The 69,792-nt window shown below is 50.3% G+C and overlaps 2 protein-coding genes, 1 long non-coding RNA gene and 1 other non-coding gene across 9 annotated transcripts; 1 reads left to right on the plus strand and 3 right to left on the minus strand.

The window, feature by feature from the left end:
• Positions 1 to 8,441: 8,441 nt before the first annotated feature.
• LOC141423181 (uncharacterized) lies at positions 8,442 to 25,392 on the minus strand. 2 transcript variants are annotated; one of them, XR_012447833.1, is made up of 4 exons: positions 25,282 to 25,392; positions 25,000 to 25,204; positions 18,930 to 19,007; positions 8,442 to 9,068 (listed from the first exon to the last, which is right to left on the minus strand). It is a non-coding gene; the product is annotated as an uncharacterized lncRNA (long non-coding RNA). The 2 variants fall into 2 exon arrangements; XR_012447832.1 differs by having other exon boundaries at positions 25,000 to 25,391.
• A 4,117-nt stretch (positions 25,393 to 29,509) lies between these two features.
• Cryaa (crystallin alpha A) lies at positions 29,510 to 37,305 on the minus strand. The gene is made up of 5 exons (XM_020152523.2): positions 37,070 to 37,305; positions 33,145 to 33,437; positions 32,793 to 32,879; positions 31,595 to 31,717; positions 29,510 to 30,225 (listed from the first exon to the last, which is right to left on the minus strand). Exons 2-5 carry the CDS (start codon positions 33,331 to 33,333, stop codon positions 30,016 to 30,018), a joined length of 609 nt encoding a protein of 202 aa, XP_020008112.1. The 5' UTR covers positions 33,334 to 33,437; positions 37,070 to 37,305; the 3' UTR covers positions 29,510 to 30,015.
• On the minus strand, positions 34,695 to 34,798 carry LOC141423570 (U6 spliceosomal RNA). Its single transcript, XR_012448415.1, has one exon. It is a non-coding gene; the product is annotated as a U6 spliceosomal RNA (small nuclear RNA).
• An 18,002-nt stretch (positions 37,306 to 55,307) lies between the features above and the next one.
• Positions 55,308 to 68,730, plus strand: U2af1 (U2 small nuclear RNA auxiliary factor 1). Of its 5 annotated transcripts, none has more exons than XM_020152595.2 (8): positions 55,308 to 55,444; positions 58,977 to 59,064; positions 61,686 to 61,752; positions 66,215 to 66,264; positions 66,408 to 66,506; positions 67,022 to 67,155; positions 67,248 to 67,340; positions 68,449 to 68,730. In XM_020152595.2, exons 1-8 carry the CDS (start codon positions 55,401 to 55,403, stop codon positions 68,591 to 68,593), a joined length of 720 nt encoding a protein of 239 aa, XP_020008184.1. In that variant the 5' UTR covers positions 55,308 to 55,400; the 3' UTR covers positions 68,594 to 68,730. The 5 variants fall into 5 exon arrangements, with proteins under 5 accessions (XP_020008184.1, XP_020008181.1, XP_073928669.1 ...); XM_020152592.2 differs by lacking the exon at positions 61,686 to 61,752 and adding an exon at positions 62,581 to 62,647; XM_074072568.1 differs by lacking the exon at positions 55,308 to 55,444 and adding an exon at positions 55,629 to 55,737.
• The last annotated feature ends 1,062 nt before the right edge of the window (positions 68,731 to 69,792 follow it).

Raw genomic sequence — 69,792 nt, forward strand, 5'->3', positions numbered from 1 at the left:
TGAGGGTCCCCATATATGCAGAGGTACAGCCAGACCCAGAGGAGGCTGGTGCCACCAGAGGGTGACCTCCTGAGAGCAGGCTCCACACAGGGAAGGGCAAGAGCAGACCCAGGGAGCTCCGGGGCCAGGTAGAAGTATCTAGATGTGTTTATGAATGTGTGCATCAGTGTGTGCCTGTGGTGTGTGTGTGGTGTGTGTGTGGTGTGTATGGTGTGTGTGTGATGTGTGTGTGTGGTGTGTATGGTGTGTGTGTGATGTGTGTGTGTGGTGTGTATGGTGTGTGTGTGATGTGTGTGTGGTGTGTGATGTGTGGTGTGTGTGGTGTGTGTGTGTGTGTGGTGTGTGTGTGGTGTGTGTGTGATGTGTGTGTGGTGTGTGTGTGTGTGGTGTGTGTGTGGTGTGTGGTGTGTGGTGTGTGTGTGGTGTGTGTGGTGTGTGTGGTGTGTGTGGTGTGTGGTGTGTGGTGTGTGTGTGGTGTGTGTGTGGTGTGTGTGTGATGTGTGTGTGGTGTGTGTGTGTGTGGTGTGTGTGTGATGTGTGTGTGTGGTGTGTGTGTGGTGTGTGTGTGATGTGTGTGTGTGTGTGTGTGGTGTGTGGTGTGTGTGTGATGTGTGTATGTGGTGTGTGTGGTGTGTGGTGTGTGTGGTGTGTGTGTGTGGTGTGTGTGTGGTGTGTGTGTGTGGTGTGTGTGTGTGGTGTGTGTGTGGTGTGTGTGTGTGGTGTGTGTGTGTGGTGTGTGTGGTGTGTGTGTGTGTGTGGTGTGTGTGTGATGTGTGTGTGTGGTGTGGGGGGCAGGGTGGGGAGGATGTGACCCGAGGCCCTGGCCGGTCTGTCCCCTGCTTGCTCTGGGAAAGCAAAACACAGCCCAATCACAATGTGTCCGGGTCGCACACAGCCTGAGCAGCCCGGTGCAGCCACACACACCACACCCTGCCACACCCCCTCCCACCGATACCCTCCCGAGTCCCAGCTCCAGCACCCCTTCCCAGACCTGCCTGAGCTGTGACACTGCGGGTCCTTTCGGGAAGCAGGGCGGCAGAGCAGCAGCTCTGGCTGACATGTTGTAATGGCCCCCTGCTCACCGCAGCTCCTCCATGCAGGGCCCTGCAGAATGACTGATGGACAGGGGACCTCTGAATGACAGCTGAGGGGATCACTCCTGAAACAAGATGAATGCTGCTGGGAGCTTCCTGGCTGGACTCATTTGCATAAAATCTCATGGAGTGACAGTGCCACTGGAAGATCATAGCACTAATTGCTGTTGGGGGGTGGAATTTGTGGCCAATGACTCAATGGTGTAAAGGAAAACACTAAAGGACTGCTAACATTTTACAAATGCACAACTCACTTCGTGCCCATGCCAGCTCCCCTTCACTGCTGCGATTATGGGATGGAGTCCAAGGGCAGGAACCCGGCAATGGAAAAGGGGAACAGGAGGCCCTCCCGCTCCTTCCCTCCTCCCAGCACACAGTGTCTTCCCTATGCCACCCTGACACCTGCCTCCCACCTCTCCACTCACCCCTCCTCCCCCCTCCCCCCTCACATGCCCTCCCCCCTCCTCCCCCCTCCCCCCTCACTCACCCCCCCACCTCCCCACTCACCCCCCTTCCCACCTCTCCACTCACCCCTCCTCCCCCCTCCCCCCTCACACGCCCTCCCCCTTCCCCCCTCCTCCACCCTCCCCCCTCACTCACCCCCCACCTCCCCACTCACCCCCTCCCACCTCCCACACACCCCCCTCCCACCTCCCCACTCACCCCCTCCCACCTGCCAGTCCCTGCTCACTTCTGGCATTTTTCCCCTCTACTGCCCTTAGGTTGGAAATCACCATATGTGCCATATTCCCTCTCCCTCATCCTTCATTGATCCCAAACAAGCGAAATGACATCAGAAAGTCTGTGTTTCAAAGCCCAGGCCTTCCATCTACTGCAGGGCTGATGAGCCCTCTCGGCTCATCTCCATCTTGGTTTGACTGACAGGAGGGGGACAGGGCTGCAGCCCCCAGGAGGCAGCTCTGATCCAGGCCTGTGTATTCCACCACGTGTCCAGGAAACAGCAGAGCGTTGCTGACCTGCTTTATAGGTATTCAATGTTTGCAGTCTGCAGGAGCTGGCAAAGCAGTCCTCAGGGTGGTGCCAGCGTTCCAAGAGGCCCGGCATGACTTTTCAGCCCAAGAAGCTGTGGCCTCCTCCCGTGAGCGAGCAAGTCATGTCTCAGGCAGAGGCAGAGCACTAACATCTGGCAGCATCATTTGGGAGGATTCCCACTGCCCAAGGCGGGGAGGGGCGGGGCTGCCACTCCCAGACCAGTGCAGGTTGACCTGGGGGAGGGGGAAGTCCCACGGGTAGCAATGGCCCCACAAGAAAGCAACAAACCCCACCTCTGCAACTGGGGTAAGAGCCCAGCCTGAGGCTCTACCGGGAGAGTCAGGGAGGAGGTGCAGAGCAGGGAGGACCCCAGGTTAACACCACGGCTCAGACATCCATGGTCAACTCGCAGGGCGGTGTTAGCACAGGGTGTCCACAAAATCTGCAGTCTGGGTCCTGGCTGAGAACTGTCCTAAACCGAGGTCAAGAAAAAGACCAAAGATAAAAGTCATGCTCAAAAGACTTCAGATGAGAAGGAAGAAAAAAAAAAGGGATGCTAAACCTGAGGAAAGGTGCAGGTTTAATCAGGAAAATGCAAATGAACGGAGCAGTGGTGTCACTTAGACAGGGCTGCGAGTCAGAGCTGCCACTTGGGAAAGCCATTTGCCAGGATCCGATGCAGCTGAGTACAGGAATGCTCGCTGACATGCAATGCCATCCCTAGGGCCCTGGGAGACGCAACACGCATGCTCACAGCAGCATTTCCTATAACAGCCAAAAATCAGAAACAACTCAGATGTTTGCCGACAACAGAATGGATGAATGGACTAAGGCATCCAGTCATAGAATGGAACACTATGCAGGTGTGAAAACGGATGTCCCACAGGCACACACAAGAGCAGGGATGAGTCTGATGAACAAGACAGTGTGGTGGGGATGATACCACGAGGACGCTCACAAGAACGCCGGGCTTCCCTTACTTTACTTTCCAAAACCACAAAATCAAACAATACATTGTTTAAGAATGCATGCAGACATGGGCACACTAAATAAAACAAAATAATTTGTCACAGGTATATTTTACTTGCAGCCCAATGCCAGGCACATGGGCAAGGGTTTTATCTGGGTTGTTCCCAAACTGCTATGTCCCAAACACTAAGAATGATGCCTGGCCTGCAGCAAGAGTCACAAAGAGTTCACTGAATGAGTCAGTGACTGAGTGAGACATGACCATGGAGGCACATGAGCACTTGCTAAGCTTCTGGTTGAGGCTCTATTTCAAAATCTTGAAGAGAATTATACGTTCCTTAAAATGAACACATATGTGTGTATGGTCTGCGTATTTCCTAATAAGACGAAATTGTTTTAAATCACAAAAATGTCAAGAACAAGTAATAGTGATGGGAGAACTGTATGCATCCACTACAGGTGGAAAGTCACTGAAGCACTGATTTTCAGAAGAAAATGGTGAGTAGAACATTCAGAACAAGACATAGAACCTTCACTGTTACTCTTCTGAGTCCCCAAAGAGCCCAAGAAACTGTTCTGGACAGGGCTCCCTTTCTTGGCAATGTGGAGAGGCCTCGGGCTTGCCAGGGGAGATTGGCGCCAGTGCCCTCTGTACACTGCCAGGTCCTCCCAGGCCCGACTGAGGCCAGGCCTCTCAGAGCCAAGCCTCCCACAGGGACACAGAGCCATTGCTGATTAGCATGACTACCAGAGAGGTGGGGGCACCGCCAGCTGACACAGCTGCACAGAGAGGAGAGGGAAGGGGTGGGAGGGCGACAGGAAGAGTGGAGAGATGGCAAGAATGGTTTTGTGGCTTGCACGCCCATGCTGCATGCACACAGGCACACACACGGGCATGTGGCATGTGCTGGATCGTGGTGTAAAATGGATTTCGCACTTTGGGTCAGGATTGTAGTGCTGGTGAAACAGAGCCAGCGGGTCCATCGGGTTCCTCCAGGAGCCCTCACAGGGCGCTGGCTGCGGACAGACATTGGCATCGCCCTCAGAGGGCTGCAGGGCAGGGAAGCAAAGAGTGAGAAAGTACTTCATCCCTGCTGTTTAGGACAAAGTCTTTCCTTACTCTTATTTTTCTGATCAGTCTATTCTTGAAGCTTGCTACTTTCACGTCACTCTATTCTATTCCTTTCCTTTAAAAATTCTTTAACAATCACTCAATTTCACAAGCCACTAAGAGGATGTGCCCATAGTTTGAAAAGTTGTTCTTAATCTAAATGTTTTGATCACTTTGACTCCAATCCACAGATGAGCGTCTCTGAGTCCACGAGTGACTGTGTGTGTGTGTGCTCGCTTGTGTTTTGTTTGTGCATGCTTGCATGCATTGTGTACATGCACACATGTGTTCATGTGTGCATACATGTGTATTGCATAACTGCAGGTATGTGTTCATGGGTGTATACATGTGTACTTGTGGCTGTGCCTCTTTCCTGGAAATGAGTTTATGTCTTCTGATCACATTTTCAGAGGTATCCTCGACCCTCTGACCCCCCCCCCCACTTCAGTCCATTATGACATAGGAAGGAACAAGGAAACTGAGGTCCCAGCAGAGGCAGAAGTCCCACCCATGGCTCCTGAGCCATGGCCCTGTGGCTCAGGAAGCCAGCCCGGCCCCATGAAGGTGTTCAAGAACTCCAGCGGCAGCTCCTGACCCAGAACAGGAAGCCGTGGAGGGTCTCACACACGGCATGAAGATGCTGGGATGCAGGCCCTGAGCCCAATCCCATCTGCGCTGCATTAATTCTCACCCAGCAATTGCTCGTTGCACATGACATGAGATGACAGGACACACAGCCCCCCATCGGAGTGGTGGTCTGGGGAGGGGGAATGAAGCTAAGAAATCACCCAGTGGACAAAGCTTGAAGGGCTTGGCTGGCTCAGAGCCAGGACAGCAGCACTGGAGACCTAGGATGCATCCCTGGTGTGGGGCAGACTCAGATGCATGTGAATATTTTAACAGGAAAACAGCCAGGTCACCTGAGCCCTGAGTATCGGATGGTTGGGGAGGCTGATTAATGCCTAGCAGGGTGCAGAGCACAGAGGTGACCCAGTCCCCAAAGCACTCCTGGCTCTTGAAACAGAAGCCCATTTTCTGTGTGTGGAATAGAGCCAACGCCCCCAGCCTTGAACGGTACTGCACCTGGCCCCTACCGCGCACAGGGTTATAGGGTTAGTACTGGGTATCCCGTTTCCTCCACCCCGCTTCCTGCACACAGGATGCCTGTGAGTGGTGCCATGAGACTCCAAGATGATAGCGAAGGGTTGCAAAGTCAGGGGAGCCCCGACCTGCCACGTGGTTGACCCAGCTTCATCATTTCTTTAAACATGACCGGGCTGCACAGTGGGCAGCTCCCCATACAACCTGAGCTCTAGCAGGGTAAGCACTGAGTCACACCTACTGCAGGGTAATGCAGGTGGCTTACTTCCCTTCTACACCTCAGTGCCAATCTTATGAGCTGCCTCTGTTCCCACATAGCCTCCTCCTGCTCCCCAAGGTCACCTTGCCAACACCAGGAGCTCACCCTTGACTGTGTCCCACTCACTCCAAGTCTAGGCTCCAACTGTTCAAGGTACAGACCTGCGGGAAGAATGCTTCTAAAATCCTCATTCCTTACCCCAAATTCACCTCTCCTAAGGATGAGTGGCTGAACACACATTGGTAGACATTTGAGGAACCTCATTCCCATCCAGTGTCCAGTGACATCTCCTTCACAACTTCTATAAAGATGCAGAATTAGCCTGCCTAGCAAGCATGAGGCCCTGAGTTCAAACTCCAGTACCAGCAAAAAAAAAAAAAAAAAAAAAACTACAAAAAAAATGGTAGAATGCCCACTTTGTAAACACAAAGCCGAGTTCAAATCTCAGTCCAAAAAAAAAAAAGAAAGAAAGAAAAGAAAAAGAAGAATACAGAATTAGAAAGTTCCCATTCCAGCATCTCCCAAAGTCAGGTTTATTTATTTGTTCTCTCTTCTTTTTTATCTTTTTTTGTTTGTTTGTTTTGGCAATACTGGGGCTTGAACTCAGGGACTATACCTTGAGCCAATCCTCCAACCCTTTTTTTTCTGATTTTTTTTTTTTTTTGAGCACAGGATAAAAGCGAGAGCACACAGGGAGGGGTGAGGATAGGTAAGACACCTAAAAAAAAACTAGCTAGCATTTGTTGCCCTTAATGCAGAGAAACTAAAGCAGATACCTTAAAGCAACTGAGGCCAATAGGAAAAGGGGACCAGGAACTAGAGAAAAGGTTAGATCAAAAAGAATTAACCTAGAAGGTAACACCCACACACAGGAAATCAATGTGAGTCAATGCCCTGTATAGCTATCCTTATCTCAACCAGCAAAACCCCTTGTTCCTTCCTATTATTGCTTATACTCTCTCTACAACAAAATTAGAGATAAGGGCAAAATAGTTTCTGTGGGGTATTGAGGGGGGAAGCAGGAGGGGGTGGAGTGGGTGGTAAGGGAGGGGGTGGGGGCAGGGGGGAGAAATGAACCAAGCCTTGTATGCACATATGAATAATAAAAGAAAAATGAAAAAAAAAAAAAAAAGAGAGATAGGGTCTCACAAACTATTTGCCTGGGCTGGCTTTAAACCATGATCCTCCTGATCTCTGCCTCCTGAGTAGCTAGGATTATAGGCGTGAGCCACCGCATCCAGCTCTCTTTTTTAATTTTAGCACACTCCACCTAACTTAAAGTCTAAATCTCTGTCTTGCTCCTAAATAATGAAAAAAAAAACCTGGTCTACTTCAAACCTATCTGACCAATATTTTAGACCCATATTTTTCTTTAAATCATCAAATAGAAATCTGTATTTGTAGAGTCTGTATTGGTATACTCTTGGTTTCTGTGTGTCTGAAATGTATTTATTTTGCTAGCATTCTTGATTGATAGTTTAAGTGGGTATGCAGATCAATGGATTTTTTTCTCTCCATGTTACAGATGTGGTATGTTTCTGTCTTATGCCTATATAATTAACAGTGATTTTGTCTTCTTGCATCACAGGGGTTTTGATAGAAGGCCCCAGTGCCTCACCAGTGCCTCTGACTTGTAGCGCAAGCTGCAAACTTGATCTTCCCAACACTGACCACATGTCGGAATTTCTGCTTGCTCAGGTCTTCTGCCTTCCAGTGGTGGCTTTTCCCTGGGCTTTCTGGAGCCTGGCCCTGCACACACACACTTTGAGGATCAGCCAGGGACTTGTAGACTCAGGGACTCCCTAACAATGAGTCCCGCTTTTCTGGGATTTCTCCCTTAATTTCCAGATATCCCGACAATCTGTTTTCTGGCCTCTGGCCTCTGCACTTGGCCTAGCAAGCCGGCTCCCTTCTGCTCGTGCCTCCAACCCCATGCCATGGGGCAGTCTTGTAAGGGCCCTGTGGCTCCCTGTTTTCAAGGGTCACATCTCTCTAATTTGGGGGAGGTTTTCATGCTTTATGTCACTTTCTAACACCTTCAAATACCCAGTTTTTAATCAGCAGAAAGATTAGTGAAAAATTTTCAGGAAATTGGAAGTTTGTTTAAACCCAAATGGAACCGTGTGGTCCTTCATCAGAGCAGAGGCGTCCCATCCAGGCTGCAGTGATGGCTTTCCTCCACACACTTTCTGCTAGCTTTCCCTTGCTTCCTTCTCATTAGCCAATCCTGGGAAAGAACCAGCACACTGCCCAGGAAATGAGGAAAAAGCTAAAAAAAAAATTATTTAGGTAAAGAAAACATGACCCACAGGAACACGGATCTGCTCAGGCTCATCCCCAATTGCTACCTGAATGCTCCCAGGCCTCCCAGCATCAGAGAACAACAGCTGGCCGCATGGTTGCAGAACCCACCACATGAATCCCAGGTGCAAGTGCAAGACTGTTCTCTGAAGCAGCATTGACATGGTGGCTTCTCATCTCTCCTCAGCCAGGGCTTGGGTCCAGTGTCCCACGTTCCCACATTTCCCAGGTTAGGTGGACAGTGGATATGGCCTCTCCAGTCACCACAGCAGCCTTGGAGAAGAACTAAAAAGGTCAGGCTCTTAAAGACAGTGCACTTGGAAGCAGGGAGGCGATCGTCACTGTCAAGGTCATTTCAAGTCCTCCTCACGTACTGCAGGACAACAGACACAGGAAAATGGACACCTTGACCTGTACACACACTATACTTAGTTACACTGATTTTATGTGATTTTTCCCACCTTCAAACCCAACCCAGGAAAAATAAGATTCTTGAATTCAGTCCAACCCTCCACTAGACTGATGGTTAACATAACCAACCCCCAGGGTGTACACAGGTACACAGAGGCACAAGGAGGTCACTTTTTTTTTTTTATGAATCAGTACTTAGATTTTATTTAAAGGTAAGCTATCCAGCCTCACCAAGGCCTGTAGTACAACAGCAGTCAAACAAAGAATGTCCATTAGTGAGCATGGGATCAAGAAGGAGCAGAAAATGAAATAGTGCCAACTTGAGTTGTGTCTGGCTTGTCCATTTTCTGGGTAGAAATATGAGACTCCCACTTGGTTTTTTTTTTCTGCCTTGAGAAATGCTATACTGCCTCTGAACAATGGAAGGGTTTTTTTTTTTATTGTTATCATTTACACTTATCATTTATTTTTCTCATTATATGCCAGGCATTGTGCTAAGGGGAGGTCACTTTTGATAGTTATGTTTTCCCAAGGCCACCTGCTTTGGTGGTTCATTCAGCCACAGGCATGCACACCAATGGGGCTGAGGGAAAAGCAACACATTGGCCTCTCTGGAAACAAGTGTGAGCCATGGAACCGTTTAGTTCTGAGATTATAGGGCACACAGACAATGACGGCCTGATGTGGAGGTTGACCATGGTCCAGCCAGGTCTGCAGGCACCAGGATACCTCCCTGCCATTCAGGCATTCCGAGAGTGTGGCCACTGCGTCCTGTAGAAGCCATCCTGCACCGCACAGGGCAGCTCCTCCCTCCAGGTATTGCAGCATCCTAGGAGCAAGAGGGAGAAGAGAAAGCCAAAACCCAGGACTAGGGGGACCAAAGCCTTCCATCTGAGCATGGAGTTAAGAAAGAAGCACTAAAAAACCTTGGGAAATGGGCCCCCAACAACAGCTGCTCCCTGCCTCTCATGACAACCCACTTCCATTATTCCCACCAGGCACTCAGGTGTGCCTTTGGCCTTGACCGCCACTGCAGGTCATGGTTTGCAGGCAAGGAATTGGATGCCAGGTACCTGTGGCCCAGAATGTGAGTCCCTAGCTTCACGTTTCCACTGGATCTTTACTGACCATCTCCATCTGAAGGGCTCTCCCGATGCTAACCCCAAAACCCCATCCATGAGCAATCTGGAGATTTAAGATGTCACAGAGCCAGCGCCACACTTACACAGAACCTGACAATCGCTTCTTCACCACTAGTGGTCACACATTGGCATGATCACTGCTCCATCCCCAGCAAGTTCAGCCAAATCAACCTGCTGCTTTCTGCTCAGGACTTTTGGGGTTCTATGTTCTGTTCTAGATCAGTGCAAAGCCATGCAGGGGTATTCTCAGCCTCTCAGAATAAGCGACCATGCAAAATTGTGCCCATTTAGTGGCCAAAGATCCAGGAGGACGGTGTCAATCTTTCTTGGCTTTTTTAGGCAGCCTCAGAAAACTAGAGAATATAGCTGAAATAATTCCTGCTCAGAAACCGCACCATGGAGAGGCCTCTGTCTTCACCCGACCTCCTCAGTAATCAGTCAGGAGAGGAGCCCCTTCCCGAGGAGCCTCACCCCCACCCGCTCGCGTGCTAATTTGCCAGAAAGCTCCAACAGTATTTGCATGTTTAACGTCTAATTTAGTCCAATCACTATTTAGAGTAGGTGCAACTCCAGCAGGCAACTTGAGCAATCAGCCCAGGCCCGGCGGGTGACACAGGCATCCACTTACAGGGCCTCCGCTTGCCCAACCCATAAATGTGGAGCACATCGCCATGGCTGTCCCACTGCCACTCCACTTACTGTACATGGGAGACAGAGGAGCCACAACTCGCCATGGGGTGCCCTCTTCCCCCACCACCTGAGCTCAGACCTGGGCACCTGCTGCTGGCCACTAAACCACAAGCCCATGTGTTGAGCCATCTGGGGGCCCTGGAACCACTACCTAACCTTGCTCTGGCCCCATAGCTGCCACTAGGAAGGCCTTAGAAGCAGCCACCAGCCCACCCGACACCCCAGACAGCCTGTGCACCAAGGTCAGCATTGCAGGAGACTTGGGACAAGCTAGAAATCCAGTGAATAAATGGCCCGAAGCCGGACAGGACCACATCAAATGTAGCGCTGGCACATGTGAGCCACCCCGCAACAGCCTCAGCCCGAGCTCACGCCTGCCCTGAGTCTAACTTTCATGGCATTGTGCAGACTTCAGGAGCCACCACCACCAGAACCCGCTGTGAAGAGAAATGCTCCACCCACCCTGGGGCCACTACATCATCCCTGCTTCACCCGTGCTCTGGAGAAGACAGCCCATACCATCCCCTTCTCCAGGACATTCTGGACAGCGTTCTCAAACCCCACAAATCTATACATTGAAGTGGTTCGTGGGGGTGGAGGGGAGCCAGACCCCCGCTGACACAGCTAAGGATGGCCATCAGGTATCACAGACCAGTGACCAGCTGCTGCCCTGGACTCCAGTCCAAACCCCTGGATGTGTCTTATGAGGGACAGGACCTACCCAGGGTGGGCCCAAAACAAAATCTCCCAATGGCTCCAGCCACAGTTTGTCTTGGTTAATGTTAGAGAGTTGCCAGTTGAAGGCCCATGAAAGTTCTCTGCAGGACCAAGTGCAAAACCAGGACCTGTCTACATTTTGTTCTGCAGGAACACCTGCTCAAAGTGACATATCCACTCACACTGATGGACATATACATACATTCATATTAGTGCGTGCTCTCTCTCTCTCTCTCTCTCTCTCTCTCTCTCTCTCTCTCTCTGTCTCTCTTTCTCTCTCTCGCTCTCTCTCTCTCTCGCTCTCTCTCTCTCTCTCTCTCTCACTCTCTCTCTCTCTCTCTCTCTCTCTCTCTCTCTCTCTGTCTCTCTTTCTCTCTCTCCTTAGGGTGCAGGCGGTGTGCACCTAAGAGTTAGGGACCCACGGGGGAGGCAGAGCACAGGCGCACAGCCTCCTGGGAGGCAGCTGGCAGAGCCATGGAGAGAACAGCTGAGCTGGGCGAGGTCTGCTCCTGAAGGGAGAGCCCAACAGGTCCTCCTGCACCCACCTCTCACGGCCCCCCATGCAGACTCTCCTCATCTTCCTCTCCCTCCTGCTGCTTGTCTGACTGCCCAGGCCAGTCCTCAGCCTTCGGGTCAGATTTCCTCAGAGAACGGCCCCACAGCCAGCCTGCTCCTCCTGTGACAATCCTCGCTGCTATGAGTAGGCCTGGGACAACCAGACTTCGGTGCTTCCAGTGCCTCTTACATCTCCACCCATCTGTTCTTGCTCTTCGGACTCAACCTGGCCCCCCACCCCGAAACACACCACAGAGAAACGTGCATACATACATACACACACACCAAACTCAATACACACGCACACAGCACACGCAGAGATAAATACCACACGAGATACGCACACCATAGACACACAGAGAGAAAAATGAATGGCACATAGAGATACACCTACACCACAAACACACAGCACATGCAGTGACACACACATGTGCACACAGACACACAGACACACGCATACACATTCTCACACCACGCACACAGATACAGGCCCATGCAGGCACATATATGCAGAAACTTGCACACAGCACTCACTCATACAGAGTCCAGTTTGCTGTGCTCTGAGTTCTGACTGTTCTGAACCGAGGACGTCATCACAAAGGCCTCGGGCTCTTACCAACCCTCTTCCCATCTCCAGTGCCCTGGGCATCGTCTTTGCCACTGCTCTCCCTCGCTGTGCTCCACCTTAGGGAGTCATAGTGCTGATGGCCTGCCTGGCATCTGCATTTCTGACCCTGCCTAGGTGACACCATTTGGAATCTCTTCACATGCTGCCTTCTTCCAAATCTCTACACTCAACCCCCCACCCAAGTCAATCCCTGGCCAGATTTTTAAAGATACTTGGTCTTTTGCAGCCTAAGAATTTGGGTAGTCTCAAGAAGCAATGGTGGTATCTCTAGCAATAAAGGAAATGCAAATTAAAACCACGCTAAGATTCCACCTCACCCCTGTTAGAACAGCCATCATCAGCAACACCACCACCACCAGGTGTTGGCGAGGATGCGGGGAAAAAGGAACCCTCTTACACTGTTGGTGGGAATGTAGACTAGTACAACCACTCTGGAAAAAAATTTGGAGGCTATTTAAAAAGCTGGACATAGATCTACCATTTGATCCAGCAATACCACTCTTGGGGATATACCCAAAAGACTGGGACACAGGTTACACCAGAGGCACCTGCACACCCAGGTTTATTGCAGCACTATTCACAATAGCCAAGTCATGGAAACAGCCAAGATGCCCCAGCACAGACGAATGGATTAAGAAAATGTGGTATCTATACATAATGGAATTCTATGCAGCCATGAAGAAGAACGAAATGTTATCATTCGCTGGTAAATGGATGGAATTGGAGAACATCATTCTGAGTGAGGTTAGCCTGGCTCAAAAAACCAAAAATCGTATGTTCTCCCTCATATGTGGACATTAGATCAAGGGCAAACACAACAAGGGGATTGGACTATGAGCACATGATAAAAGCGAGAGCACACAAGGGAGGGGTGAGGATAGGTAAGACACCTAAAAAACTAGCTAGCATTTGTTGCCCTTAACGCAGAGAAACTAAAGCAGATACCTTAAAGCAACTGAGGCCAATAGGAAAAGGGGAACAGGAACTAGAGAAAAGGTGAGATCAAAAAGAATTAACCTAGAAGGTAACACCCACGCACAGGAAATCAATGTGAGTCAATGCCCTGTATAGCTATCCTTATCTCAACCAGCAAAAACCCTTGTTCCTTCCTATTATTGCTTATACTCTCTCTACAACAAAATTAGAAATAAGGGCAAAATAGTTTCTGCTGGGTATTGGGGGGGGGAGAGGGAGGGGGCGGAGTGGGTGGTAAGGGAGGGGGTGGGGGCAGGGGGGAGAAATGAACCAAGCCTTGTATGCACATATGAATAATAAAAGAAAAATGAAAAAAAAAAAAGAAGCAATGGTGGTGATGGTGATGATGATGGTGATGGTGGTGAAGGTGATAATGAGGAAGATGGTGGTGATAATGGTGTTGATAGTAATGATGGTGGTGATGAGGATGGGGAAAGTGGAGGTGGTTGTACTGATGATGGTGATGGTGGTAGTGATGGAGAAGGAGATGGTGGTGATGGTACTGATGATGGTGATGGTGGTGATGGTGATGGTGGTGGTGATAGTGGTGATGGAGGTGATGGTGGTGATGGAGAAGGAGATGGTGATGGTGGTGGTGGTGATGGTGGTGATTGTGGTGGTGGTGGTGATGGTGGTGGTGGTGATGGTGGTGATGGTGGTGGTGGTGATGATGATGGTTGTTATGGGGAAGGTGGTGATGGTGGTGGTGATGGAGAAGGAGATGGTGATGGTGGTGGTGGTGGTGGTGAAGATGGTGGTGGTGATGATGGTGGTGGTGGTGGTGATGGTGGTGGTGATGATGGTGGTGAGGAGGTGATGGTGGTGATGGAGAAGGAGATGGTGATGGTGGTTGTGGTGGTGGTGGTGATGGTGATGGTAATGGTAGTGATGGTGGTGATGGTGGTGGTTATGGTGGTGGTGATGGTGGTGATGGGGATGGGGAAGGTGGAGGTGGTGGTACTGATGATGGTGATGGTGGTGGTGGTGATGGTGGTGATGGTGGTGATGGTGGTGGTGGTGATGATGATGGTTGTTATGGGGAAGGTGGTGATGGTGGTGGTGATGGAGAAGGAGATCGTGATGGTGGTGGTGGTGGTGGTGATGATGATGGTGGTGGTGATGGTGGTGGTCATGATGGTGGTGAGGAGGTGATGGTGGTGGTGATGGAGAAGGAGATGGTGATGGTGGTTGTGGTGGTGGTGGTGATGGTGATGGTGATGGTAATGGTAGTGATGGTGGTGATGGTGGTGGTTATGGTGGTGGTGATGGTGGTGATGGGGATGGGGAAGGTGGAGGTGGTGGTACTGATGATGGTGATGGTGGTGGTGGTGATGGTGGTGGTGGTGGTGGTGGTGATGGTGATGTGGTGGTGGTGGTGGTGGTGGTGGTGATGGTGGTGGTGGTGATGGTGGTGATGGAGAAGGAGATGGTGGTGGTACTGATGATGGTGATGGTGGTGGTGGTGATGGTGGTGAGGAGGTGATGGTGGTGGTGATGGAGAAGGAGATGGTGATGGTGGTTGTGGTGGTGGTGATGGTGGTGATGGTAATGGTAGTGATGGTGGTGATGGTGGTGGTTATGGTGGTGCTGATGGTGGTGATGGGGATGGGGAAGGTGGAGGTGGTGGTACTGATGATGGTGATGGTGATGATGGTGATGGTGGTGGTGATGGTGGTTATGGGGAAGGTGGTGATGGTGGTGGTGATGGAGAAGGAGATGGTGATGATGGTGTGGGGATGGGGAAGGTGGAGGTAGAGGTGGTGGTACTGATGATGGTGATGGTGGTGAAGGTGATAATGAGGAAGATGGTGGTGATAATGGGATTGATAGTAATGATGGTGGTGGTGAGGAAAACATGATGGTGATGATGGTGACGATGTTACAATTTATTAAGAACTGCCTCAGGGTTGAGGCATATGCGTGCTCGGTGTTTTATGTCATCATTGCTCTTTAGAGCAATGTTCCCAGCTAGGTGTCATTAGTCCCCACTTACAGGAAGAGAAGGAGACAGAGCACTACTGGCCAGGCTCCCTTAGCCTCCAGGTGCCCACTGCCCAGGGCAGCATTCGCAGGAGCTCACCAGTGAGCCTGCTGGTGGAAAAGTTTTATGAACGGTGATGAAGAAAATGAAGGGCATGGGAAGGGAAGGAAAGGAGGGCACAGGAGGGTAATGGAGAGAGACCTACAGCAGAGGCTGCTTGGGGAACCCATCCTGTGTTCACCTCAGGCACACAGGCCATGTCCTGCCCTCAACGGGTGTTAAGGACATTCATGCCAGACCCAATCATCCTATGGACTGAGGGTGACCAGGGCAGCCACAGGCCCCTCTGTGTGCACCCAATGACCCTTACCCGGGACTGGCAGGACCACTGACTAATCATGGACTCTTGACTGGTGAATTCTATTCATTCTTTAACAATCCCATACTACATGGCAGGCACCAGCTGGACCCTGGCTTTGGAGCGCCTTGATCTCAAGGGGCACACAGGGCACAGCTATGTGGAAGCATAGAGGCAACCACTGCAGGGAGGTGAGGGAGGGGCCTCCAGAAACCTGATGGGACAGCAGGAATCAGTCAAGAATGGAGTCAGGAGGGTCCCAGGCAAGGGAGCAGAGAACTCAAGAAGGCAAAGCTTGGCACGCAGGGACTCCCAGAAGCCTTGTCAGTGCGCGGGGGCTGTGGTAGGGGCTTGGGCAGGTGAGGTGAGGCTGGAGAGTCCTAAGAGACCTGAGATTGTCTGAAAGACATAGAAAGCTGGGACTGCATGTCAAATGCCCCTGTGGGGTCCTCTTTGGTCTGCTAGTCACCCCATCTGGGAGGCATTGCTGGGTTGGGAGAGCCCCTACCCTCAGGGAAGTTCCAGGCTTCTTACCCAGCCCTGGCCACAACACAGGCTATAGCTTCTGACAAGGCTAGGAGTCGTGAGCAGCACCCCAGCCTCCACACCCATCCTGGACATCCACGGTTTTAGTGACACCAAAGTCAGGAGCATGGAAATCACTGGCTAAGAGAAACCAGTTTCCTCCCAGTATGTGCTCTGCTGTGAGGAAGGCAGGTCACACATGGGCCGGGACGTGAGTGTGTGTCAGGGACAGCCCGTGCCTGCTTGTGTGGGATGTGTGAGCACATTTCAGGGTATGTGTACTTAAGCATGTGAACATCTGTGTGTATATGTTTGCACATCTGGGCACGTATGAACATGTTTCTGTATGGGTGCACGTATGTACATGTGTGTGCACAGGTGACTGTATGCAAATGCATGTGCATATGTGAGTGTGTATTCGTGTGAGCACACAGGCAGGGTAGGGCCTTGGCCATCAAAGGCTCCTCTTCCCACTGCCTTACCTAAGTGGAGCAAGAGGAGGGGAGGAAGCAGGAAGGACTCTAGAGTGAATCCAGGAAGAAAGGCTTGTTGCGAATCTATAGTGAGCATTTTGCCAGAAGCAAGGTGTCTTCTCTCCAGGACTCCTGGACCAGCACCGGCGCCCAGGCAGGATGGCCACCTGAAATGTTGTGCCCTGGGCACATCCCCTACCACAGGGTGCCCCTTGGCCACTTCTCCTTGGTCCACAGAGGTTCAGTTACAGCTTTGGCAGGACTAGTCAGAACTTGAGCTCAGGGGACTGCAGGGCTGAGCTTCAGGTTCTGAAATCTCCCAGGCAGGGTACCCCACCCCAGCTGGTGGAGCACGCTGGGCGCTGTGCTCCAGCACCCAGCCCTCCTGGGGACAGTGGACACTTCTGTTCTATTCCAGCTGGAGGGGAGTGGGGATGGGGCAGGGGAACCTCTGCAGTCCCATAGCTCTCTGTGCACTGGCCCAGGACCTTGGAACCTGCCCAGTATCTGTTCTTCCAGGCTTTTCAGTTCAGGGTCTTGGGGAAGGAAGCTCTCCCTGGAGACAAGATGCCTGCCCCAGGCCTGCCACAGAGCAGGGGACCTCCTGACAGAAGCAGGCCCTGAGGCCAAAGACAGAGCTGCTGCCCCTGCCCAGGGCGCTGCCCTCAGGGGAAGCTGAGACCTCCAGGACACCTTGGGCCAGCTATGCAGCTCATACAGAGAATTCTTCAGTGTCCCTCTGCCTCATGTCCCTCTCCCTAGAAATCACAGTGACACTCACCTCCTGGGCTGTGGTGAACATTAAATGAAATGACACTTCCTAGTCCCCACTCCACCCCCCACCTCCACCCACCCCCACCCCCATCATGCAGGAGAGAGCATGAGCTTGACAGATGAAATTTTCCTTCTTTCTTCACTCAGAACCACTGAGTGTGGCTTCAAGGTGTCCTGGGAGCTGTGGACAGGCCATGTGAAAACCAAACTGCAGCCACTCTGCAGAGTGCTGAAGGGGTCTGTGTCACTGTCACAGAATAAGCGCATTTCTGTCCACAGGTGTGTGCACACACATCAGCACAAAGTGTGTGCACAGTACCACGATGCATACAGTGCATGCACACTTATCCAAAACCCCTGTGCATTCATGCCAATTAATTGCATGCACACTTACACACACGTCTGCAGAGGCGCACTCACATATACTGCACACACCTACATGAATTCCTTCAGCCAGTGCACACACATATATGCACACTGTGCATACAAACACACACACACACACACACACACACACACACTCAGGATCCCAGTGACCACGGGCTGCACTCAGTAGACATAAAGGGCTGGCAATCCCTTCCTACTAAGTACACATGCGCTCATGTTCTCTGGATCCCAAAGCAGGCTTGTGACAACTCTGCTGGGCACAAATCCCGACAAGCTGGGGCTCAGGTGGCCATATCAGGTGACTTCCCTTTCTCTGCAGAGAGCCCTCCTCCTCACTTGCACCCCGCAGTGTGTGTGGGTGTGTGTGCGCACGTGCCTGCCTGCGTCTGCAGCACTGACACGCTCCTGTCTGGCTTGTGCTGGCAGGAGGAGGCGGGCAGTTCTCAGGTCCTAAGTTTTCAGGACCTGTGGGCATGGGGCCCCACCCACGGCGCTGTCTCATGGCCGTGGAGTATTTGCACCTGCACTAGCAAGGATAACAGGTCCTAGGACAGAAAAGAGTGCAGAAAAGACCATGGACATTAGATCAGATTCGTCCCTGTGGCAGGTGGGAGCAAGGGAGGGGGGCCGAGAGGAACAGGAGACCCAAGCCTGGTCTCCAGAACTTCCTGTTGTCTGTGTACTCTCTCCTTCCTTGGCCCTAGAACCTCCTCCTCCAAAAAAACACTTGGTTTTTTTTTTTTTTTTGCAGTACTGGGGTTTGAACTCAGGGCCTACACCTTGACACCTTGAGGCACTCTACCAGCCTTTCTTTGTGATGCTTTTTTTTTTTTTTTGGAGATAGGGTCTCATGAACTATTTGCCCAGACTGGCTTCAAATCCTGATCCTCCTGATCTCTGCCTCCTGAGTAGCTGGGATTACAAGCGTGAGCCACTGACACCCTGCCATCCCCACCCCCATCTCAATTCATCACTATTGACCTGCTGAGTTCTGTCTGGTCCCCCAGCAACCTTGTGACTGGCTTTGGGAGCTCCCCCAAGACAGATGAAGAAACTGAGGCAGAGCAGCTGAGCAACTTGGCCTTCACTAGCAGAACGGAGGGACGGAATGAGGTCACCTATCCTCAAACCAGTTATTCACTTCAGTGTCACAGTGACATTCAACGCACGATTGAGTCACAGCGTGGGCACCAAAGAGCTGCAGGAGAGGCGGGAAGGGCCCCTTCCTCCAGGCTGGGTGATGACCTTACCCAGGAGGGGTGACCAAGCAGAACAGGAAGAGGCCATTCCCCCTCCCCCAGCCCGCACCACCTGCCCTGTGCCACCGCCCTGAGCACCACCTTTGTGCGTCAAGCTGAGGGCACCATTGACGCGGGTGAGGAAAGCTGGGGAGCCTGCGCCTGCTGCAGGAGGGGGACTGGGCAGGAGGGTCGAGGGCGCCCCCTATGGGCCGCGCGAAGTCGGGCAGCGGTGGGAGCAGGTTACCTGCACTTGCGTTGGAGGATCCCGGAGGCTGGAGGCTGTGCCTTCTCCCAACCTCCAGGGTGGGGCTCCGGCATAAACCTTTCAGAGGCAGATAAGAAAATGCAGTGTGTCCCCAGCCCCCCACCCGCCTCCTTCCCAGCCCCCACCCTCCTTGCCTTTCCCAACCCTGCACTGCCAGGTTGCTGCCCAAGCCTGGTTTACTGGGCTGTAAAAATGGTAAAGTCCATTTTACAGTCCTGCTTGTCAGACGTTAGTAAGATCCGGCCTCAAAGCTCCAGCCCCACAAGGACCCAAGGACCACTAGTGTCATTCCTTCCCCACCTCACCCCCAAGTCCCCACCCCACAACACTGCTCCTGCTTCCCCCTGTGGGCTCAGGACCTTCTGTCCCTTTACCCCGCCTGCCCAGGCAGGGCCCTTTGTGAAGGGGCCCAGCTCAGCATTCAGGTGCCCTCCCCTGGGACTCCACACACCGCCATCACAGTAACCAGATCTTCACCATCCCAGACCTCAGGTCCTCCTGGACCCCAGCCCTGCCTGCAGCTGTGCTGGCCTGGAATTCAGGACCCCAGAGTGTCTGGCCGACAGGTGGAGACCCTGCTGGGCAGGTAGAGCAGGCCAGAATTCATGTCATAGCCAGGGAAAAACCTGTGGCCCACTCCCTCCATCTGTGGCAGCTGCCCGGGAGACCAGAGACAGGACAGAGGGCCCTGCACCCTGCAAGCTGTGTGCTCCCTGCAAGGGTCTGTGACCTGGAAGATAAAATTAACTGAATTTTAAAATGCTGAATTTCAGAAACTCACTGGGTTTGGTTTGTCGCTTTCAGACTCAGTCTGACTGCTGGCCCTTTGTCATTTGAAGAACAGCTGATGCCTCTGCCGTCCCCCTGCCATCCTCACCCCCCAGCAGGCTCTTTCCAAACTTCTGGTGGTCCTCACCTAGGCCTTCCTACTGACCTTGTGTCTTGCCCCAGGTCACCACCTTTAAGGTGACCCACCCTCCCTCTCTGTTGAGGGGTGTCCTATCTGCTCAGTTGTCCTGGCAGCAGGGGATGCTGCTCTTCCAATGGTAATTGCTGGACCTGGCCTTGTGTGCTGACCTTCCCTTCATCACTCATTCCTTCCACAATATTTATGGAGCCCCTGGTCAGGGTAGGCTCTGTTCGAAGCCCTGGAGGAGAGAGCAGGGGCTAAAGTTCTCCATGAGGAGTGGGGAGAGAGGCTGGCCGGCAGAAATGACTCTGCATAGAATCTAGAGATCCCCAGAGCACCCAAGTGTTGAAAAGATGGGGTGTCACTGGGAGGAGTACCACCTCACATAAGGTTCCTCCAACAAGGGGGGCCAGCAGTAGGAGGTGAGTTGTGCAGAAAATCACCACAAGCAGAAGGAGCTGCAAGTGCAAAGGCCCTGGGGCACAGGCCAGCTAAAGACAGGTAGGGTGTGGGCCAGATCTCACTGGCCCTGAAAGGCTTAAACACAGGCTTCTTCCCCCTCAGAGTCATATGGGGCCATGAAGGTACCAGGTGTGGAGCAAGCAAATGGCCCCACTCTGGCTTGGCAGCACTTAAAGACACCTTCAACAGCACTTGCCCAGCCTTTGCAGTTCCAGGACTGTTCTGGCTCTTCTAGGTGCATTTCCTGGACCTGTCCGTACCTGAGTTCTGGGGGAGAGGGCCTGGAGGACAAGTTTGCAGAGCAGCATACCTCCAGCATGACACCAGAGCCAGCGACAGATTTCCAGAGTGGGGCTCCTGGCCAGCTCCTGAGGGTCTCTGACACTGTCAGGGTAAAGGAGTTCCCCTCAGGCCAGCGTCATCCCTGTCTGCAGATATGGAAACTGAGGTCACGTGTCCAGGGCACCAACCTAGGACCGTGCTCCCTGTAGGAACTCTGCTCTCCCACAGGCCCCATGTCCCTCTCTGCCTCCAGCCCTCACCTGTCCTTCCAAAGGGTCAGCACCAAGGAGGGGCCCAGTCACGAAGAGCCCATAGCTGCTGGGGGAGACAGAAGTCACAGACAAGGAGCCTAGCCTGTTCCCACCAGGAGCTGCTACACAAGGGGCCCCATCGCCACCCACCAGAGAAAAAGTTCTGCCACAGGCCAGCTGCAGGGCACTAGGTTGCCAGGGAGGTGAAGTGGGCAGCAGCCCAGGCAGGAAGTGACTGGCTATGGTGTGACCACCTGCCCAGGTCATGAAGGTCACAAGAAACCACTCCTTCTGGTCAGTGGCTCCAGCCATGTTCACTTCAGGGACAGGCTCTTGAAGAGCAGATACCAGAAGAGGAGCAGAGCCAAGCTCCCAGCCTGCAGCCTTCACCCCAGGGCTCCACTGAACCCAGAGGACCTCCCTTAACTGGAAGCTTGGGGCACTCAGGCTGGCCCCTCACTGCAGGCACTCCACCCCACCCACATTCAGGACACCCACCTGCTGCCCCCACTGGGGAGACTTCAGAGATTTCTCTCCAAGGCCAGGCTGAGGTCACCCAGCCACCCCCAACTTCAAGGAAAAGAAGGGACTTGGCCACCACAGGAAGCCCTGTTGGCAGCGAGGTGGCAGGAGCTCCACAGAGCAAGCCATCACACTTGTCATCTCATGTCTTGTGGAGGAAACTGCACAGGGAGGCTGGGGGCTGGAGACCACGCACGTGAGCCTGCCACCCCACAAGGCCTGAGAGCAGACACCAGCAGCCGGGCTGACTAAACACGGAGACTGTCCTGGATGCTTTCATGACACCACACCAGCGTTACGTCCCAGAGTCGCTGGCCCCATCCTATACCTGCTGGGGAGAGCCTGCAGTTAGGGAAGACCCCAGTGACTCACAGAAGGGCAAGTGCAATGAGGACAGCGTGGATGAGGGAGTTGGGGTAGAGCAAGGCCGATGGCTACAGCCCCGCCCTAAGAGGCTGTACCTGTAGCCCCTTCTGGACACACAGAAAGGCCTGTTCCTCCCCAGGGTGTGGCCTCATCCAGTCTGGCTCAGGTGGTATGACAGCCACAGGAGACACATGGATGTGTCACTGCTGTCCTGCAGGGAAGACCAGGCCCTGATCAGCCAGGTGCTGTCAGGACCTGGACCAGCGTGTCTCCCAGCTGCCTCAGTGCCGGCTGTGTTCATCCCTCCACCAGGGACGAGCTGGGGCTTGGGCCATTTTTCCCCCTGTCACTTGCCCGAGGACACCTGTCCCATCTCAGAGCTGGGAGGCTGTGGCCCTGCTCCACCTCTGACTGTCATCTCTGGTGTTCTTGACTCATTTGAACATACAGGGACCTGACCACTATGGAGAACTGTGCTTGACTCAGTTTCCCCACTAGTCACCTGACCGCCACCGGGAGTTCCATGTGGAGAAGGTGCCACTTTGCTAAGGACCTTGGACAGGAGAGGAGTCCAGAGAAGAAGGGGAGGGTGGTAGCCTGGTCCTCTACCAGGAGGCTGTGGGCATCTCACTCCAGCCTTCCCCAGCCTTGTTATGACAGCAACAAAGTCCCCAAAGTACCCTTCAGGGTGGGAAACTCCAGGCCCCCACAGCTGCTATGGCCCAATCCAAAAGCAGGAGCGCACCATTCTTTCTGCTAAGGTCCACTCCAGGGCCCTGTTCCTGAGGTGTCTATCACCCCCTCAGGGAATGCCCCCCAGGAACACCTCAGCCTCCATACCCAGGGCCCCCCAGTGGGGTGAGGGGAGCAGATGAGAGGGGCAGGTGGGAGATGCCATGTGCTGTGGTGTGTGCTTATGTAAATCCTTCCCATGTTCCCTTACTACAGACTCCACATACCTCCCTGTACACGGGGACGCAGCCAGAAACCACGCACGCCATGCGGGTTCCCAAATGCTCCCTCCTCCATTCCCACTCTTCTACCCAGGCCTTTTCCACAGCCTTATCCCCGCCCCCCCACACACACACCCTATACCCAGGGCCCAGCCCGGCCCCCTCTGTACATGGCCTTGGGAGCAGGGCCCTAAGCAAGGTTTGAGGCCCTGACCTCCTAGAGGTGGGGCTCTGGCCCATGATGACAGAACTTCCGGCTCCTGAGAGTTTCCTGGTTCCAGACACAAGTGTTTGCGCCTGAGGGTGGCGGCACCCTGGCCCAGGTCAGTGGCTGCCCTGAGAGTCTGTTAATGGGTGACTCATTGATGGACATTGAGCATAGGGTCACTCGTGGGCGGGCACTGCGGATTGCTATAGAAACGTCTGGACAGAAAATACAAGCTTGTGAACAGAAGAATGCAACTGGGCCCTCGGGAGTCAGAGTGGGCGGCCTCTCGCTGACCATGGACACGTCTCAAATAGATGTCACCACACCCAGCTCTTGAAAGGAGAGTGGTGGGGGAGGGGGAGCAGGTTGGGCACTTTCTGTGGGGGGTTTTCATCTGACACATCACAAGCCATTTCGATTTATTGAAAAGATCAGTGAATCACAGAATTTTCTCACAAAGGAGCCCTTCAGAACCTTGCCCTTCACATTCTGGATCCTGGTGTTTGAGCCCAGTTTGGCCAGCTGGTGGCTGCACTGTGGCTCCCACCCCAGGTCTCCTGTTCTCTGACCCTACACGTTTCTAGGTTTTAGTTTCTTCATCTTTAAAATGGGATGAAATCTGTCCTCCTGATCTGGGGGGGGTTTCCTGAAAGGAAATGCACAGTGATGGAAATGAAATGGCCCCAAAGACAAGGACAGGGTAACTCTGGTATGTCATCGATACTTGCTGAGGTGGCCTAGTGTCCCCAAAAAGACATATCTAGGTGAGATCATCCTAGATCATGGTAAGCCCAAATTCCAGTGACTGTGTCCTGGTAATAAGAGAGGGGACACGGGCAGCCAGAAGGAAGGACTTGTGAAGACACACACACAAGGAAGAAGTTGGAGACAGAGGCAGAGCCTAGGGCCATGCTTCCCTAAATGCAGAAAGCCTGCTGCCCCTGGAAACAGGAGTTTTGCTGGGTGCCCCAGAGGAACACAGCCCAGACATCTTGATGGTGGATCTGTGGCCTGCAAAAGCACTTCTGTGACTGTGAGCCAGCTGATGGCCATTTGTCACAGTCACACAGGGCATTCATCTGACACTGATGGACGTGGGTGGGCCCATCACAGACTGCTGGCTCACAGCAGCCTCAGGCAGGTCCTGAGGGTGAGCAGGTAGCTCAGAGGAGACCGTGAGGACTCACACCCCAGCATCCCATCCAATTGGTTTTGCAATCACAGAACGGGCAGAACAGCAGCCTCAGGTAGGGTCCACTGTGTGAGCCTGTGCTTAGAGTGTCAGACAGTCCTGTGTGCTAAAGTACACACACACACACACACACACACACACACACACACACACACGATGTGGACATTATCAGCCTCCAGCTCCTCCAAGAACAGCCTCTTCTCTCACCACCTTCAGAAAGCAACACTGGGTCGGCATGGAGCCCCAGTGTTCCTGAAAACTATAGATGGAATTTGGGGTATCCCGTCTTCCCACCTAGCCCTCCAGGTCTGATGTGCCCTCCTGCCACAGTGTCCCCATCCCCCTCAGCCATCTGCATGCCAGCCTGAAGTGCCATGGGAGCCCCGTGCAGGAATGTCCGCACTGGCTTTGCAAAGCTGGGTTTGAGCAAGGTTCCTTTGACCTGGATTGCTCACTCCTGGTCAAGGCAAGAGCAGGGAACGCACAGGCTCAGGCATGGAACAGGGAACCACCTCCTGCTCTTCACCATCCCTCCCTCCCGGTGACCTTGGGGTGCCCTTGAGCATGAGACAGAGATTTTTTTCCTTAATGTGGAAAAACAGGAATGGAATCTCTTTATGTGGTTGTGTCTTTCAAGTTTAAGTACAAATCAGACACAGAGGGAAGCCAGTGCAATTGAGAGGCGGGGGCTAGAGCTCAGAGCTTGCTGTGGCCATTGTGTGTGTGTGTGTAAGTGTATGTGTTTGCCCACATGTGTGCTTGGGCTTTTGTGTGCTGTGTATGCTTGTATATATGTGCCTGGGCATGCATGTGCACACGTGTTGTGTACATGTGCGTGTGTGTGCATATCTCTTGTTCTATTGTAATGACGGGAGCCTGCACACACTTTTGGGGCCTGCCTACCTCTCTGGCATACTCAGTCCTTGACCCGTGACCTTCAAGTTCCAGACCGCTCAGCCAGCAAGCCTGAGAGGTGATGCTGAGGGAAGCTCCATGTGGCAGGAAGAAGTCTTTGAGGAAGAGGCTGGAGCCCTGGGGCCCATCTGTGCTGACGTCCTCCAGCACAGCGCTGACCTGCCTGCAGTGACGACTCCTTTTTCAAGTGGTTCTGCAAACAAGCAAATGAAACCAAAATGCTTACTGTAAGGAAACACCACTGGCCTTTGTTGTATGTCTGTGGCTCACATTCCACTGCAGGACACTCCTGGGGACCCATAGGGAGGGGCCCCGCGGCTCCACATCACATCACACAAAATGACTGCTGCGGCTGCCCCCTGTCTCCTGGACCAATGAAGGTGACCTTTAAGACTGGTGTTTGGAGTCTCCTTTCCGCCAAGATCTTGGCACCCAAGCAAGGCCTCTGCTGCCACCTGGTGGCGATTCTGAGACAAGCCATGGCCAGTGAAAGAAAATCTGGTGAAGACTGAGAACACTCCTAGGGCATTCAGTCCACACCTTCAGTTAGTGGATAGTGATGGGAATCTGACATTCAGAGGGGCTGATAAACCTGTCTGCAGTCACACAGCAAGTCACCAGCAGAACAGGACAGCACCTGCCTTCCTCAGAGCCAGCTTTCAGGTTCCATGGGACGGTCATAATCTTCCATCTAGGGATTGTCTTGCCCTTGAGGTCAAGCAGACAAGGGTGGACTCTGGTGCAAGCCCTCACCAGCAGGAAGACTACAGGCAAATGACTCAATTTCTAAGCCTGGATTTTTCACCTAACCACAGAGCCCAGGGTCACAGGCTGCTATGTGGGTTGCATAAGGACAACCAACCAGTTCGCAGTGTGGGTGGTACCTTGCCTACCTGGCATATTCATGCTTTTCCTGGTGCTGCTGCCTCTGACCACCGTCACCATGGTGATAGTGATGACAACCGTCATGACGACAATGATGATGGTGACAATGACCATACTGCTGCTCCAGGTGAAACAGGATTCCAGGAGGGAGCAGATCATTCTTGCTCTAGAGCCACACAGCCATATCCACATGTCCTATGTGTGAACTGCTAGAAGCCAAGACCCTGAGACTGGAAAGGTGGTTTCCAGTAAGACTTCTCCCCCCAGATCCCCCACTCAGGAGGCACCTCCCCGACTTGCCTGATCTTGGGGATCACCTGGAAGGGCTGTAGAACCCACAGGTCCCTGTGAGAGACTCCACCTCTCCAGCCTCTGATTCGCAGAGTCTGGGGTAGACCCAGGAATGCATTTGCAAAGTACTATAGGTGGTTCTCATGGGCTGGCAGATTTGGGGACATTGGCTATTTCCATCATTCCTTGATGGCTATGGGTCCCAGAGTAGACAGTGTGGGATCTGGCTGCCTGGGACTGTCTAACATTAATCCATTCTGGGATGTGAGGGGTAGGTCAGGAAAGCAGATGCAGTCAGGCTGCAGAGGCCCTGAAAGCTGGGCCACCCAACAGGCTACAGAGGGAGAGGCTCTGAGAACAGGCCTCATTCCTCCGAGGGTGAACGGGGTGGCCGGTAGGAAGCCTGGCAGTGGCCTAGGGGCGAAGCTGGCAACTCTCCAGGTGATGAGCTCAGGGCTGTTCCCAGGTGAGCTGGGGAAGGAGGAGAGGGGAGCAGGCAGCCCCTTGGCTCATGAGTTCTTCCAGCAGCCTGTGGACTAATGTGGGCAGAAGTCCTGTGGTCAGGAAATCTATGAGGACCAGTTAGTCCCCAGGAGGCTAAATGGGCAGCTATGGCTGGAGCTGTGCCCTCTGCATTACAGCTTGGTCAACACAGCTTCTTGCCAGGACAGCATCCAACAGACCCCTGTGGCTCTGAAGGGATCAGGGTTCCCTGCCCCACTACAGAAGCTCTGGATCCTGGTCCCATTGAAATGACCTGAGGGTGGGGCCCAGAGGTTTCTGAGCCTTGCTATCTGCTCTCCTTGGGGACCTTCATGCACCCCTGCTGAGCCTCTCAGTCTCATATGGACAAAAGGGTGGCAATGCTGACCCCCCCCCCTTCAAGGCTGCCATAGGATGACTGTCAGCTCAGTGTCTGCAGGGAGAACGGTGACCTTTGCCCTACAGTGGCTGTGGTGACAGGAAAGTCACCTGGGGACCCATGCAGGGAGGACTGTTCAGACCAGAGTCCTGAGTGAGGAGACCAGTGAGAGTAGCCAGGGCCACAGAGGCTGGATATTTGAGCCTAGAAGGGGATCTCTAGGCCCCTGTAAAGGTCTTGGGTGGATCTGCTCTGTCCCAGAATCTCTGGGTGTCTCAGCAGGTGCAAAGCAGCACTGGGCCATGGCCTTTAGCTCCTGAGTTTAAGAAACACGCAGGCACAGGATGCAAGCATGACATCAGAGGCAGGGGAGGAAGAAAGGAGGCAACCACACCACCATGTCTGGGACTCCCTGGTCCTGCCTGAGACAACCAATGGATAAGCAGCAAGAGTCAGGAAGCCAGCCATCCGACAAGAAGGTCTTTGAGTTCTCAGTCTTAGACCAGCCCCAGGCCTTACCCTCTTTGCCTGGCCTGAAGGCCCAACCAATGTGTAGAGTCCAAGGTCAAAGTGTCACAGGGCTAGTCCCTCCAGGGCCTCTGTCCTTGGCTTGCGGGTAGTGTCTTCTCCCTATGTCCTCACGTGCCTATTTCTGTGTGTGTCTGTGTCTTGACTTCTCCTTACAAGGTTGGATTAAGGCCCTCATTTTGCCTTAATCACCTTGTTGGCTCTGGAGACCTAAAGGGCAGATGAGTGAGTAGCCCATCCCCAGGGAGAGCACTGCATTCCTGTGTCCTGAGAAGGAGCTGTAAATCTGCACCCTGAAGAGGAGATACAGGGTCTGATAGATCTGCTGCAGGGCTGATGAGCAAAACGCTCTCAAGATTGTTTCCCCTCCCCCAATAAAGGTGCAAACAGACCAGTTCATCTAAGAAAGCCCGCGAATCCATGGCCAATGAAAAGAGCCCACCTCACCCTTACCCAAACCCAGAGTTAAAACGTCCACGAAAGCCCCAGCCTTCACCTGAGTAATGAGCGACTGGTTTCTGGGCTCCACCGCACTGCTCTAGCTTCGCCTTTCCTTTCTCTCTAATAAACCCTACTTCCTATGCCAGCTTTGGCTCACAAGTCAATCAGCTGCCTCACGAGCCAGTTCTCTGGCCTGGGAAGGCAAGGACCCTCGACACCCCTCGACACCCACCCACCACACTTCAAATCTGCCTGTAAGAGGCCCTGTAAGGGCCTCCACATAGATCCTATTCTGAGGGACTTGGAGTTGGGGCAGCCCGTGACAAAGTTCAAGCAAGGACTACAGGGATGCTCAAGGGAGGGCTCAGTCGTCTGGCCACAGCAAGCCCAGCAGGCCCCCACCCTCAGACATGGGAGGAGCCAGTCTCCTGCAGGGTCACACCAGTGTACACTGAAGGCTGACCCAGCAGAGTAAGGACCCCAAACAAAGATTTTCCAGCCCCAGCCCCAAAGCTTGTGGCCATTTCTGCCACAGGGTCCCCATTTTTACAGAGGTGAATTAGACTGCAGAGTACCTTGAGGCAGGGATCGTGTGGAGAGGGATGGGTAGGTGGGAGTCTAGGATTTTTTCCCAGGGAGGAAATTGTTCTGTACAAGACGCCAGAACGTGAAAAACACATGCAAGTTTCACATGGGGGGTGGTATGCATTTGTGTGGTGTGCGGTGTGCCTGTGTGGGGTGTAGGGCGTGTGGTATGAGTGTGTGTGTGTGCGTGTGTGTGTGTGTTGCTTTGGAATGCATGTGTGGCGTGTGTGGTGTCTGTCACTGAGTTATGATAGCGCCACACTCTCTCACTGCCTCTTGGGCAGTGGTTGCACTCCAATTCCCCACGTGTCCATTTTCTCACAGGAAGAGGATGTTGGTGCCACCCTTTGGCCTTCCTTCTGGACCCCCACCACAGTCCTCAGAGCCCTGCTGGGCCTTCTGGGCACAGTCCCATGCACGGCCTGGCAAGGCCAGGTGATCATGGTGCTGCTCCTTTGGGTGCTGACCCTGTCGCCTCCCCCCTCAGTGGGTCTGTGGTAGCCACCCTGGCTCTGTGATGGAAGGCTGCGGCTCTACAGGTGAATCCCACCCCATCAAAGGGGTCTGAACAGGGAGGCCAGCACGCCAGGTGGAGGTGCTACTCAGACACTCAGCCTTGATTACCAAAGCCCTGAGGCCCAGTGTCCACTCCAGGAAGGGGGAGGCAAAGTGAGTCTGGTACCGCCAGCACAGGACCAGGACACAGGCTGCAGAACCAACTGTGGGCCATCTAGGCTTGGGGACAAATGGGACACCAGAGACCCTTAACTGAGCCAACAGGAGCAGGAGAGGACTGGGTGCTCCCGCACCCACCTAGGCCCCCTGGAGACCTCCTGGAAGGAGACAACATGACACCAGACTGCAAGTTGCTTCTGTCACCTGCTCTTTATTGGCTGCCAGGGGCTGCATTCTCATGGGTGACCAGAGTCCCCAGGAGTGGCACTACATGGAGGGAGGATGTGGGAGGGAAGACGGTCTGAGAGAAGCAGGCTGCAGGAGCCCAGCCACGTGCCACACCATCAGAAGCATGGGCAGGGCCCATGGAGGAAGGGTGCAGGTGTCTGGAGCCACCCAGAGGGCTTGGCAGGGAGGCTCTCAGGGTTGGGCACCCCTCCTCTTGCCCTCCAAGCAGAACCAAGATGCCCATATGTTGGGAGGACAAGGTCATAACTAGAGAAGAGTGCCATGTGGTCACTCCCACCAGATAGCCGGTGTTGAGCCTGAGACACTGAGCTTGCAGCTCCTCAGGCTGAGGTTCCCAGCTCTCCAAGCTGCTCTCTCAAACCCTCGTTCCCTCTAAGAAGATGAAAAGGCAATGAAGAAAAGGAAAAGAAAGGAAAGCAGACACCTTTCTGTGGACCCCCGGGCTAGATGATCAGGGACCGCAGGTGGCAGCCAAGGCTGAGGCCTGCTTAGGATGAGGGTGCAGAGCTGGGCTTCTCCTCCCGTGACACGGGAATGGCTCTCTCACTGTGCCCAGCATCCAGGCCAGACGGGACCTTGGGGCCAGAGAAGGTCAGCATGCCATCCACAGACAGAGAGCAGGAGAGGGCCGACTGGTCCACATTGGAAGGCAGGCGGTAGCGGCGGTGGAACTCACGGGAAATGTAGCCGTGGTCATCCTGGGTATGGTGGGGGAAGGACATGGTCAGAAGTGAGAAGAACACTCCCAGGTCACACAGGGTGGCCAAGCTGCAGGTTTTCTCACAGGGGCCAGGTCAGAAATCCAGAGCACAAGCACCAGGCACTCTGGCATTTATGGAGTTGTGTCCTGGCTCTCCCATACCCTGGAGCTTCAGCCTCCAAGAAAACTGTGACAAAGGCCAAGCCCAGCAAGCCAGGCCTGCCCCTGGGCCTTCTGTGTTGTAGAGTTGGCTCTTTACACGCAACTCACTCCAAAGTCAGATGTATGGTTCTATACCTGGCCCAGTGCTCTTCTGTCTCACCTGTGGCCCACAGGTACTGCACAGGCCCAGACTCCCTGCAGTCTAATCTAATGGGTGAGATACCTCCTCACCCCCACAGAAAGCTCACTTCTGGATGCCCTGATTTCTCAGATTCGACTCCCTGAGCCCAACTTCCTCCTCCTCTCTAGAAATGAAAGTGGGAGGAAGAGCGTCCCCAGCCACACCACTGAACAGTTAGTGGCCCAAAGTGGGAAGGGCAGAACCTAAGGAGTTTGGGTTCCACCCCCCACACCATCTCCACCTTCTCCATCCACTGAGAGAAAAATCCCCAGCAAAACCTTGCACACAGCTCCCTCTCCCTATCTGGCCCACCAGGACCACCAGATTGTGCCTCCCGGATTGAGATTCCTGGCTGTGCCAGGAGAGACTTCCTCAAGCCAGCTCTAGTGTTCAGGGCACCATCACACAGCAGGACCTGAGGGGTCTCTAGGGAAGTGGGAACCATGCAGCAGGGTAGGTGAGTGCTGGGGAAGAAGCTGCTCCATCTGGTATTAGGGCTGACCAGTTAACTCAAGATACCAAAGTCTCTGCTCAGAAAGGCTGCTAGAAGGTAACTGCATCAGCACACATGAAGCCTGGGAGTATCTGTACCAGACAGCCCACCGTCCTCATAGGCTTGCCCTTGCTGGAGCTTCTGTAACGCCAACCCCACCGTCCTCACAGGCTCACCCTCCGAAGTGAGGTTTTTATGTGAAAACGCATACCAGCTCAGAGGTGGCACTCCCCATTTCCTGGGATTCTTTCTCCCATCTGCATACGAACCAGGCCTGACCCTGCTATGTTCTGAGATCAGATGAGGTTGGGTGTTTTCTGGGGTCCTTTCTAATCACACCCTGTCGTCCAAAAGATTCAGATGGAGGCCATGATAGCTGGACGCAGGGAGCTCAACCTGAATCCCTTGAGTAACATTCATCCTGCTGTCAGCCCTGACAGTAACCTCCACACATGCAGGTAGAGTTGGCTCCTGCCAGAGCCAACCCAAGCATTCCTTTACCCAGGTTCCAGGGCCCCAAAAAGAGCTCACCTGCCTCTCGTTGTGCTTGCCGTGGATCTCCACGAAGTCCTCCAGCACCTTCACAGTAAGGTCCTCAGGAGAGAAGTGCTTCACATCCAGGAAGATAACGAACTTGTCCCGGTCAGATCGGACCTGAAACCCAAACCTTTATGTGGCGCTCCCCAGAGGGCCACCAGCTCAGGGTGGGAGCTGGTGTGTTTCCTGCTGGGTGGTGAGACCAGAAGGAGCAGTGCTTAGTGGCTGTGGTGTCCAGCCAGCAGAGCAGACTCTTGACCACTCTTCTGTGCCGGCCTCCTCCTGCACAGGCCCAGTGGAACCGATCAGGCCAGGGATAGGACTGCGCTCCTGTGCCCATAGGCACAACCGCCACTCCCAACCTCATGGGATGGTGGTGTTGGTTCACTGTCCAGGTGAACTGGCTGGCTGGTTATGGGTTGGCTGGTTGGGTGAGTTAACTGGCTAATTGGTTCTGGATTAAGAAGAGCTGGTTATAGGTTGAATGGCTGGTTGGTGAGTTGTTAGGCTGTTACCGGTCAGCTGATTGGTTATGAGTTGGTTGGCTGATTGTTATCTTATCATGGGCTGACCAGTGATTTGGCTATGGTCAGTTGGCTGGTTATAGGTTTATTGACTTTTTATGGGTTGGGTGGCTCTTTAGGTGTTAGCTATCTGGCTAGTTATGGGTAGGCTGGTCGGTTATGGTTGTGGGCTGGTTATGGATTGGATAGCTCTTTAGGGGTTAGTTGGCTGACTGGTTATGAGTTGGCTGGCTGGTGGAACTAAGGGCTTGGGGGAAGTTCACTGGTCCAGCTTCACCAGGAACCAGTCTCTCCATGGACACAAGGCTGCCAACAGCCCACACAGCACTGCAGGCTGCCAACGCAAAGCCTCTCGCACCCACCCTCCTCTCCCTGGCCTGGCTCAGAGCCTTTATTTAGGTATTTTGCTCTCTGGAGCTGACTGCCTCTAGAACTGTGAGCCCTGACGTCCATGAGCACAGCTCATTCAGCGGGGAGGAGGGCGGGTGTGCGACTTTTCTTTGGCCTTGTGTGGGGCAGAGGGAAGCTGGGTAGGAGTCTGTGGTCTCAGCAGCCTTGCCTGCCGCAGAAGGCCATGCTCTCCAGTCCCTCCTCTCCAGTCTCAGGACAGCACACCCACCCGCACCCAAAAGGGAAAGTGCAGAGAACAGCGGGCCCAGAAAGCTCGCAGTTGCCATTAAACTTGCCTTGCCAGGGTTGCTCTTGGGGTTTCCAGCATGTGGTTGGTGCATTACAAACCACATATGGGTCATGAGCTGATGGGAGGAAAAGACAGTGGTCGGGCTCAGGTCGGCCTCCTCCAACCCCCTTCCTAATGGTGCACAAGGCTCTGGAAGCCAGAACATACAAACTCCCGCCCAGCCTTGGCAGGTGATGAGGCTAGGAGAGGGACAGTGGCTCCAGGAGCAAGAGGAAAGCTCCATGGGCAGCAGATGGCCCCTCAGGAATCCCTAGCTGTCCTCTACTGAGGCTGAGACCCCCAAAACCAAAAAGAAGAAGCTGGCGCCATCCAGGTCTTACCTCAGAGATGCCAGAGTCCAGCACCGTGCGGAAGAGGGACTGGCGGTAGTAGGGGCTGATGGTGGAGGACAGGAAGGGCAGCAGGTCATATTCAAAGAGGCCCTCACCAAAAAACTGGTCAAACAGCCGGCTGGGATAGAAGGGTCCCAGTGCACGCTTGAACCAGGGGTGCTGGATGGTGATGTCCATGTTCTGCTTTGGCACCACAGGGACCGGAGGCTGGCGACAAATCGGGGCAGGAGCCTCTGGGCAGTGCAGTGAGGAGCCAGGGCACCAGCTGTCCCTATATATGCCTGGACAGAATGGAGGCATTAAGAGATTTCTCTGGAAATGCCTGAGCTCAGGAGGGAGGCTGCACCGTCAGCAGCCCAGCTGGGCTGTGTGCCTGCCACCGCAGCAGCCCCAGAGGCTCACACTGACCAACAGGAGCCTGCACTCATCCCAGATGTCCCCCAAGGAGTTATTCTGTCCCTCATTCCCCATGGGGGACTGTGCAATGGATGGACGGTCTTGTCTCTACAGGCCAGGAGTCCTGAGTAGTCCTGAGGGCTGCCCTCCAAGGGAAGCTCATAGCCCTGTTTCACAAATGGGGAGAGCGAGGCACAGGGATTAGACAAGAAGTCCCAGCTGTCACAGCTCCCAGGAAGAGGGCATTGTATCCCAAAGGCAAAATTATCTCTTTCACATCTCACTGATTACAAAGATTGTATATACTCACTAAAACCTCAGGGAAGACAAGATAGAAACTAGCAAACACTCATGATTCCAGCCCAAGTTCTGCTCTGTTTCACGCTCATCCTAGGGGACCTGGGTGCTTCTAACTGATAGTGTGCTTGGGCTTTCTGAAAATGGGAAGCCCATGTTCTGAGCTTTCCTCTGGTGACTCACTCTACACTCCCACCCCTGTGGACATCCTCCTCTGCAAAACCTTCACCCTCACACCCTGACCTTGCCACAGTCGCTAACTCAGCTGCGGCCAAGCCTGATTCATCCACAGCTCCAGAGGTTTTATTGGCAAGGCCTGGGGGGTGCTCTGCCCTCGACCTGGGGCCCTTGTGCAGTTACTGCCTAGCGTTGGGGAACCGCACTTCTCAGGCTTTTGGTAGTTCTCAGTCAGCGGCATTTTGGCATATTTCAGTAACGTACCTTGGGCAGCACTCACTAATGTGCACGCATGCACACGCACACAAACGCACGCACACACACGCACAGACCGTGAGAAGTTGCTTTTCCTCTTCAGCCTCCTGGTTCCCAGCCTAGCTGGTACCTGGTTCGTGTTTTTGAAATGCACACCCCAAAGCACTTGAAGGTCTTTGAGGCCCCCAAGCCTTTGGAGTGGGAAGGTTGTGAGAGGGCCTATCTGGCTGTCTGGAGGATGTATCTGACACATTCAAGATGGAATCAGGGTTGACAATGGGAATTTCAGATTCCCCATGCAGCTCTTGCATCACAATGGTACTCGGTATCAAATCCTCCCCTGCGTTTTTGAATTCTAGCTATGTGCTGGCACTGACCAGGTGACAAAGGGCCCTGAAAAATCTTTTTTTTTTTTAAATATGGAACGCTTCACGAATTTGCGTGTCATCCTTGTGCAGGGGCCATGCTAATCTCTATATCGTTCCAATTTTAGTATATGTGCTGCCGATGCGAGCACCTGAAAAATCTTAAGTTGTTTACAATTGCAGAAGAGCAATTCCCCAAGGGCAACAAGTCCAAATACAGTGTGGATGATAAATGCTGCTGCGGGGTGACGGTGCCTCTTCTTTCCCAGGCCTGCCCCAATGCTGGCTGACCACTACCTGGTGGTTCTTCAGGGTGGCTCCAGGAAGCAGGTCCCAGCATACCCTACTCTATAGCACCGCCAGGATTGTGGGGTTTAGAAAGGTTAAGCTGCATTCTCAGGTCACTTGGCTGGGCAGAGGGGAGGGGGTCTAACGCTTAGGGTTTCAGGCTACCTGTTGAGAGGGGGGACCATCTGAGCAGTGCAAGGAGTGTGGGAAGTGCTGGCCACCTGGTCCTGGTACACAAGGATGGGGAGGAGGGGCTGTCAGGATGGCAGCGAGCATCCAGCTGGCTGGGATCTCCATGCAGAGGTCCAGGAGAGCCAGGCCCATGGCCACGGCTGGGGGAAAGCCATCCCAGAACTTGAGACAAAGACAGCAGTGCTCATCCTGTGTTATTTAAAATTCACCACTTTTGTCCATCGCAGGTTTTTTTGCACTCATTTTGGCTTTTATAGACATGGCCTTAAGATATGATTTACCTTGACGACCCCATGCTTAAGCATCCGCCCCTCCGCATTGATCATTTTGGGGAGCACCTTGCTCTGCCCCCTTCGGGAGCTCTGTGTGTGTTTGGTTAGCAGGCTGAGACTGCAGCAGGGAACAGAGGCCATGGTGCCAGCCTGAGGCTGGGCATGAGCCTCATGCTATGGGCCACCTGGCTCAGAACTCCTTCAGTCAGAACTCTCACCCCCAACCCCTCGGGGGATTAGGAAGCCCCCCGTGCTGTGGGCCCTGGTGGGCTCAGAGGCCTCTGCTGGCCAGGCTTACAGAGGTGGCCTTCAGGTGAGGGGACAGGAGTCTGCACTACTGAATGGCGAAGACTGGACAAGGGAAAATCAATGACTCCAGGGCCCTTGGGAGCCATTCCACACCCGAGGTCAGGGTGCTGTTGAGAGCCCCAAGGCTGAGGGAACAAATCACACAGACTGGGTGGCTTAAACAGCACAGGTGCTCTAGAGGCCAGGAGTCTGAAATGTGTCTCACTGAGCTGTGCGGCGGAGGGGTACATTCTAGAGACAGTGGGGAAGAAGCTGCTTCCTGCTCCCCCACCCCAGCCCAGGGCCCCGCCTCCATCTGCAAAGGCAGCAGTGGTCAGTGAGTCCTTCTCACCTCTCTCTGTAACTCTCCTGCCCCCTCTTAGCAGAGCCCTGTGATTACATGGCCAGTGATCATAAGGAATTTTAACTCCCTCTCCTCCTGGAAGGTGACATGTTCCAGGTCCGAGGACCTGGGACTTGGGAGTCCATCGTTTTGCCTGCCACAGATAGGAAAGGGCATGTGATGAGTTGTCCCCCAGGGGTGGCCTCCAGACCTTTTCCTCACTCTAGAGTCACCACAGCAGGAGCTGCAGGCTCCCATAACCAGGAGCCTATAAGCAGGACCTGGCTTACAGAAAGGCCAAGGGTAATGGTCAGCACCCACTCGTGTTGCTCAAATCTATGGCCTCACTCAACTTGAAGTCAGTCCATTGATAAAGGCTGTTTCTCCTCCAGGGTCTCTGACCGCTCCCATGGCCGGGGTCTGCAGCACACACAGACCCCGAGATAAGGCACAGAGAGTTCCATTTCCTCCCTAATGCTGGCTGAGGCCCACGAACACAGCAGGTGTCTGTGGAAGAGGACGGGAGCCCTGGAAGCACTGGTTTTGGAGTGACCAGTAAATCTGAACAAGTAGTCCACAGACTGAATTCAACTCTCCCCAAAACTCACATGCTGAAGTCGTAACCCTCTGTACCCCAGAAGGTATCTGTATTTGGAAAGGGGGTCTTTAGAGGGGTAATTAAGGTAGTGAGGCCTAATCCAATCTGACTGTCCTTATATGAAGAGGAGGTTTGGTCACACTGAGAGACATGAGTAGACAGAGGAGGGACCGCGTCAGGAGTCGAGGAGAAGACACACCTGCAAGCCAAAGGGGAGAGACCTCAGGAGGATTCAGCTTTGTTGGCATTTTCGCCTTGGACTTCTAGTCTCTGGACTGTAAAACAATTAAGTTCTGTTGCTTAGCAGCCCAGTCTGTAGTCCAGTCATCCCCCTTAGCTGAGGTTTTTCTTTCTGCTATTTGAGGTGCTCACAATCAACTGTGGTCCAAAAGCATTAAACGGGAAATCCCAAAAATAAACAATTCAGAAGTTTAACACTCACGCTGTGCTGAGTAGCCTGATGGAATCACACATCCTCCTGACCCGTCCTGCTTGGGACGTGAATCATCCCTTCGTACAGTGCATCCGCCCTGTATACACTGCCTCCCCGCTAGTCACTTGGTGGTACTCAGTGCTTGTGTTCAAGTAACCCTTATTTTATTTAATAATGGCTCCAAAGCACAAGCTGGAAATTTAGATGTGCCACAGAGGAGCTGGGAGGTGCTTCCTTCAAGTGAAAAGATGAAGCCTCTCCGTCTGATAAAGAAAGTGAAAATAGTATACGAGCTTGCTAAGATCTATAGTGAGAACAGATGCAGCTGTGAACTTGTGACAAGGGAAAGGGAAACCCATGTTGTTGCTCGTGAAACTGCAAAACTTACAGTGGTGAGTGCTTGGCGAGGACAGAAGGGGACATTTGTTGCAAGGCGCAGAACCATCAGGGCTGCCGGCATCCACTGGAAGGTGTTGGAACCTTGCTCCTGCTGATCAGGAGAAATGCCTGCATGTGCCCTGTCAGCACCCCTGCAGACTAGCACGGCAGGTGAGCTCACAAGTCTGAAAACGTGGGCAATGAGGAGCTATCACGTTCACTAGACTGGGCTGCCTGTGCTTGCTTGAGGAGGGCCTCAAGGTGGGGAGCTGCTCAGCCTGGGGGGAGGGTCCAGCCCCCGAGGTTCAGTGCATTTCCGTGTGTCAGCAGGGGATTCCCAATGAACAGCACACATGAGAAAACACCTGCATTAGTGTCCCTTCTGTTGCTCTCTGGGACCTCTTGGTGTTTTTATTTCCTGTTTAAAATTCAAAACTGTGAAACTGAGCCCAACCTAAGGTGTCACACTCAACTGCCAATGCAAGTTCAGGTCTGAAATATGTCTCTGAATAGAAATGTGTTCTTTGTTTTACTTGCTAACTGGCTTACAGAACAAGTCAGGAAAATCATGATTGTCCGTGATTACCATGAGTACTGAAAATAATTTTGTCCTGTGGAAGGTGAGTGTTCAGAAAATGGCCACTCTGGTGGCAAAGGCACTGAGTGCTGTTCCTTGGCCTCCCAACAGCTTTGGGCACAGCCCAGGCCTCGGTCAGCGGCCCTGGCCCCCTCTTGACTGGATCACAGCATGTCTTGCGCAGCACAGTGGGATCCAGTGCAGGTTGGAAACAAACTACAAGTTTCCTAAAACCCAAAGGAAAAAAAATACCAATCTCCTGAAGCTGAGAAAAGGGCCTGGACGGGGATGAGTCCACGTTCCAAGAACACTCATCAGGGCCTCTCACACCTGTGGGGACACTGAGGCTGCTGAAGGATTCACTGGAAACCACTGCCCATGCAGACCCCCATGGGCCTTTGGGCCTGCCCTGCGTGTGAACCCAGGGCACAGGGAGGTCCCAGGGTGGACTGGGCATGGGGTGTCCCAGAGGCCCAGGAACCACGGGACAGAGACATGGATGCTGGGCAAGGACCCCAAATGGACTGTGCGGTGTGGGGTGGTGGGGGGGCAGGGATGCTGTGTGATATGTGTGTGTGTGTGTGTGTGTGTGTCTGTGTGTGTGTCTGTGTGGTGTGTGTGATGTGTGATGTGTGTGTGGGTGTATATATGTGTTTATGTGTATCTGTGTGTGTGGCCTGTGTATCTTGTGGTATATGGTATTATGTACATGCATGTGTGCATGTTTTTGGTAACATGTGAGCCTCCATCGCCAAGACCACCCTCCCTGGTGACCAGGCTCTGAGGACAGCTGGCTCCTCTGTGTCGCCTGCATTGTCCAGTAACAGGGCAGCTTTCCCTGTCCTCAGCATTCCCGCTGTACCACGCCCTGCTCAGCCCAGCCCCCCACAAAGCCGACATGCATTTATCCACAGGATTCCCACGACGCCAGCAGTCTGCAGCACATCACAAAGCCTGGCACTGATTTTCCACCCCAGGGCCCCAGCGCTCGCACAAATCCGCCTGCACAGGACTGAGGGCATTGTTGTGCAGTCACAGGAATGCGCCTGCCTAAGCCCTGGCCCCAGCCCTTTGGGTCAGCAGGTCAGACAGGACGTCCACTGCAGGCACCATCACTCCCCAAGAGGAATGAGGGCTGGTCACACTCACTAGGGCAAAGCCACAGGCTGCTCACCAGCCAAAGATCCCACAGAGTATCTAAAGTGGCACAAGTCACCTTGGGGAGAGGACCCTCTTCCAGGGATTTGGAGAGAATTCTGTTTCACCCGTACTGGGAGCCACAAGGGTAACAGACCATTTCTGCCCCTCCTTCTGCTCACCCACACTTGGTGGCATTGATGACTTTTGCCATGAAGGCAAAGCACTGTCTCATTGGGTTTCATAACAAAAATTTCATGCACTCCCCAAAAAGTGATACAATGAGCCACTGTAGAGACATCAGCCATATTCAACATTAGGATTTTTGCCCCATTTGCTGGTGGTCTTTTTTTTCTCCCCCTTACTGATATATTTTAAAGCAAAAGCCAGACAGCAAGGAGCTGTCCCCATATGCTTCGGGGAGGCTCTTAAAAACATACATGGGTCCCTTTTCTTGATTCTTTTTTCTTGGTACTGGAAGACTTGATGAATTCAGGAACTCACACTTACTAGGCAGGCGCTCCTTCACTTGAATCACTCCACCAGCCCTATTTTGTGTTGGGTGTTTTTGAGATAGGGTCTCTCTAAATGTGGTATCTATACACAATGGAATTTTATGCAGCCATGAAGAAGAACAAAATGTTAACATTCGCTGGTAAATGGATGGAATTGGAGAACATCATTCTGAGTGAGGTTAGCCTGGCTCAAAAAACCAAAAATCGTATGTTCTCCCTCATATGCAGACATTAGATCAAGGGCAAACACAACAAGGGGATTGGACTATGAGCACATGATAAAAGCGAGAGCACACAAGGGAGGGGTGAGGATAGGTAAGACACCTAAAAAACTAAAAAACTAGCTAGCATTTGTTGCCCTTAATGCAGAGAAACTAAAGCAGATACCTTAAAGCAACTGAGGCCAATAGGAAAAGGGGACCAGGTACTAGAGAAAAGGTTAGATCAAAAAGAATTAACCTAGAAGGTAACACCCACGCACAGGAAATCAATGTGAGTCAATGCCCTGTATAGCTATCTTTATCTCAACCAGCAAAACCCCTTGTTCCTTCCTATTATTGCTTATACTCTCTCTACAACAAAATTAGAGATAAGGGCAAAATAGTTTCTGCTGGGTAGTGAGGGGGGGAGCGGGAGGGGGTGGAGTGGGTGGTAAGGGAGGGGGTGGGGGCAGGGGGGAGAAATAAACCAAGCCTTGTATGCACATATGAATAATAAAAGAAAAATGAAAAAAAAAAAAAAGAGATAGGGTCTCTGGAACTGTTTGCCAGGGACTGACTTCAAACCATGATCCTTCTGAGTAGCTGGGATTACAGGCATGAGTCCATCACAGTTCTTAGTTGACAAGATTAAAAAGAATTTCATGATATCCAGGCAGACGCTTTACCACTTAAGACACACTTCCAGTCCTTGACATCATCTAATCCCTAATCCCTAATCAATAGTCCTGATTATTTCATGTACATCCTTTACAGTTGATTTGCTAGACTCAAAACCTGCCCCCACTGCTCTGCAAATCCACTCGCTGCTTTCCTTGTTACGTGAATCCTTTCTTACACTTTTTCTGCATTATTGGAAAAGTCGCCTGTGTTTTTCTCTTTTCATCTGCTAACATCATGAAGATATGGATTAACTGATGCTAAACTAATCCTGCATCACTGTAATTAGCCTAGCTCAGTCATCGTCTTAACCCAGGTCCTGTAAAAATGTAGCCGGGGACAAAGTTTGGGTGTGGATGTTTCTTTGGGAAGATTGAAGCCTGTAGGAGGGTAGAGGTGAGGCGAGGAAGGGAAGGAAGCAGAGGAAACATGAGGCAGCATGGTGGAGTGGACCCGCCACTCTGGAGAGCACCCCTGGCTGGACCCTCTCAGAGCAACACCACTGGTCATGGCTGCTTCCTCCCCACTTCAGAGGGCGAGAACCTCCCCACCTTCCTGCTTCTTCCTGGGCCTCATGGGAGAACCAGGGCGCTCGGGATCCAGGCAGGGGAGCCTGCTGGGTGGAGTGTGTATGAAAACTTTGCACCTGTGCTCTGGGTACAATTTCCCTGTAAATTTTCTTCCTGGTACTGTCCTTACCTGGTTTTGATTCAAGGTCATCAGTGCCTCCTAAAATGGGGTGGGGAGTGTTCTAGTTTTCTTTTGAAATGTTTCTCTAAAACTGAATCAAAACTGGACAGGGTAATACACTCCTGTAGTCCCAGTACTCAGGAGATTGAGGTAGGAGGATTGAGAGTATAAAGCCAGCTTGGGTTACATAGACAAACCCTGTCTCAAAACAAAGGAAAAAGACCTGGAAACTGTTCTTACATGTCAGTAAAATATGCCTGTTGACCACAGCTGGGTCTATTAATGTCTACTGTGAGGAGCATGTTTTTCTACCCATTTCATTTTTTCTTTTAATGGTTATAGGACTGAATGAGATGGTCTTGGCAAATTGTACATTTCCTGATTTTTTATTTTATTTATTTATTTTTTTTGGTGGGACTGGGGTTTGAACTCAGGCCTTCATGCTTGCAAAGCCAGCGCTTTACCATTTGAGTCACACCTCCAGCCCAGTTTTCCTGATTTTTAAAAATATTTCTTTGTGTAAGTGTTCAAATTTGTTAGCATGAGTTGCTCACTGTCTGCTGGTCGCCGTGGGCATGATTTCTCGTCTCTGCTCATTAGTCTTCTTCTTTGCTTGACTAACCTGAGGAGGATTATTCATTTGATTTGTTTTTTCAAGAGCCAATATTTGTCTTCATTGACCCTGTCTCAATGGTTTTCATTCATTTCTGCCCATGTCTTTATTTCCTTCCTTCTGTGTCTTCTGGATTTATTCTGCTTTAATTTCCTTAGCTTTTATGTTGTTGCTTTGCCATTTAGTTTTGCCTTTTCTTTGTCCTTCATGCAAGCATATAAGAAGCAATGTCCTCTTCCTTCACCCACAAGCTTTGAGGGGCGATCTCAGGCTGCTCCACACCGGACCCATGATGCCCAGTCACAACACTTCAGACTCTGGGGCTATGTGTGCTCCTGTCAACCTTTATCTAAAGTGACAGAGGCTGAAGTCTTGGACATCTGCTATGTTCAAAGGAACTAATTCCTGGGGGAAACAACCAAATGAAGACTGAGGACCTTCTGGAAAGCTGCACATGAGCGTGAATGCAGCTGCCCTTACATCCGGGTAGTTTTATATTTGAAGGGCACATTGCCTCATGCACGTATTTGCGAGGCTGCCTCTATCCAAGGGGTGCTTTAACATGCAAACGCCTTCCTCACACGCTAGGCAGTCAGGACAGTTATGAGCTACACAAAAGGGAGCCTTGGAGCCCTGATGGGGCACACAAAGTTCCCAGAGCCGTGCATGGCAGCACCAGGGCTGACCCAAGAACCAGGCTGGATCACCTCTTCTGGTTTTGATATAAAATATTCTTTTGCTTCTCTGCATAAAAATTGCATCATGCTGCCAGTTGTCCAAATCAGACTTGCAGACTCCTAGTCCACCCAAGCTCCCACTTTGCCTCCTCAGAAGTCTCAGTGGATGACCTGAGTTCTAATGTTCAGGCCTGGAACCCCAGGCCATGTGGGAAGTGTGTAAGCAATGATGACCTTGGCTGAGGGAGATCCCGGGAAATGGAGCCTTGTGTATGCCTTTGGGTCACGGTCCCTGAGAAAACAGACTAAAGGGAGATGGAAGGATGGATGGGTGATAGATAGATAGATAGATAGATAGATAGATAGATAGATAGAAGATAGATAGATTTTGAAAATTGGCTGTTGAAAATAACGGAGACAGAATATCCTGATCTGCCTGCAAGGTGCAAGCTGGAGGCCCGGGAGAGCCTGTGGTATAATTCAGTCCAGATCCAAAGGTCTAAGGACTAAGAGCACTGATGTCCAAGGGCAGGAAAAGGTGAATGTCCCTGCCCCAGAAGAAAGAGCAAATTCTCCCTTCTTGGCCTTTCTGCTCCCCCCAGGCCCTCCTTGGACAGGGTGATACCCACCCATGTTGGTGAGACCATCCTTCTTTAGTCCAGTGACTCATGCTCATCTCTCCCAGACACAGCCAGAAATAGTGTCTTCCAGCTATCTGGCCAGCTGGGCATCTCAAGTCCAGTCCAGATGACACAAGTTAACCATCACACCCTCAGGTCCACATGGCTCTTCCAAGGTGATGACTGAGACTGTTGTACGTGGGTATACAATGGTGTCCAAGCAACTGCCTGGTGATGGACACCTAAGGCATGTCCAGCTGAGATTATCATAAACAATGTCACAGTGACTACCTCTGCATCTCTATAAGAGGATTTCCCTAAATAAAACCGCAGGAGTGAAATTGAACAATCAAATTCTGGTCGAGTGAGGACTCCAGGTCCCCCCTCCCCCTCCCACAAATTCACAAAAGTGAGCACAAAATAACCAAGTTTATATCTTCCTGCTCCCTTGGGAGGCTGTGTGGTGACTTTCCTGGAGCTGGCCGGATAGGCACACAGACAGATGAGTTTCCCTCCCCATTAGATGGGAAAAGGAGGGCGACCTGTGATGGGAGTGGCCGTAGGGTGAAGCTGGCATCTCCATTCTGCTTCAGCAGCTCCCTGACAACAGCCAGGCTGTAGGGGTGGCCATCTGCCTCTGACCACCCTCCCCGCAGGGCTCATTGTAAGGATGTATACTCTTTTTCTCTAACTTGGCCACCTCAAAAACCAATGTGGGAGCTTCAGGGGCTGGTCATGGTGGGGGCACTGGCCATGGTGGAGGCAGAGAGGAGCCGGGGGGGAGAGAGGGTGGCCCCATTATTACTGTGAATGGACACAGAAATTCAACTAGGCACTGTCTCATTTTCATTTCCATCCTCAGAACTGGCACACCTGAAGTGTTCAGTAAGCCCACTGCTAGGTGGACCAATGAATGCTTTTTCAACTTTCTTGTTTTGAGTCCACAGTCACCAGTGTCCTTCTGCTGTTGGAAGCTAGCTTGATCTTAGGAAGTTAGGGCTGAGGGCCACAAAGGAGCAGTTAAAGTCAGCAAGAAACGTGTTAGGCAAGAGAACAGAGATAGCACAGACAACCCTGGGAATGTGAATATGAGCTGGGATAAGTAGGGGACAAGGGCCCAGCTAAGAGTCCACCTTTCAGAAAGCTGTCTCCAGGACCCACCCAAAGGCCCACCTATCAGAAAGCTGTCTCGAGGGTCTTACAAAGTCTGCTCCAAAAGCACACCAAAAACTAGATAAAAACTCTTAGACAACACAGTTGCCATGGATCAGTCTTTCAGAGCGTGGTGCTCTGTTTTTACTTCAATAAACTTCTTTCTTGCTTGTCACTCACCCATTATCCAGGCTTGTCATTCTTCAACTGACCCTGGACAAGAACCTAGTGAATTTAAAACTAGTATCAATACAACAGGAAAAAAAAAATAGCCCTGGCCAGATGGTACTGGCAGGCTTTCCCTTGGTTGCAATCCCAGGACTACCATTTTGCTTTTCCCACTGGCTCCCACCTCTCTGCTACCCCTCTGCTCCCTAGGAGTGGTCTGCCCAAGGCCACTGGCTTCTTTCGCCTAACCAGTCAGAAGCTTCTGGAATCCCACGCTCACAGTATCTTTTCTTCCTAACTTTGAAACCCCCCAACTCCCATCATTCAGAATGGGTTGTTCCTTGAAACTCTGAGCTAGAAGGACACAAGAGCCCCTTGAGCTCAGCCAACTTTCCTGACCAATGTTGACCAAGGTCCCACTGCTAGACTCTGTCAGGGATGGGCCCTGCTCATTTCTTTTCATTCTCCCTCATAGGCTTTGATTCCTCTGGGTCTCAGTTTCCCTACTATAAAATGGAGATGAACCAGGTGCCTTTGGCTCACACTTGTAATCCTAGCTACTCAGGAGGCAGAGATCAGGAGGATCATAGTTTGAAGCCAGCTTGTGGCAAATAGCTCATGAGACCCTGTCTTGGCTGTCAGAGTGGCTCAAGTGGTAAGAGCACCTGCCTAGCAAGCATGAGGCCCTGAGTTCAAACCCTTGTACTGCCAAAAAAAAAAAAAAAAGAAGAAAGAAATGAAAACAAAAGCAGTAATAACTGAGCTAAATGCCCCCTAAGCATCCTAAAGCACACAACTGATTTTGTCCTCCACAGGGGAGACAGCTGCAGCAGAGGACCAAGGAACCTGACCACCCAAAGGGACAGAGGCAGCTGCCTCCTTCCTCCATACCCGCCTCCCCCCGACCTCCCCCTTGCCATCCTCTTCTTGCTGCAGTAGGTGTGGAAAGTGCTGGCCCCTTCCCAACTCATCTTGGACACAAGTATCCACAGCCTCCCCCAGGCTCTTGACTTCTCCAGACCTTCTGAGAACCTACAAAAGTGTCTCAAAGAAATGACCACCCTGAAACTTCCAGTTCCCATTTGTGCTAGCTTTCCATTGCTATGACAAATGAAAAACACAACTTACAGAAGGAAAGGTTTATTCGGGCTCACAGTTTCAGAGCTCTAAGTTTATCTTCATTTGACTGCAGCACATGGCAGCACAAGACAGAATAATGAAGCTGCTTACCTCATGTCATCTGGGAAGCAAAGAGAGAGAGGTGGTGCTGAGCACACAGCTTAAGTGGTAGAGCACCTGCCTAGCAAGCATGAGGCCCTGAAGTCAAACTCCAGTCCACCAAAAAAAAAATTTTAAACAGAGAGAGAGGTAGGACCAGAGACAAAAATAGACCCTTATCCTCAATGACTGCTTCCTCTAACTAGGCCCCACCTCCTAAAGTTTCCACCACCTCCCAATATCCTATTAAGCTCTGAATCCATCAATGGATTTATCCATTTATGAGGTCAGAGCCCTCGTGATCCAATCACCTCCAAAGACCCCATCTCTGAACACTGCTACATTGGGGATCAAACTCTGAACCCACAAGCTTTTGAGGCACAGTTCAGATCCATATCATAACACCGCTTCTGTGACTCAGGGTGTGACAGGTCTCTGCAGCCCCTGTCCCCACCACCAGCTCATTCACACTACAAGTTCAACCCTGGGTTGAATTGTGCCCCCAAAAAGACATGTTGAAGACCTAACCCCAGGCCTATGGATGTGACCTTATCTGGAAGAAGGGCACTTACAGATATAATTAAGATAAGATAGGGTCACACTGAAGTAGAGCCAGTCTTAATCTAATCACTGTTGCTTTTATGAGAGGACAGAAATTTGGACACAGGGACATAAAGGAGGAAGGCCCTGTAAAAACAGAAGCGGAGACTGGAGTGACATTGAACAATGATGGCCAGAAGGACCCTCTCCCAGCCTTAGTGGGCGGCATGGCCCTGCCCACACCTGGATTTTAGACTGTTAGCCTCCACCACAGTGACAGAGTACAATTATGTTGCTTAAGCCCCCCCCCCCACATTTTCTGGTGCTGATTTGGGGCCTCCCAGGATACCAACTGAAGGCCCTCTGGTCACCCCTGACCTGTTTCAGAGTCTAGGGTGTTTGCCTGAGAGCTGGGCCCAGCATCAATGGTAAGAGCTGCCAGGACACCTCAGTCCTAGTCCAGCTCCCAGATACAACTGTGTGATCTGGGCAGGTGGCCCCACCTCTATTTCTGGTCTCAGTGTCCCTGTCTATGAAGCAAGGAGCCAAGACCCCTCCAGCCCCTGTTCCCAGGCCTGAGCAGCTACTTGCCATCAGTATCTCAGAGAACAATGTCACAGACACACATACACCCAACCCACCAACAGGCACAGGGCTGTGTCTTTGCCACACCACAGGTTAGGCAGATAGAGGTGTGGGCCCACCTCAAACAGGACAGTGACACACACCAGCACAGTGCAGCTTGGTCTCAACCCCAACACCAACCAGAGCACCAGGGATGGCTTCCCAAATGGCCAGGTAGGAGCTGCTAGCAGAGGTGTGGTAGGCACATGCAGGTCTGCTGTGTGGTGGGGCGGGCAGGTGGCACACTGCAGAGCTTGGCTGGATGCCTGTACACAGCCAGGGCTGAGTGACAGGAGACAAGAGGGACACAGGTGGACAGCCATGGATGGCTGCTTGAGCTGCTGTGCGTGACGACTCAGTTTCTATTTCCTCCTTTCCTTTGCTTATTTAGACAGTGACCTCACGGGGCAAAGGCAGGGCAGACGCAGTTCTGTGTTTAGCCATTACTAAATGCAAACACCTGCAGACTTTGGAGCCTATAGCGGCCAGGGCCGTGCTGTCCATAGAACAGGGGAAGTGGAGAAGCCAGCTCCTGCTGGAGGGATGATCAGAGAGGCAGGCAGCTGGACCAAGCACTGACCACCCAGGACTCATGCAAGAGTCAGTGTGGTGGGTGGGTGGGGGCCCTCCCACCATCGATGTGCCCGGGAGCCCTGACAGGTGGAGCCTCACTGCAGACACTCACCCTCCCGGAGTCAGAGAGGCTCTGCAGCAGCATCTCTCCCAGTGCCACCGCCTGCACCCTCTTGGCTCCCCCAGCACCCTACAAGCCAAGAAGCCCTGCAAACCTGGGCTGGGAGGGCTGTTCCCACACTGTTGGCAAGGGAGGGATGGCCTAGGAGGCCTGTGCCTGGAACACCAGAGAGAAGTCACCTGCGTTATCAGCCTCCCAGCAAGGCTGTGGCTCACAGGCCCTACAAGCTAGATCCTGAGATCACCTCCACACCTGCAGTGACTGCAGGTAAGTAGTGGACCACCATGAATGGAAGGCCAGCACCACTGTATCAGACAAAGAAAAGGCAGGTGCCATCATACGCTCGAAAGAAATTACAAGTCACAGCCCTTGGCCCTGTTTCCATGGGGCCTAAGATGTCATACCCAAGGGTGAGTGTTGGCCAGAGGCTGGGACCTCAGACAGGGCTCTCAAGTCCTCTGAGGCTGTCTCATCTTTGATACTTGTTCTCCACCCTAAATCTGGAAAATGAATCCTGTAGGGCTTCAGGAAGGCTGGTGTTTCCATTCAGGAGTCCTGGGCAATTCTCTCTGCGGTCACATTAGGGAAAACCTGGCTGCACCTCCCCCATGCCTCAGAGTGGGAGCCCCAAGCCCTCTAGAGCTCACTACAAGTCAGGGAGAGCTTCCTGTTCCAGGGTGGAAAGACAGCTCTTTCAAAGATCAACCCCAGGGGGCCAGCAAAGAGGCTGTAGTGGTGGAGTCCCTGCCTGGCAAGCATGAATCCCTGAGTTCAAACCGCAGTACCACACACACACACACACACACACACACACACACACACACAACCTAGCCAAGTATGGCATTAGTCTGAAGTTTGCAAATTCTGCCATGACTACTTGCAAGAAGTCTCACAGTGCCCCTGTCCTAAGCCTGGCACTTCACTAGCCTTATTGAGTGTACTCCTAACCATACTCTAAGAGGTAAGGGACAATTAGTAAAAAGGGGGTGCTAACCTTGAAACACTCTCTGTCTTGCCCAAAGACCCAAGGTCTTTCCATGGTGGAGCCAGCAATAAGCTCGGGTACAGAGGACTCCGGAAACAAGGCTCGAAGCCAATGCTTGTCCTGATTCCTCATCCAAATGTCCACCAATGTCCCAGCCCATTTTCTGTCACTACAACAGAATACCTGAGACCAGGTAATTTATAAAGAACAGAGATTTTATGTGGCTCGTGGTTCTGGAGTCTGGGAAATCCAAAATCATGGCTGTTGCATCTGGTGAGGCCTTGGTACTGTGTCATGCCATGGCCGAAGGCAGAAGGGCAAGGGAGGGCAGAGAGAGACAGAAAAAGCAAGAGAAGGCTGACTCACTTTCATCAGGAACTTAGTCCTGCCATCACTAACACATGTCCATGAGGACAGCACTCACTCATTCACAAAGGCTGAACCTTCATGTACTTGTCACCTGAGATGTCCCACCTCTCCATGCTGTTGCACCAGGGACTAAGTTCCTAACAAGTGCACTTCGTTCAGAAACCTGACTTGGAACCGCTGGACACAGCCCCGCCATCCCCAGTCCCTCAGACCAAAGACTCCTCCCATGCCTCGCCCCTACCTCCAGCCTGTCAGCAAGCTCTCACCTCTGCTTCCCAGCTGCTTTCTGTGTCCATCTGTTCACTCCACCCTCAGACCCTCCTGGGTTCCTGCCTTGGCTCCTTTCCTCAGATCACCCTAACACATCTCCACCTGCTGCCTTGCCCTCAACACCCTAGCTGTACTTTTTTTTTGGTGGTACTGGGGTTTGAATTCAGGCCTCACGCTTGTCAGGCAGGCTACCACTTGACCCACTCCACCAGACCTTTTTTGTGTTGTGTATTTTTGAGCAGGATCTCATTTTTTGCCCTGGCTTGGCTCGAACCTTGATCCTCCTGAGTAGCTAGGATTACAGGCATGAGTCACCAAAGCCTGGCCTAGTTCTCTTTTTAAAAACAAAATTTGTTGAAATATCATTCACATACATAAAGTCACCCTTTTAAAATGTACACTTATGTGATTTCTAAAGTAATCACAGAATTGTACACTCACCACCACTATTAAATTCCAGAATGTTTTCACCACCCCAAAAGGAAACCGCAGACACCTGAGCACTTGCTCCCTGTCTTCCCTCCCACAGCCGAGGCAGCCATTCGTCTGCTTTCCATCTCCATAGATTTGGCTATTCTGGACAGTGCATGGAAGTAGAACCACAGGACATGTGGTCTTTGTCTGTTCTCCAATGTAACGCGGGTCCTTGAGTCTTAAACACACTGCAACCACGTTGCCATGTCATTCTTTTTATGACCCGCTAACTTCCCATGTATGGACGGACCACATCTCATTTACCCATGGACTCTGGGGTGCTTCCACTTTTGGCATGGTGAGTAACGCTGCTGTGAACACGTGGTATGAGTTGGTGTGGCCATCCATCGTGCTCCCCTTGTGAGACTTCTAGCAACATGAACCAGATCTCGATTCTCTTCTCATCCAAAACTCCTCAGTAGTGTCCTCGAGCTGGTATTAGAATAACATCGTTCTCCATGTCACAGCCCACCTGATCTGTCTCAGGTACCCCTCCCCAGTCCCTTGCCCCTCACCTGCTCACTGCTCCTACCAGCTGGGCTCATGCCCCCCACTCCAGGCTCTGCTCACTCTCAACTCTACATCTTTTAGACATCAGCTCATTCACACAACCAAGTGTCAGAGGTCATCCAAGTGCTCATTCGGCCTCTCCACAGCACCATGTGCACAAGGACACCAGTTCACCAGATTCCTGTTTGTCTTCTCTCCTCCCCTGGGTGTGGGCTCCCTGCAGGCCACCAGGGACCTGGTCTCATTGCTCTGGAATCCCCACTGTCTGAGCGCCACTCGCTCCTGAGAGGTGCTTATAAGCATGTGATGAAGGAGTGAGTGAAAGACTGAACGAGTGGATGCTCCCAAGATCTGCAACTTCATTTCATAAAATGTTGGCCTGTACAGTAACCCAGCAGTTCACTTATTACCCTGCCTGGCAGGCAGAGGGGGAGGAAGAGGGTTGCTACTTGGTTTGGTGGGTTTATGTTGCTTTGGGACTGTTTTCTCCTTCCACAGAGGAAGATAATCCTCCCTCAGTCTGAGAGATTCTGCAGAACTGTACAGAGTGTACAGTTCTTTTTTCCCCAGGTGTCCTCAGCTCTGGCCCAGGCTGACACACACAGCAGTTTCAAAAGAAGGGCCAGGGGTCAGCTAGAGCTCTGTCACCATTACGATGACAGAACTGGTATTCAGTTCAGGTTGAAAAGACTCCCAGCTAGATGATCTGTGTACCTAGTCTCAGCTGGGTACCCTTGGAGCCAGGGTGCTCTCAGACTCCAAAGGCTGGCACAGCAGTTGGAGCTCTGAGAGGGGAAAGGCCCAACATTCTGGAGACCTAGGCTTGAGTGAGACATGTCTACCACACTCAACATCTAAAACCATTTTTCTGAACATGCCAAAATCTAGGGGAAAATAGACACCTCTTGGTATAAAGAGCTAACAAAGTCACATTCCTAAAGGAAACCTTTAAACAAACTATCCAGAGCTAAATGAACAACAAATAATATAAATTGCAACAAATGTAAAGTAACAACAAATACTATAAATTGCATGGCTCCCATCAGGGGACTGGGCCAGGACCCCAGAATAAATACATTAACATTTCCACACCAAATTCACCATGCTAAGTGGGACAGATATCCTACAAATAGTACCACTGCTTGCTTCCAGCTGACTCATACAATAACAAAGAGACACATTAAATAGCAAGGTAACTACACACTGTAAATGTTCTAGTACTTGTTCCCAAGGAAAATGTTCAGGAAAGCTTCAGACAGCTACAGGTTTGAGAGAAGCTAGGTGCCTGTCTGTATGTGTGCAATGAACCATGGAGACCTCTGGTTGCACAGGAGTCTTGGGAAATGGCCAGCAGTGTGGCATGCCGTGGTCCTGGGGGTGGACGTGGGTGTTGGATGCTGCAGAGAGGAGTCTCAAGTCTAGAGGCAGTGTCGTAGAAAAGGCCTCAATATAGACCCAAGTGACTGGCCCCACAACCGGGCCACTTCCTTAACTCAGTGGTCACCTGCTCACCAACAAGTGTCCTTGAACCAGCAATAAGTAGAATGCACGTCATTACCATGCAGTCTGTGGGATTATCAGCACCCACAATGACTTTGTCACCTCTGTGTTCTGGTCCATAATTAACCCATTCCAGCAGTTTCCCCATCACAAGAGGTAGGCGTGAGCAATGCTTCATTTCAGCATTTCTCTTGTCACTTTACACTGACTTACATCAGTCTGCTGTCACCTTCTTCCACCACAGACTTAGTCTCCAGGTTCTGTTTCAAGAATCATCTTAGGGGGTGGTGCAGTGGCTCAAGTGCCTGCCTAGCAAGTGTGAGGCTAAGTTCACACTCCAGAGCCACCAAAAAAAAAAAAAAAAATCATCTTAGGTCAAAGTCCATGGTGAGCATTTGTCAGTGAAGCTACGCGCACCATCCAAGTGTTTGTGACAATGTAAGTAGCATTCTGCGACTGAACTTATGCAGAAAGCTCTAGTTTCTGTAGAAAGCTCTAGTTTCTGTTAATGGCAGCATACCCAGCCTTCCCTCCCAAAGCAGTCCTCTTCAGTCTTCATACAGTATAAAACTCCTTTCACAGATGGGGAAAAGTAAATGTCAGAAACATGACTATTCAAAAGACATCCAGGAAGGGATGGATACGTGGAGCAGCTGTGCAGAAATACCAAAATGCTCGCTTTTCTTCCAGCCCAACTTATCTGCAAGGAATTCATGGCACTGATACAGGGATTATTAAATCAGGCAGAAAATATTTCCCAGGCTCCCAATACATGTTCATTTACACAACAGGAAAGGCGCATGCACCATACACACCTGTGGCTTTTTCCCACCCACCAGCTTGATTCTGGCACCTGTTGTGACTCTCCCCACACAAGCTGCTTCCTCGCCCACAGGTTTGTTCAGACTATGGTCTTTCCTATAGGATGGTAAAGGAACCATCGGTGTCCTTCTCTGCTGTTTCCTGATGGGAAGCTTTTCAGCTACGCAGGTTGTTTTACACCTCGGCACTGCATGAATATTCATGCTCACCTTTAAAGTTCAGTTCCTCCTGCTGTGTTCCCCTTGCCTCACAACCAACACGCCACTCCCTGCGTATGTTGGCATCTTCGTTGCCAACTCCATTCAATCCATTTCTGGCAAAACTCCTCCCACTCATGCAGTTTTCCACTTTTCAATGATTCTTGGTCATTGCTGTTGCTGTAAAACTTCAACTGCTTGCCTTTTGCTCTCCTAAGCCATAGGGTTTTCCAACTTCACTCATGTTTCTACAGGGTTGTTAAGAACAGCACCCTTATATGTCCTTTCTCAGTGAGCAACAGGGTGCATTTTACTATTTTTTACATACTCACAGTATAGTTACATCTAAGGTCACAAAAAGACAAATTTTAAAAGTTAAAACACCTAGCAAGATGCAGTGGTGGATGTCTGTAGTCCCAGTTACTTGTGGGGCAGCGGGAGGGGGGGGGGTTTGGCGGCGACTGAGGCTGAGGCAGGAACACCACTGGAGCCCAGGAGTTGGAAGCCAACCTGGGCAACAGAGCAAGACCCTGCCTTAAAAAAAATAAAAATTGTAGGAAACCCTTTATCTCACTCACACACACACACCCCAGGGACCAGCAGGAGAGGGGGCTAAGGATGTCATTCAGTAAGAGTGAATTTGCTTAGAATGTGCAAAGCCCTAGGTTTGATCCCAAGCACTGGAAAAGGACTGGCAAAGTGGCTCAAGTGGTAAGAGTGCTGCTTAGCAAGCATGAGGCCGTGAGTTCAAACCCCAACACTGCCAAAAGAAAAACAAAAAGAAAAGAAAAATGTGGACAGAACTGTGAGAACCCAAAATGAGCCCCTGCCTAGCAGTGATGGCCACCTGAGGGAGAGGCTTCTGAGGAGGTCTCAGGTCAACCTAGCATGTTGAAAAGACAGAGGACAGAGTGAGTAGCAGAAACAGACTGCAAGTGTGAAGTGCAGACAGACCAGGGAGTGGAAAGGTGCCTGTGTGGTTAGGCCCCTGCAGGAAGTGATGGAATCAGGTCTGTAACTTCCTCTGTCAGCTGGACAGCTTGCCACCTAGATAGGAGGACCAGGGCACTGAGGAATGGCCAAGAGAAGGAAGTGGGGGGCAGAGACAGTTGAGTGAAGCCAAGGAATTGATGGATGTGAGTGTCAGAAACAAGAAGGACCTAGGTGAGCACAGGGCACAGGTAACTGCGTCCACTAAATGCTGGTGCAGAAGGCCTTGAGGTGGGAGGGGAAAAATGAAATAAGGTGAAGACATGTTGAGCTCAAGGTGTCTAGTAAAACTTCTAAGTGGAGATCTGTCTTTCCAACTTATGTCCACAAACTTGCCACAGAATCTGCCATAAGCTGTGCTCCAAATACCAGATGCATGGACAGATAAATGGATGGCTGGGACAGATGGTTGGCTGGCTAATTGAGTGGGTGGAAGGACAGGCAGATGGACAGATGGAAAGAGGACAAATGGGTGGATGGTTGCTGTGGCCCTGGTCTGATCATCTACTCTGGCTCTAGTAGCCAGATTAACTCCTTGTGAGAGCCTTGTATTTTAGTTCACTTCCCATTTCAGACCTCATTCCTACCTTCCTCCAGGAATTCCACAGCAGAGGCCCAGCTCCCCACTCCCCATTAGTCTTTCTTCCTGGGCACTGTCCTGCTGCTACACCACAGGCAGATCACAACTACCAGACTATTGTCACTCTTCATCACTCTTGTTCAGTCTCTGGTCTCAACTCTCCTCTTCCAAATTGTTGGCAGGTTCCAGCTTGCTGATGTAGTCCTTCCTGAAGTAGCCAGAGAGATGCTGTCCTAACAGGCAAAGCCCTCACACCAACATGACCCCATGTCCTGCCCCTCAAGCCTGGGTTGGACCTGGAGGAGGTAAGAGTAGATGGGCTGTCTGTCTTGCTATCCAACCATGCAGGCCAGCCAGACGGGAAATGAGGTAACATGAAGGCGTGTTGGCGACTGTGGGAACCTGACGAAAATGACATCATGGGATTAAAATCTCTCCTACTGAAGGGTTCCACTTTGGCCCTGAGGGGACTGAGTGGGTGTCCCAGAAGGTCACTGGCCTTCCAGCCACATCTCTGGGTGGCCTTGGGCAGGCCACAGCAAGGACACAGGGGGTGGTTCCCACAGGACACGAATGCCAGGAAGGGGGCTGGGGGCATGGCTCAAGGGGTAGAGCACCTGCCTAGCAAGTGCGAAGCCCTGAGTTCAAACCCCAATACCGCCAAAAGAAGGGGAAGCCTTCGCGTCTCTTCCAACAGAAGTGGGGGGAGTGGAGGGGAGGTCTGGGGGTCCCACTCAGCTGGAGATCCCACCGGGTAGGGATGTAGTGAATGGGACTGGAGCTGGCAGTGCCAGGCCAAAGGAGTGCGGGGTGGAGCTCCCTTAAGTCCCTGCACCCGCGCCCGAATGCTTCTGAGCGCAGCGCATCTCACCACGCGGGGGCGCCTCAGAAAAGCCCCTCCACGCGGAAGGCGCGAAGAACGGGCCCCAGCGGAGAGCGAGCGCTGCTCACAGACTCCAGCAGGAGGCGCGCTGGCACCACGGCCGAGGGGCGGAGCCTCCGCACGCACTGAGTCCCGCCCCCCCACGCACGCAGCGCCTCGTCCGATTGGACAACGCCGCTACGTCGGGTGGGGAGAGCGTCGTCGCGTCCGGTGACGTCGCCTGCGGGCGTCGGCAGGGTTGGCGGCGTCGGCGGCCGTGTCGGGGGCGGCCGGTGGAAAATGGCGGAGTACTTGGCCTCCATCTTCGGCACCGAGAAAGACAAGTGAGTAAGAGTTGTCCACCGGGGCTCGGGCTGGGGCGGCGGCCTGGAGGCGGGGCTCGGGGAGGCCCGGACGGGGGGAAGAGGCGCGGCGGGAAGAAGCGGTGGTCCTTCCGGCCTCGCGCGCCTCTGCGCCGCCGCCTCGTGGGCCGCGCGGCGGGCGGGTGGGGAAAGCCGGAGGGCCGCTCCCGACTGGGCCTCCTCGCCTCGGGCCTCCCGCGCCTCGGTGCCTTCCAGGGGCGTCTCGAGCTGTGCTCAAGTGGCCTGACGGGTCTGGGCCTCGCCGGTGTTAACAGGTTTCCTCCAACTTTCGGCTTTTAGTGTCGTGTCCGACAAGCTCCGGCCCCATCCTCGCCAATATGTTCAGTCGCTGGGTAACTTAGGGGCTGGTTGTTGGGCTTTGTCCCCTGGGTAAGCCTCCTGCCTGCCTGGGCGACGGTCGGGCCGCGCTCTCAGGACCTCGACGTGAGACATGAGAAAGTGTGCGGACCCGATTAACCGTCCAGCCGGAAGGAGGAACCTGCTTTAGAACCCTGCAAACCGCGAGCCAGTATGAGGGAAAGGGTGTTCCGGGGTTGAGTTTCTTGTTTTGGCTTCGCTTTCTTTCGTAAGGTTGTATGCCTTCCCTGATCGATTAGTTAAAACTCAGAACAGTTTCATTTCACTTGTGTTTGCCGTCTTGGCAAGTATTAATTTCCAACGTGTTGGCTGAAGTTTAGGCTAAAGGAAATGTCTTCAGACGCTTTGCGGGATAATTCCTACTTTGAAAACCTAAAGACTAAGCGTCTGGCTTAGTCTGCTCTCTGAGTAAGTAGTTACCGTCTCGGTATTCTTGGTGGCATACCAGGCTTATACAAGTAGCTGTTTGCAACGATAAGCCCCTGAATTTGCCACTGATGATACTTTTTATGTCATACTGTTGAAAGTATTTCTGTTTTCCAGGAAAGAGTCTGTCCTGCCAAGTGTCTTCTTTGCACATGATAGGATCTCCTGTGTTGTTTGGACGAGGGGATATATTTCTGTCTAAAAACCCATTGCCAAAATCAACAGTCATAGTAGGCACTCTAGAAACATTTACTGAGTGTTGACTATAAGCCAGTCTGAGAACTCAAAGATTAGGACTCTTGGGTCTTGTTCTCAGGGAACTCATGGGAGAAGAGGGTGTATGTCATGTTAAAGATAGCTAAGATACCTTAAAGTCTGATTGAGTGCTGCGGAAGAATAAATACACTCTTAAGTGCTGAGGTCACTCACAGAAGAGGGGGCTTGGGAGGAGGACTTCACGTGTATGATCTTCTGGAATGAGTAGGAGACCGCTTCCAGAAAGAGATTTACACATTTGAGTTGAAGACTTTACACATGCAGCATCAGATGCGTCAGTAGTCTCAGCCTTCCACTTACATTTGTGTGTGGTGTCTTGTGACACGCTGTATGTAGTGTCTTCTTTGCTACTACCCTACAAAACTCCTGCTTTGGAGGAGTCACTTCTTATATTCCACTATAAATAACTTAATTTCTACCTGTTAGCACAAAACTGTGATTGTAATTGAGAAAGTAGATTATTTAATCTAGAGTACTTATGTTCTCATTTCAGGGGAATGTAGAATTTTAGCTCCAAGAAACAAAATCAACTCCTAAAAAATGAAGTGTTGGTTAGTTCCTTTTCAATTTTTTTTAAAATTTAAGCTGAAGTAAAAATGTAGGTCTCTACTAATTAAAAAAGGTTTTGCTCATTCCACATTTTCAGTTATGGACATTTCCTAGTTCCAGCATAGATTAGCCTTTCTAATACCTTGTTTGTGACACTGCACTCTTTCTCTTAGATTTTTCATTTTATTTCAGTAGTTTAATGAACAGATCATTGATGTTTATTGCCAGAAGTTTTGGTTACGCTGATAAACTCTAATTAACTGCCTGGAACAAAAGCCATTGCTGGAAGTACAGAAACGTGGATGGTTTTACTTACAGAATAGTTGAATGTTAATTGATGAGGCAAATTTTTGTTCATTCTGAGATTTTTTTTTAAATAAGCACTTCATCTTCAATTGACTTTTGTGTGTGTGTGTGTGTTTGTGGTACTGGAGCTTGAACTCAGGGCCTACACCTTGAGTCCCTCCACCAGCCCCTTTTTGTGATGGGTGTTTTCAAGGTAGGGTGTTGCAAACTATTTTCCCATCCTGGCTTCAAACTGTGATTCTCTGATGTCTGCTTTCTGAGTAGCTAGGATTACAGGCGTGAGCCGCAGGCATCAGCTTCAGTTGGCTTTCTAAAGATATGTTATTGTCTAATTGAGTTAGGTTATCTAAAGTAAGACCTGTAAGTTTGCAGATTACATATAGTAATCATTCTCCTCTCCTGATAAAGTCACAAACTTTCTCATCTTTATTGCTGCCTGATAAATAAATGACTAACTGACCTTCATGGTCCATCAAATTTCATTGAGGTTGAGGCTTTTAATCTTAACTCTGGGTTGACTGCCTAAACATACGACTCTTGCTAAAAATAACTAAACCTACAGAATATCACTCCCACCTCTGTAAGATGAAATTTGAGTGGGGTCATCTATTAAAATTTCATAACGCATCACAGATCTGCCAGGCCACCTGGCATCACTGTCACACAGGTGCTGATTTTTATTTAATAGCAATCATTAGAGTGTTTGAACAGTGTTAGGGTGGCTTTGCAGTAGAGACAGACATGATTCTTAGATAGTTCCTAAGACTTGCTGGATCTCCTAACAGCCAGTGTATTGAAACCAAGAGAAGTTTGCGTCAGACCTTTTTGGAAATTTCTTCTTTGTCTGATGCCATGACCAGGTCTAGAGAAAACCTGGACTCTGAGCCCTGTGAATGAACCACACGTGTCTGATTCTTGGAACAGTGCCAGGTTGACATTTTCCTATTTTACAGATGGCATCTGAGACCCAGAGAGGTGGACTGGTTTGCCCAAGCCCATCCAGCTGGTAGTCAGGGTCTCACTCCTCACTACGTTGTGCTGGTGTCTTTAAGACAGAAGTTCACCAGAAAAAACAAAGATGTGATATGGTTTAAGTTAAAAGTAGTTTTAAACTAATATTTCATTTAAGAAAACATAGCAGAGAAAGTGTACATTAAAAATGGAGGGAGCTGGGCACCAGTGGCTCACGCCTGTAATCCTAACTTCTCTGGAGGCAGAGGTTGAAGCCAGCCAGGGTAAATAGTTCGAGACCTTATCTCGAAAAAAAAGAATCACGAAAAAGGGCTGGTGGAGTGACTCAAGTTGTAGGCCGAGTTCAAACCTCAGTACTGCAAAAGAAAGGAGTGGGGGATTTGAATGAGGAGAAATCAGGTTAAAATCGGAGTGATCTTCTTTGAAAGAGTAGCGTGTTTGTAGAAGGGGGAAATTAAAGTTAAGTCATCCAGAAGTATTGCAAGGAAGAGGAAGGTACTTCCAGTTTTTAAAAAAAAGAATTGCTTTTGAAAGTAGTTTCAGAATCTTTATTATGTTAATGATATCTTCCCAGCAAAATAATCAGCTCTTATTTTTTCCCTTGCAGAGTCAACTGTTCATTTTATTTCAAAATTGGAGCATGTCGTCATGGAGACAGATGTTCTCGGTTGCACAATAAACCGACCTTTAGCCAGGTTTGTTTTTTCTTTTCTTTTTCGTTTTCATGTAAATTATCAACTCCACGTACTTTTTTCAGGCTAAAACCAAATCTTTTTGTCCCCTAGTAGTTTTATTTTGCATTTGTGTTCATAAGTGTGTTCTTTGGTTTAAATGAGAATGAAGTAGATGGCCTATCCCCAGTGGGAGGTCCCACTCCCTATTCTTATTATTAGAGGAACTTTTTAAAAATAAATATTGAATGCTTGTATGTTGGCTGCAACTGAAGTTCACTGCCCTGCCCTCCTCCCTCCCCTGACAGGCCTGCGTGGGGCAGGGCAGCCACTATTCCAGCACTTGTGCATGCAGAGTGCTGCTCCTTGTTCCCTCCAAGCACTAGAGTGATGGAAGCACCAGACAAAGGAGGCCGGCACAGCTGTTAGCAGACCCGTCATGTTGTGGTTTCTCCAGTACCTCAGGGATGGCCCCACTTTCACACCCTTAGTTGAGCCAACAACAGGTTGAATCATGTCATGGAAAGATTAAGAATGAAACTAAACAGAAGAGATAGTCGTGCATAAATTGTCCATAGCAGTTCTGTTCACATAATTGGGAGATGCCTGTTATCTTGGGCTTAGTCTGTCATAGGTTAAATTCAATCCAAAATTGTGATTTTTGATAAGCAAGAGCTCATGGTGAGCTGAAGGGAAAAGGCACCTCTAATAGGAGCAAAAAGCTGCTGCCCCAAGAGTAAGGGAACATGTGGGATTTTTGGAACGTCTGCCCCTGAGGCTTTCTAGATGAAGCTGTAGAGTTCCACCTCCTCCTTGCCAGCCCTGAATCTGTGCAGCTCTGACCTCATGGGTAGCTAGTGCACCTAACCCTGGAAGCTGACAGGCTCTGCTTTGATCACACATCTTTCTATTCACATGTTTTATCTTCACAGACCAAACATAACTTTTACTAAGTTAAAATTAGCCTGTTAGTATAAGTGAGCTAGAAGAAAAAGCCCCTGGGAAACTTCACAATATGTTTTTAGAAGGAAGAACATCATGGCTTTTCTTTTCCATTATTCCTGATTACTGAGTGGTTAATGACTACATGTCTCCAACTAAACCAGTGATCCTAGATCGTGTGGAGGTAACTGAACACTTTCAGGGTCTGCCCAGGTCTTGGATGGGGATGGGAGTTGTTCTTGATAAGCTTAGGAGGTGTTGGGCTAAGAAGAGAAGCTGTTCCCTACTGTAAGAGTATCTTTTAAACAAGCGAAAAGCATTTGTTTCATTCTCAATCATGAATTGCCTGAGTTTAAGTGAAGTTAATTTGAGCACTGTGGGCCAGAGCAAGGTGTTCCATTAAAATTTGATGGGGCAGTAGTATGTGTTAAGCATCTTATTTTGGGTTGTTTGGTTGGAGTTAATCCCAACCACCTCTGATTTTAATGGAACCACACCACCTGTTTAAATGAAGTTTCCTACTATATAAGCCCCTGCCAGATTACCTGAGGGAGACGTGCAGTAAGTTGCTGAACAGCTGTACTCCACTTAGTTTGTCATCAATATTGACACACCCAACGACTTCAGTAGAAAACTGAGGAAACTCAGTCAGCTTTGGGGAACCTCTGAGGTCTGAGATGATGAGTTCATGAATAGAGAGGGTACTAGGCCCAGCGTGGAGGTGGCTACTTTAGTCCAATGATTCAGGGTGTGCAGTCTGGTGCTCAGCCCTTCCTCCCAAAGTGGGTTTCATCAGCAGACTGTGGATGGGGAGCTGTCTTCACTCCATGTCCTTTAATCACAGCTCAAAGAGGAGCTGTATGGATCTGCAAAACACTTAGAAACTGCTTTCTTGATACCCATGCTATTGAGATGGGACATTTGTTTTTGTAAATCATGCAGTGTATTGGCTCAGCTTGCAAATCTCTAGCATAATGTAGGGTGGGTTTCCTTGTAAACTTCTTTCAGTGATGTGGACATTAAGATTCATGTAATATATTAGCTTACTAACTTAAACATGGTTTGTTTTTTCAGACAACTTGATTTTAAGAAGAACGGTACAGTGTAAGGTTTCAAGTCTGCCTGATCCAGTTTAAAGCACAAGGGCTAAAAGGATTTTTTTCCTTAAAAGAAGGATCGGAAAAGAGCAAATGTTTTAACTATTGTATTATGTAAACAGAGATCCCACCAAGAAAGTGTAAATAAGAGTCAGGTATCCATGACAACTGGTGTGCCTGTTTTTCAGAGAACTTGATGTACTGCATACAGTTGAGTTATGCATTTGGTTGAGACAAATAATTTTTGCGTGGGGACTATGATTATAATGTGAATTTTTCGACATCTTGGTGTCTGCTGGCTGAAGTACAAGAAAATGTTAGTGTTCTGTTGCTTATCTTGTATTAAAGCGCTTTACTATGATCCTTGGGACCACTCAAAACAATAGTTAGAGTTTCTTCTTGGTTGCTGGCTGACTTGGCCCAAGTCACTGCTCAAACTCTGTTTTCATAATATGATGGTTTGGTGTACTCTGCACAAGACGGTGTCTGACTTGCGGGAAAGACAACAAGCGTTTAGCCATTTGCAAACAAATTGTCTCTTTGCAATTGTCTAATATATGCACAGCAGCCAGTAGAATTCCCCTTTTTATTTTTTTTTCCCCGCAGACCATCTTGATTCAAAACATCTATCGTAATCCCCAAAACAGTGCACAGACGGCTGACGGCTCACACTGTAAGTCCCACAGTTGGAGAAATTTTTTTAAAACAATGGTGTTCAAGAGCCCACTCTTAATTGAGAAATACGTTGGCTCTGAGCTGCTGACATAGAGCTGTTGCAAACAGGACAAGGTGCTGGAACTGCGTGATGCACACAGCCAGAACTTGATATGGGCCAGGTTCAGGAGGCTCTTCTCTTAGGGAAATCACTGGCCGGACACTTTGACTGACTGACATGTCATAAGGGTGTCCGTCCATGCGAAATGGGTTTTAACATGACTAGCCACTCATTGGCCTTTACAGTGACTGAACCCTGGCTTTTATTAAGTTCTTTCTGTAAAATTTAAAATGATAGGAATTTTCAGGAGTCAATAAGGTAAGTTGCCCAATAAGTGTGGGTTTTATTTCACCATTACAATTTTTCCTCTAGGAAGTGGAGATTTCATGACATGTAATTATTGTATTCCTCTAATACAGCACTTTTTTCATCCTTTTTTAGAGGCACTTTTCTTTTTCCGTTCATGAAGTTTTCTGTTAGAACTAAAAACATTTTGGTAGTCGCCTGGCAAGAAGCCGTTGGCACTCTCCCTGGACTGGCATGTTGAAGTGGAGAGTTTCCGCACGCTGTACGGGAGTACAATATTGACATCTCATGAGATCTCATTGCATTGCAGCGTTAGGGTAGCTCAAGACAGCCACCAACTAAGGGAACACCTCTGCTCTGAACAAATAACCTGCTCTTTTTTCAGCACTGACTCTCAACTGAAGCGATCGCCAAAGGCAGCCGGTTAAGTGTTTACATTTAATTTTCCGTAATATAAAGTTGTTGCGTTTTGTATTTCAGACCATTGCCCTCTTGAACATTTACCGTAACCCTCAAAACTCTTCCCAGTCTGCTGACGGTTTGCGCTGTAAGTTCATACAAGTTCCTTCCCTGGTTCCCTGGGCTTGCGTGTCAGAGCTCAGTGTCCACTCCACCTGGTCTGCTGTGCTGGTGTCACTAGAGGTGGCAGGAGCTTTTGTCCCACCCACCTCTGTTGGAGATCTGAACTCTTGCCCCTTATTCAAAGGATGACAGTGACTGGCAAGGGCACCCTGGAAACTGTTCGGACCTGCTGCTCTTTCCTCCTCACTTGGACGTCTTCCTGGGGGATGCACCTTGGATTGACTTTGAGTTCTTTTCTTCCCTCCGAAGAGCAGCAGCATCTGAACGTTTCTCTCACCTTCCGGAACTCTCAGAAACACATTGTTTTGAAATTTTTCAGATTTTATTTCTTACTAGATTTTTCCCAAGCTCCGTTTTGGAGGTCACACTGTAATGGTGAGAGCCTTGTTTTTTGGGTATTTCCCAGACGAGGGTCTGCAGCTTGCATCAACCCGTTTTCCCGCCAGCCCCTGCAGGTGGCTCAGGTCAGATAGTACTTGGCTTGGCAAAACAGTTTTGAGCCTCCTGCTTTGCATAGATAAGATCTCCAACCTCGGATTTAGTGTGCTGCTTTTGGGAAACAGGGTATCTATGTGTGGTGGGAAAGCAGGTCTGTCCTGGCGTTCAGTGGACGTCACCAGTTTCCTCCTCTATTGGGAAATAATAAATAGATTTAAATGTGAATATTGATGGAGTGAAAGTTTTTGGAAACAGAATACTGATTACTGTCACTGGAAAGTTCAGAAATCAAAGATACAATTTTTAACTGTCTGGCAGTAGAATCCTTGGAATGTTGTCATTTGTGGATACATCGAAATGAAGGCCTGGACTCATGTTAAAATGAGGAGTCCAAACCAAAGGGTAAAGACTAATCATTCATTCACTGGTTTGTTTCAAAGCAGTAAATGGAGCCACCCTTGGATAGCCACAGGCTTAAATCAAGTACATCCCTGAGCTGGAACCCCTCAGTTTAGAGGGTGATCCTGGGTAAATTGTCCCAGGTACCCCCAGCCAGTGCCAGCTGGCCCCAGGTTGGGAGGCTTCAGGTGCCTATTTCTATATGGGAGTGGAGGAGTTTTTCATTATTGGGGGTTTTTTGGGGGGGGGGTTATTTTGTTTTGTTTTGTTTTTTTATAAATTCTTCCAGTTGAGATGCTAAATGTTTTTTGGTATAAATACTGACTTGTTAGTAGAAATTTCCTTCTTTGAACCTGATGGTAGCATTTACTTGGTAATCCTTGGTTTAAAAATACCTGGGGTTTTTGTTGTTGTTTGTTGGATGGTTGGTTTAATAGAAATACAGCCAGTAGGTGGAGGAAAGTGTTTATATATGGACTTACTGAATAATTTGTGTTCACAACCTTGCCCCTGGGATTAAAAGAAATGAAAAAATAGATGGCTGAGTAACAGTTATTAATAATTCTTCACCCTGGTTGTTCACTTGGGGATTCTGAGTGCTTCATTGACAGAATGTTGTATTAGTTTGTCTTTGTGTCTCATACTTTTTTTTGCATATACTATGAACTAAAAGTTTAGCTACTACCAGATCTTCCAATTCTGAGGTTTAGATGGTACAAAATCAATGAAATTCTAATTATGCCTTTTAGAAAGAAAATCACTTACCTAAATAAAATCAGTGACTTCTTTAATGTACTCTTTCACATGTAGAAAAATAAGCTTCAATAAGAAAGAGTAAGTAGAAGGTGTAAATTTGATCAAAATACATTATATGCATACATAGAAATACCACAGTGAAACTCCTTTGTATAATAAATGTACATTAATAGAAAAAGGAACTTCATATGTGTGGATAAAAGTTAAATACGAATCCTGACATAAGGATAGGAATTCTGTAAGAAAACTGGTCAATTTTCAAGTTGTATTACTTAAAATATATAGTCACTTAAGTAATTTTCTATTTTGATCAGTATTTTAATGTACTGATCTCTGTCTTTCCGGTCACTTTGACTGGTGAAAAAAACTAAGTAGAATGATTGTAGCCAGTAGTTTAAAATAGCCACCACAAAAACTTAGGTGCGGTAGCTCACACCTAGAATCCCAGGAGGAGAGCAGGAAGATTTCGGTTCAAGGCCAGCCTGGGCAAAATGTTAGTGAGATCCTCATCCCAGCTACATGGGAAGCATAGGTAGGAGGTGTGGTCTGAGACCCACCTAGGCAAACACATGAGACCCTGTCTGAAAAATAAAGCATAAAGATCTGGGGCATGGGTCAAGTGGTGGAGCATCTGCCTAGAAAGTGTGAGGTGAGGTTCAAACCCCAGTACTGAAGGAAAAAAAAAAGCTGCTAAAGCTTTTGAATATGTATTTTTTCTGATACAGAAAAGGAAATGGGTTTTAGTTGTTAAAATCTTCCCTTTGGTACGAGCCTTTCTGTTATCTGTAACCTAATTTTTACTCAGGGAGGTAAAAATCACTGAGTTGGACAACCTGTCATAACAGTGACAGGCTGGCTGTCAGGAGTAGTGATTGTTGCTTAATCCAATCCATTCAGTAAGTTTTGGATTTTAAGGCAAACTGTATTCCAGGAAGTTCAAAATAACTAAAAGGGAACTAAAATCATTGTCAGAATCAGAAGATAAGTTAGCGTTCTTCAAAGATAAAAAGGGTTTCAGGTGAGCTCCCAGGCAGTCCAGTCTGCATATCCAGCCAGATGCCATTGGTGAGGTGCATCAAATGAGGCAGCCAGGATTTGGGGCTCATATCTTATCCAGGAATGTAGCCCACAGAAGGTGACAGTTGAAGACAAGCCAGCCAAACCTCAAAGCCCATCAGGTGACCAGCTCCCAACGTGCTTTTTGGACCATGGATTTCTTGAAATACCAGTTTTATGAGTTCTGAGGCTTAGATTAAGAGAACTGTAGAGTTTGAACAGTAAAATTTGGTAGATTTGATGGGAATCAAATGTAAATTTACAAAATGAGCCGTGCAGAGTGCATGATTTCCCTTACTGCTTGTGAGTTACAAAGAGTAAACTTGATGAGAAAGTTACGGAATATAAAATAAGAATGCTGTCTTCAAAGCATTCTAACTTTTCCTTATTCAGAGAATCCAAAGTAGTGAAGCTTGTACCTGGCAATTGTTCCACTGAGTCTTGGGTTTTAATCATATCAGAAAGAATTTTCTAGCATTCTTCGGCTGGCAGTATGTAAAGGAAACTAGTCAGGCGCATAAGTTCTTAATCATTTACCCTGCTTTCAGCCTCCATTTTAACCTGACAAAGGGGAAATCAGTGTGCTTGCTTAGCTTCTATTCTAAATCTGAAAAGGAAGAAATTTATTTAAAAAACCCTTTGAGAGTCAACTTTTTCCTCATCCTTCCTGAAGATGTGGCCCTTTTGGTGCTGATTCAAACTGGCGTGACCTTAATAACCAGAGCTGAGACTGGCACTCCAAGTCATGAACAGGTTGGTGCTGCTATAGTGTGCAGCTGTGGCCTGGTGTCCTCTAGACAGTCGTGTGTCACTGTAGCAGTGAGCATAAGGACAAGCACCCTGGCTGCCGGGCTCTAACCAGCAAGATCTCTCTTGTTTACAGGTGCCGTGAGTGACGTGGAGATGCAGGAGCACTATGATGAGTTCTTTGAGGTGAGACTGCGGACAGAGCAGCCTGTCCACCTGTGTCTGATGGGAGGAGCTAACACTTGTCCCCAGTAGGCGCTCATGAGTCATGTTGGTGACACTTTTACCTTGGCCGTATGGTGGTCTTTAACCCACTGTTCTCTCTTCAGGAAGTCTTTACAGAGATGGAGGAGAAGTACGGAGAAGTCGAGGAGATGAATGTCTGTGATAACCTGGGAGACCACCTAGTAGGGAACGTGTACGTCAAGGTACGGACAAGGTGGTGTGCAGAGTGAGTGCCTTAGAGCTACCACCCTTGTGGTCCTGAAGCTCAGGACCTGGGCACTTGGATGTAGGGTGACCTGGTGCTCTTCTAGCTGCATGTGTCTTTGGGTCCTGCTGTGGCCTGCTCCTAGTGCTAGCATTGAGGAGGAGGATGGTGCACTGGTCATCACTTCAGTGCAGATTTTAATGGCTGTGGTTAGAACTGCTGGGACTAGGAATAAGTTAGCCTCTGCATGGTTTATTTGTTTTTGTTTTTAATAGAATTCATTGCCTAAACAGTCATCTTTCATCAATTGAATTTGAAAACAATGTTCAGCATGACCCTGGACTATTCTGAGGTTAACCTAATTGTAAAGAATTTGCTGATTTTTCATTTGTTACAGAACAACATTCCAGTATAATTATTTTACCTATGTGCACACATAATACACAGTAGGAGAGTAACTGAAAGTGTGTTACTAAGATGTGAGGGTTGAGAGTTTTTGTTCCATCTTTTCAGTTTCGCCGTGAGGAGGATGCAGAGAAGGCTGTGATTGATCTGAATAACCGTTGGTTTAATGGGCAGCCAATCCATGCAGAGCTGTCCCCGGTGACTGACTTCAGGGAAGCCTGCTGCCGCCAGTATGAAATGGGGTAAGTGTGGGGCACACGTGGGAGGGGGCCACATGTCAGAGGAGCGCGTTCCAGTGTGTGCACATTGTAACAGCATCTGCTCTGACCCACAGAGAGTGCACTCGAGGCGGCTTCTGCAACTTCATGCACCTGAAGCCCATCTCCAGAGAGCTGAGGCGGGAGCTGTATGGGCGCCGGCGCAAGAAGTGAGTCCTCTTGCTCTTTAAAGGCATTGCTTAGTGCCTAGTGCATTTTTAAAACTGTAAAAGGTACTCTGGGAAGAATATCCACCGGCCTGCATAGATGGCACCTGTACTGCCCTCCTTGCACAGAGCTCAGACCTTAGGGACTAGAGGGAAAGGTCAAGTGCATCACCACTAAAATGTGGGTATACCATAGTTTATTCCCATTAGGTTTTGTTCAAATACTGCATGTGCCGCTTCGGTTTTCTTCTGGTTTTGTTTGGGGAGATTGGTTTAATTTTGTCTTGGTGGAGAGCATCAGTAACATCATCCCTCAGACCAGTGGCAGAGTTGGGCACAGTGGTCATACCTGTCTGGTCCTGTGTTAAAATGCCCAGCAGTCATATCCCATAGTGGAGGAAGTTAAGCCCTTAGGGGTGAGTAGAATGAGTCACGTTTGTTTCCTGAGTTCTTATCCTAGACAGGTTCTCCTCCCCATCCTGTTAAACGTGTCAGAAGATAGATTCTTCGAGCTGCTTTTATTATCAACAAGAAGCAGAGGAGAAAAAATCTCCCTCCCTTCCCACAAATCAGTCTGATGGATTCAGTAGCTAATGGTTTCTCAGGGAGGGGATGGTTGGGAAGGGGTGAGAGCTATACTTGTCTAGTTCACTTTGGTTTGGTTTGGTTTGTAGGAAGTATTTTTGATATGGGGGGGGCGAGGAGAGGATTTTCAGTGCTAGGGATGGAACCCAGGGCCTCACACATGCTATACAAGCAAGTGGTACCAAGTCTACCACTGAGCTTCATCCCCAGCCCCTTGAGTTTGTTTTTATTATGATTTCCTGTGAAAATCATAGGAAGTGATGTTGTGTCTAGAAGTCATAAAAGGTGGAAGATACCATACTTACTTAGTTGTAGGGTGCACAGTTTTTCCCTGAAAAGTAACACTGAAATTAGTACATCTCACAGTAAAGGCTTGCAACTTGGCGAGTGCTGTTTGTTTTTGTATTTTCCTTCTTTATTGGTGCCATCAGTTTGGAGAATTGCAATGTTTAGAAGTATTGGTACTGTGGTTTTATGCCGCATGTTTTGGTATTAATGTCTACTATGTTTACGTCTTTAATTCCAGGCATAGATCAAGGTCTCGGTCCCGGGAGCGGCGCTCTAGGTCCAGAGACCGTGGTCGCGGTGGTGGTGGCGGCGGAGGAGGCGGTGGGGGACGGGAGCGAGACAGGCGGCGGTCAAGAGATCGGGAGAGATCTGGGCGATTCTGAGCCATGTCGTTTTTACCGTATGTCTGCTAGAAAGTGCTGTAGTTATTGACCAAACCAGTTCATAATGGGAATTTTTTTAAAAAACAACAAAAAAAAACAAAGATGGGTTTCTGAATAAAATTTGTAGTGATACAGTATTCTTGGTGTAACTTAATTCTTGTGGAAAGTCTTTATTTTAAATTTCCTTTATAAGCCTGCTAGTCATGCGTCCTTAAGGTAAATATTAATATTCAGCTATCACTTTGGGTATAATTGAAAATGTATTTTTAAACTTAGACATACAAAGTGAAGAAAGATTCATAAGGGAAAAGTCAGGTCTTTTTTCGTGCATAATTAACAAGGAATGCGGAATTTCTCTGGAGGTTGGCCTGAACCCTATGGGGTCTCTAGCATCAGCAAGTTGGTATGTGGATACATCCCCTCCCATCCCAGCATCTGGAATCTTGGGGCCACAAACCAATGTGCATATGACCCAGAGCCCATTCCCTGGTGCACACAGTGCTGCAGGTAGGCCTGCTCAGGGCTGCCTTTCTTGTCTTGAGTCTTCTGAGCTTGCTTTGAGAGCAGAGATAAGTTTTTAAAGCATGGGAGGTACATAAAACATGACTGGGCTTGGTGCAGTAGGACAGCCAGTATTTGTTTCACATTGCATTGTAACTGATCAGTGTGTTGGTGAACACCAGTGGTAACACAAAGCCCACTCAGCAGAGCTGCCTTTAAGACTTTCTGTCTGGTGTCACTTACCCTAAACTATTTGCATGTGACCCAGGACTTTCTGTGCACTGTTCATGACAGCCAGCTGATGGCTGGCTCAGTGTTCACACTATACCACACATGGGCCTGAACATGTCATACCTAAAACAGTGCTGCAAGGCCTACCCAAACACTGTCCCAGTTGACATCCATAGTCACTTCTGGGTGTCCAGGTGTTCATCGTACAGCCATCCACACGATTTCCCATGCCCTCCTCCAGAGGGTGTCTGCTCATTTCCATCTGCTCAGCACCCTGCTCTTACTGTAGGAGGAAGGAGCTATGGCTGCTGCCACACACTTGGAGATGTTTGGAAGAAACTACTTGACCAGTGTATTTGATGACTGACTGTTTTTATGTGAAGTGTTTCTAAAGTGTTGAACATTGGTTTTGTTACGTCTGATCTACGTTGAAGTCAAGCATGGCAGCCAATGGTGGGGGCTCGGTG

The sequence above is a fragment of the Castor canadensis genome, chromosome 5, assembly GCF_047511655.1.
Source record: "Castor canadensis chromosome 5, mCasCan1.hap1v2, whole genome shotgun sequence".
NCBI classification, from domain to species: domain Eukaryota; kingdom Metazoa; phylum Chordata; class Mammalia; order Rodentia; family Castoridae; genus Castor; species Castor canadensis.

Excerpts from the sequence above, each read along its gene's own strand:
- U2af1 (XM_020152595.2), top strand. The coding sequence starts at position 55,401 with ATGGCGGAGTACTTGGCCTCCATCTTCGGCACCGAGAAAGACAA. Across the intron at positions 61,753-66,214 it reads GACGGCTGACGGCTCACACT|GTGCCGTGAGTGACGTGGAG; the intron begins GTAAGTCCCACA and ends TCTTGTTTACAG. Across the intron at positions 67,156-67,247 it reads TGCCGCCAGTATGAAATGGG|AGAGTGCACTCGAGGCGGCT; the intron begins GTAAGTGTGGGG and ends TCTGACCCACAG.
- Cryaa (XM_020152523.2), bottom strand. The coding sequence starts at position 33,333 with ATGGACATCACCATCCAGCACCCCTGGTTCAAGCGTGCACTGGGACCC. Across the intron at positions 32,880-33,144 it reads TGGACTCTGGCATCTCTGAG|CTCATGACCCATATGTGGTT; the intron begins GTAAGACCTGGA and ends TCCTCCCATCAG. Across the intron at positions 30,226-31,594 it reads GCAAGCACAACGAGAGGCAG|GATGACCACGGCTACATTTC; the intron begins GTGAGCTCTTTT and ends CACCATACCCAG.